The sequence below is a fragment of the Drosophila obscura genome, unplaced genomic scaffold (genome assembly GCF_018151105.1).
Source record: "Drosophila obscura isolate BZ-5 IFL unplaced genomic scaffold, ASM1815110v1 contig_87, whole genome shotgun sequence".
NCBI lineage: Eukaryota > Metazoa > Arthropoda > Insecta > Diptera > Drosophilidae > Drosophila > Drosophila obscura.
In genome coordinates, this window is record NW_024542880.1 from 2,228,461 (window position 1) to 2,300,549 (window position 72,089).

The 72,089-nt window shown below is 41.2% G+C and overlaps 1 protein-coding gene across 2 annotated transcripts; it reads left to right on the plus strand.

Annotated features, from left to right (window-relative positions):
• The first annotated feature begins 6,613 nt into the window (after positions 1–6,613).
• LOC111079117 (diphosphomevalonate decarboxylase) lies at positions 6,614–57,002 on the plus strand. Of its 2 annotated transcripts, XM_022374135.2 has the most exons (4): positions 6,614–6,723; positions 6,784–6,854; positions 55,322–55,439; positions 55,497–57,002. In XM_022374135.2, the coding sequence occupies exons 1-4, from the start codon at positions 6,672–6,674 to the stop codon at positions 56,483–56,485; spliced, it is 1,230 nt and encodes a 409-aa protein (XP_022229827.2). In that variant the 5' UTR covers positions 6,614–6,671; the 3' UTR covers positions 56,486–57,002. The 2 variants fall into 2 exon arrangements, with proteins under 2 accessions (XP_022229827.2, XP_022229828.2); XM_022374136.2 differs by lacking the exons at positions 6,614–6,723; positions 6,784–6,854 and adding an exon at positions 23,137–23,214.
• Positions 57,003–72,089: the final 15,087 nt, after the last annotated feature.

A 72,089-nucleotide genomic window follows, 5' to 3' on the forward strand; every position in this document is an offset into this window, starting at 1 on the left:
TGGGTTCGGGGGCTCCGGGGTCAAAGGTTTGATTCGGGTTTTTCGGAAGGATGGGTTTATCAAATGTGCTTGACGGATCGATGCTCCGGTGGTAATCGCTTATGTGGGCGATGATCGGGGAGGTGTTGGACGTGGGTATAGTAGTTTTGTAGCTCTGGCGGAACACTTGGGTGGTATTGTTTCCAGACTGGTGCATGAACTGGCTGGTCTCGACGATGTCTCTTTTGTTGGACCAATGGCTTGTTTGGGCGACGGATGCTTGGGTGTGCGGGGCTAAGTCCGGCGGCCACGGCTCCGGGACTGGTTCGGGCTCATGTTCGGTTGGATCGGCGGCTTCGGAGTCAAATGGCTGGCTGGGGTCTTCGGGTAAGTGTCGAAGGCACTGGGCGTTTCGATCCTCCGTTGGTAGTCGCTTATGTGGGCGACGATGGGTGTGGTGTCGACCATGGGTACGATATTTTGGTATGCCGGGTGTAGTACTCGTATTATACTACAGCCAGACTGGTACGTGAACAGGTGAGTCGCGATGACGCCTCTGGTATCGCAGCAACGACTTGTGTGGGCGACGAAGATCTCGGACATGGCTCTAGGCATGGCTCGTTTCATGGCGCTAAGAATCATGTCAGTACGCGGAAGGTACTCCATTGTGTTGGCGAGGATCGGTGTGGCGTCGGCCGTGGGTACAGTGGGCATGGGGTGACGGTCTCGTAGCTGTAGCAGCGTGGAGCCGCATTGAATCGTCGTTTCGGTGGCACCTAGGAAGTCCATGCCGACAATGACTTGTCCCAACATGTTTGGCAGGACCAGGAGCGGGATTTGAACCTCTCGTTGATCCAGCTTGATGTGCGCCAGTAGAACTTGTGAGATCTCTCTGACCGAGCCATCGGCCAGGCGTATGCGGACGCATGCATCTTGCAGGTTGGTGTTTTTGTCTAGTTGTCGAGCGAGGTTTGCGCTGATAAAGCTTCTGGATGCCCCGGTGTCCATTGTGGCTTCCGTTGCGTATCCTCCTATGCTTACCATGGCCACTATCCGGCCGTTGCTTACGTGTAGAGAGTTATTTAGTCGCGGGTTGGAGGAGGCGTCGTTCCCGGCTGATCCCGTGTCAGTTGGGGACGCATGTCGTTTCCCGACGTATTCTGTCGGCAGCAATCGACGGTCCGTGTTTGCCACATTCCCAGCAGAATAGGATCGAGGGACTATGGCAGTCGTATGCCGCATGCCCGGCTTCACCACACCGCGACAGGCGGTGCGTGGGTTGGCGATGGGGCTCGTGATCATGCGAGGTGCTATATCGGGATTCGTCGTACTGTTTGGTTGAGCTCTGAAGCCGGCCTTGCGTATCTTGGAGTGTTCCGCGGGGGTGTGAAAGTGGTCGGAATCGTCCGCTCTTGGATGCTCTCGAACTCTGTGGCCAACAGTGTGAGCCGTTCTAAACTTTGTAGTTCGTGTCGGCGCACGTACATCTGATATGCTGGCAGCGCGTTGTCGTAGATCCTGTTCAGTTCCTTGGCTGCGTCGTACCTGGCGTGGTGCATGAGTAGACGTATCTCGATGAGGAAATCTTTGAACAGTTCCCCCGCCACTTGCTTGCGGGATCGGATCTGGTCTTCCAATTGTTCAAAATACCGTGGTGGCAAGAAGAACGTTAAAAATTCCTGGCGGAAATTTTCCCATGAGGAACTTTGTAGGCGGCTGGAGCGGAACCAACGACTGGCACGGTCTGTGAGAAGTTCGGCCATGGCCCGCGGCAGATGGTTTGTGTCCACCCCATACGAGAGCGCGCGTTCTTCGAGCAGTTCGATGAATGTTAGAGGGTCATCTTGGCCGTCAAACTGGATTCCCCACTTTCGGATGCGTTCCGCCATTGGTGCAGCGTGGTTGTAGTGGTGCCCTTCCATGGGTCGGTCGATCGCTGGCAAGACCCTCGGTACGGGTGCTGGGTGGGTCTCGGTAGCTAGGGGCCTTGCAAACGGGGTTGCAGGAGTGCGGTATTCGGTGGCTGCGGGGACTCGTAATCCGGTCTTAGGATCCATTTGGCGAGTGTCGGATGGTCCAGGAGTAATGGGCAGTGGTGACTTGGAGCGAGGGCGTGAGGCTGGTTTGGCATAGTGCCTCTCGAACTCTCCTAGGCGAACCCAGGCTTCTTGCGCGAGTGACCCGGCGACTAGTGCGGCAAATTTCTTTCGGCGTTCATCGACCGTTCCTTCGCTGCCGAATCCGAATTATTCGGCGAGGACTTCTAGTTTGTCCCGACGGAGTTTGTGGATCCAACCGGTGCTGACCCCTGGATTGGAAAAGTGTCCCGCAGGGTATGCCTCCTCTGGTTGTTCATCGTCGTGATGTTCCATGTTGATTTCTGTTGATTTTTTTGGGCACTGAGTCACTGTTGAACGGCAATTTTTAGGATCGGAACTGCGTATACTTTCGCGTTTGTTTTCGCGCCCGGATTATGTAAGTCCGCGGACTTGTTATTGATTCAATTTGCTTTTTGATGGCAGTGGGTCATCCCTGATTTCGGTTTTCTTGAAGTTTCCACGAAAAATCCTTTAAAGTCCCTGCTCGGGCGTCACTTGTAATGTCCTATCTCAGGCTGAGGTATGCATCAGTCTGTCCAGGGTCCTGAATTAAAAGTTATTTATAATTCACGAGGCCTTTATCGGGAAAACCAGGAACTTTTCCAGAAACTGAAATAGAAATCACAACACTTTTTGGTTCTTTTAATTTTAATGGGTTTCTTTATTCTTCCGTATTATTATTCTACCCGGTTATGTTATGTATTATGTTATGTTTAATTGTTCTACGACGCGTATGGTGGTTTGACTTGCGTGTTTGTTATTTGCCTGACTGCTACGGCTGGTGGACTCTTTGCCTACGATGGCTGGTGTACTGCCTTTTCTTCATGCAAGGCAGTGCCTTTTATAGATCGGGCGGCCTTCCATTTTCCCATGAATGTCTTACAGATAACTTATTTCTACTCCAGAATGTGGGAAGGGTTCTTACATAAATATATATTGCCGAATTATAGTCTGCGCGTGCAGACGGGCTGATCGGTAACAGAAGGTTACCTAATCATTAGCCCTGCAGTCAGTGTCCAATATTCCCGGTAAGGAAAGTCGGAGACTGTTGACTGGCTCGCGCATGTGGGGGGTTTTCCCGGTAATCGAGGGTTACCGAAGCAATCGCCTCCCAACAAGTGTCCAATGTCCCAGGTAAGGTGATCGGTGTGCACCGGTACCGTGGGAAAGGAATTTCGTTGGCACTTCGGGAATATATATTGTTAGGAATATTTATTTATTTAATATTATTTTAGGTACTTATTGCGTAAGCCCCTTGTGCTGGTCTCCTGTCTTTTGGCGTGTGCTGAGTTTGCATTTTTGCTGGGTGTTGATCGCTTCACCTGGGAGTAGCGTTGGCTGCGTCGCCTGCTTGTGACGAACCATGGGATCCATGGTTCGTTTCACACTATAAAAATGTAAACAATGACAGACAGGAAAATAGGAAAAACCAAAAACACAACCCATCAGCACTCAGGAAAAAAACGAGCAAGCAAACAAAGATTATTAAATAAAAATGGAAAAAGCAGAAAATGGCGGTGGTAAGTTTAATGGATGTACTTTTAATTTATAAAAATACTATTAATACTACACAAAAATGCAGCAAAAAAAAGAAAAGCTGGTGGCTGGTTGAAGTGGTCTGAATTGTCAAGAGTACTCATTTTCATACTTTGCAATATAGAAAAAAATAGAATTGAACCAAGTGGTGGTGCTCCATCGGGATGACAGCATTATAATAAACTAAACTCGTTCCTTGGATCGTTTCGGATTAACAATGTTCGACGAATACTTTTTGAAGTCAGTCAAGGTAGACCCTGACGGCTCTAACTGCAGCTCAAGCATAATTTCTGCGGCCAGTGCGCCCCGACCAAGCGCGCAAAACAGGACGCCCAGGCAGAGCTTCTGAGCATTGCGCCCAGCAAAAAACGGACGACACATGGACAGAAATACTCCAAATGGCAAGCGGCAACGAAAAATTCCAAAATGAACTATTGCAATTTCTTCGAGAGTCCAAGGCAAACAATAATTAATTCCTAATATATTATATATATATATAAGAAAATTTAGTTTTAAAAATGTATTTAATTGTTTCAATTTAAGCAATAAGTTGCTAATGAAAATGGGTATGGCTTCTTTAGTTTTTTAGAGAACCTGAAGGCCGAGTCGCCGATCAACATTACTGGAACCTGCACTTACTTAAACTTACCTATAATCCACAAGGGCAAATAATACCGTTGAGTACCATCCCTTAAAATTATGGTGGTCGACTGCACCATCTGCTGGTGGCTTTATTATGAGAGTATACATCTAGAATACATACATATTAAGTGTATATAAACATGTATGAACATTTTGATTTCTTACCAATGACACCTATTCACTGAGGAAAACCAATTTCTTCAAAGCCCTGGACACACTCATCAATTTTTTCTGATGTTAGGTGGTTGGGGGACAAATACACTTCCGCAAACTGATTAATTAGAGCTCCACAAAATTCATGAAGAATTTTTCAAACCATGTTGGATGAAACTCCGAACAGCCTACAAACTACACGGTATTCAGAAGAAGATCCCAATGTGTATAAGGCAATTGCAATACGTTTTTCCAGCGTAATTGCATTACGCCAGCTGGTGTCTTTTTTCCGAAGAATTTCAAGCCGGCTGATCAACAAACAGAAAATGGGCTTCTCCATTCTGAAGCTTTCTTTGAAGAACTCGTCTTTGTTATCCAGAACCTCCTTCTCCCAAACATCCTTCTCTCAAATAGCCCATATTAAATTATTATAAATTCACAATCAAGAACACAATGTTGTCATCAGCTGTTTTCCATGGATGGTGGATGTTGCCAGTGGGAATCGCAGTTTCACATTTGTCAGAAATTCCCACCTGTTCCTCATAGATGTGCTGTGTGGGAAAAGGCTCTAAGGTTTTGCCATTCCGAAAATTTCCCAGATATTCCACCATCCTTATGGGATGTTCCTAATTCGGTCGTTTCTCTGCGGTATTTTTTCTATAATTGTCAAATGCAACCATAAATATTTGACATTCACAACAAATAACACTAGTCAACACGATTTTTCCTGAAGGAACAAAACGAACTTTTTCTTAAAGATTTGGGGCTTAGAAATGGTTTGATGATATTTTTTTTTTCTATGGCAGAACTTTTTTTTTAAGTTGGGCAGTTGGGCCTGCAGCCTTCCAAAAGGTATTTTTTGTTAATTTTTTTCATTTTTTAGGTTTGGTTAACGAATTTTAGCTCCAAAGTCTGTCCATAGATAATGAGCGATACTTTAAACGACACCAAATTAATGCACCTATACAGAAACAATAGAAGACACAGGATACATTTTTTTTCGACTTTTCCTGAGTTTTTAAAGTCAAAATTTCGTAAAAAATACCGCACAAAAATCATCATTTTTGCATTTCAATGCTTTATATTTCCCAGACGGTAAGCTGAAATCACGAAATGTTTGGACTTAACTTCTAGCTGTTTTAATTATCTTTTCAAAATAGCAAAGTTCTTTACAACCAGACGTAAGATACTAGGGTTATGTAAAAAACACTATCGCTACCTCTGAAAAAAGGTTAAAAAAAATACGTTTTAAAAAATTATTTAAAAAAAAATTCTGCCTTAGAAAAAAAACCATAATTCTTTAAAAAATTTTAAAGCCCCATATCTATCAGAAAAGGCGGTTTGGATCCTTGAGGAAAAAAAAAGTTCGATTTTGTCGAGTAGTGTAATCAGTATTGACTACGAAAATGTAAACAATGACAGACAGGAAAATGGTAAAAACAACAACTTTCCTCAGGGTTCCTCTCATTTATGAATGCTCTGCAAAACTCATGCAGTATATTGCACACGCTGTTGGCTGACAGCCTTTCGACTGTTCTGTACTCAGAAAAAGAGCCCAAAGTTTACAATGCTATGGCTATACAAAACTTTCCTTAAAAAACGCCTCGCTGTTTTCGGTTACATCTTCCTACCAAAATGTCCCAAGCCGTTTCTCAAAAAAAATAGAAAATATAATTGTATTTAAAACATTGATTGAATTTAGTAGAAGCAGTCACAAATGACCACGCTTCGGTGTTTTCAAAACAGATCCATTCAAATAAATTCTCCTCGTATATCTTGACCACATTATTATCATCATCTATGTCCAGCAACATGATAAGATTGTGGAAGAATATATTTAGGTGCTGAATAAAATTCACAACCATTGCAATATTATTATTCATTTAAATTATAAAAGAAACAAATTTTCCGCCGCACCAAATTGTGTGCACATGCTATTTTTCATGGATGGTGGATGGCGGTCACGAACCGAATAATATGGGACCGTTCACAAAGATCCTAGCTTGACATATTCGTTGTATGAACTGGCAAATCTTTATACTGTATGGTTGTGACTCAACCAATCAATAAATACTTTTGGATAAGCTTTGAGTGTAAATAATTTTACTTCACTTCACTTATCATTTCATTTGAATGCAGTAACTGGCTATCTGCTTCATTCTATCGTTCCGAGCTAACTCAGGGCCGCTAACTTGACTAGTTTTTAGATATTCATTCATATATGTATCTTTGTTTTTAGAAAGGAAAAGTTTCGCAACAAAAATGTTCTCAGTAACTTGTATAGCTCCGGTCAATATTGCAATTGTTAAATATTGTAAGTAAATCACAAGTTTTTAGGAACAAGTTTACAAAATTCCGTATATGTATTTTCCAGGGGGAAAACGTAATGAAGAATTAATTCTTCCCATTAATGACTCAATTAGTATGACACTTGGCACAAACGAGGTAATTATTAACTGCATTGGAGACAAGAATTGTACATACATACAGAGGTCAGGATTACATTATGAAATTCAGCCAACCAACAATAGGCAATAGAAAAGCCTACGTTGTAAAAATACTTTATTATATTATTTTTAAAGATATATTTTTTATGTTTTAAGAATTTAACTTAAAAACAACTTAAAAATGTCAGCATTGATCGAAAGCAAGCCCTACTATTTCAAAATTTCGTTCAGACATATTCCGAGTCTTTCTGTACATCGGGGGTTACACAGATTACCATTCCAACCGAATCCCAATTGAGTTGCAAACTGGGTGTCAAAGCATGCACGATAGGTTTGAAAAACTGGTGGACTATTCGTTTAAATACACCGTTAAGCACATTTCACTCATAGAAGTTTTACCGTTTTGGAAAAGTTATTAAATTTCGGACTTCTCTGCATTTTAATTAATTGCCGCTCCAACTATTTACGTTAGCTGGCAACGTCCAATGTGTTATAGTGTGTGGGTAAATTCTCGCTTTGATATTCAATAATAGGCGCCAACGAAAATAAAAGTATGAGTAGTAGTTTTTATACAATTTTTATTAAAGAAAAACTTTTACCAAGGTACTTTTCATCAAAAAGAAAATAAGTGAATTAATTATTAAATTAAATTTCGAACTGATCTGTTGGTGTGGCTTGGATGCCGTTCGCCCTATTATTATTATTATACCCTTACTCGAAAAGTTAAGGGGTATATAAGATGTGGGCTACGCAGAGAAGGAAACGTTTCCGACTCCATAAAGTATATGTATTCTTGATCAGAACAATAGCCGAGTCAATATAGCCATGTCTGTCTGTCCGTCCGTCTTGTTTGTCGCCTAGTCCTTAGAAACTATAGAGAGACCATATATAACATTATTTTGTTTCCAGACTCGTGTGATATCACACTGTTACAAGTGTATTTTAAAATTTCGCCCCGGACCCTTCCTCCAGCACAAAGGGCAAAAATCTGTCGCATCCACAATTATAAAGATACGAGACAACAAAGAACAAGGAAATGACCATATCGACCAGATTGCCGAATCTGGGTAGGTTTATTATAGCCAGAATGAAGAAAGGAATTGTCTCAACCTTCCCTCTCGTTTTAATAAATTTTTTTTTATATATAATTTTGCCTACTGTTCGACTCTCTCAATATGTCCTCTCTGTAGTGCAACATTTCCTTGACGAAATGTGCCAGTTCGTGCCAACCCATTCCGTTGAGCAGGGCAGTCAAGCCCTGGTCTGTTAGAGTTGGGCTTCCGTAATTTTTTACTCTAATCTCCTTTAGGATAGGTTATGTCGCAAAAAAGTGCATTGTGCCCTCAGGTGCGTGCACTCTGCTGCAGCAAGACTTTTGTACAGGGTTGCGTTAGATGGTAGCAGTTCCCATTAATCGTCAGAAATAAGGGAAAAGTCTTCGGAACTGAAAATCGAAGACGGAATAAGAAAACTTCACAATCAATGGACAACCGCATCGTCATGATGCGTTCATGTCTTCGTTCAGCCATTTTCGCTCAAATTGTCAATGAAATATCATCTCAGACAGTTCCTCGTAGACGTCAATATTCAGATTTAGCAGGACGTATAGCCCAAAAAGTTCCCTTAATCGGAGAAAACAGTTTTAAGATCAGGCAAAAATTTGCCGAAAATAATTTGGCGGGCCAGTGAAATAAAATATGGAGCTACGAAACAAAAAGAAATATTTTTTTTTATGAATCCAGAAGATATATTCGACGCCCAAAAGGCAAAGAATTCGACGTCCGGCACACAAAAAAAAAAATAGTTCAGCTTTGAGGCGGTTGCATAATGGTCTGGGGCTCTTTTTTTATACCCGTACTCAAAAAAGAGTTAGGGGGTTTATTAGATTTGTGGTAAAAGTGGATGTTTGCAACGCAGTGAAGAAAACGTTTCCGACCCCATAAAGTATATATATTCTTGATCAGCATCAATAGCCGAGTCGATATAGCCTGTCTGTCCGTCTGTCTGTCTGTCCGTCTTGTTGAGCGCCTAGATCTCAGAGACTATAAGAGTTAGGGTAACTAAATTTGGTTTTCAGACTCATGTGATATCACACTGCTACAAGTGTATTTCAAAATTTCGCCCCGCCCCCTTCCGCCTCCACAAAGAACGAAAATCTGTAGCAGGCACAATCATATCGTAGAGAATGCCCATATCTACCAGATTGCCGAATTTGAATCCGATCGGATCATAAATATAGCCAGAAAGAAAAAACTTATTCTCAGTTGCTTCCCCCGCCTTCTCCAGCCAGAGTCGTGCTACTCATTCTCTTTCTCGCGCGCATGCTCTTCCTCGTTATGTACGCGAGCGCCCTCTAGTGGTACATGTAGAATCTACATTAGGCTGGGCCAAAATTTGACCGACAAATTTTTTTTTTGTTTTTTCAAGGGGACACCCCCAATTCTGTTCTTTGTTATTCAATAAAATTATAAAAGTTTTTTTTCAAGTTTTTAGTTTAATGTTTGTGGGTTGCTACCAAGAAAAGAAAATACACTTTTTTGGTTAAATATACATTAAAAAAAATGTAATTCGTCGATTTTTTCAAATAATATTGAAAATAATAAACTATTTCATATTGATAATACGGTATTTTTATTTTTTTTTTAGTAACTGTTAAAAAACGAGAAGGAACGTGTGAGTCGCTTCTGGGGACGCGACTCTACTTATACCCGTACTCAGTCAGTATATACATTTTTGCGCTTATAATTTTTTTAGAATTTTAGAATTAAAAAAAAAATTGTTTACATTTTAAACTTTTTTGCTACATCTGTTGTCTACATCTACATCTACAATGTATATTTTACATCTAACATGTAGTTATAGATGTACCATTCATATTCTACATCTCCTCCGCTAGGGGTTGTTCGCGCACTGAACGCGGCAGAGTGTGCGAGCGAGAAAGAGAATGAGTAGAGTCTCCGGCAGCGGGAAGGCGGAGGAAAAAACTGAAAATGAATTTCTTCATTCTGGCTATAATTATGATCCGATCTGATTCAGATTCGGCAATCTGGTAGATATGATTTGATATGCTATGATAGATATGGGCATTCTCTACGATACTGCGCTTTTAGTTTTATCGTATCTTTAAAAATGGGCCTGCCACAGATTTTTGTTCTTTGTGTGGTCGGAAGGGGGCGGGGCAAAATTTTGAAATACACTTGTAGCAGTGGGATATCACATGAGTCTGGAAACCAAATTTGGTTGCCCTAGCTCTGATAGTCTCTGAGATCTAGGCGCGCTCATCAAGACGGACGGACGGACAGACGGACATGGCTATATCGACTCGGCTATTGATGCTGATCAAGAATATATATATGTACTTTATGGGGTCGGAAACGTTTCCTTCTTTGAGTTTCACACATCCACTTTTACCACAAATCTAATATACTCCTTAACTCTTTTTTGAGTACGGGTATAAAAATTAGCGATTGAAGAAAATCTAAAACTTGAGCAGGTTTTTTACTGCCAATAACTGATTAATGACGATGTGAATGGTATCAATATATATGCAATAGATTTCACCAATAACACTAGTTAACACTAGAATTGGGCTGCGTCCCAAAATATTGATTTTTTTGGATTTCGGGGTTTAAAAATGTTTTAAGAAATTATGGTTTTTTTTATGGGGTAGATTTTTTTTAAAGAATTTTTTAAAATCTGGTTTTTAATTTTTTTTGTTTTTTTTCAGAGGTAGTGCTTTTATTTTTCACATAACTTAAGTATCTTATATCTAGTTGCATAAAACTTTGCAGTTCTGAAACGCAGCTATAAAGCCGACCCAGACCCTTTGTATCTGCAGCTTAACGCCTGAAAGATATTAAGCTTTCAAATTCAAATTTCATTATTTTTTGCGGTATTTTTTTTTCGAAATTTTGATTTTAAAAACTCGGGAAAAGTGGAAAAAAAATAATTCTTGGCCAACATTTTTGGTTTTAGATAGACGCATTAATTGCTCGTCGTTTGAGGTATTGATTATTAGAATCAATGGATAAACGGTCAATTTGGAGCCGTTTGACCAAAACAACTCAAAAATAATTTTACCTGAAATTAATGCTTTTTTTTCACATAACTTAAGTATCTTACATCTGGTTGCGTTTGTCTGCTTTTCAGAACTGCAAAGTTCTATGCAACCAGATATAAAATACTTAAGTTATGTGAAAAATAGAAGCACTAACTCTGAAAAAAAACAAAACAAAAATACCAGATTTTAAAAAATTCTTTAAAAAAAAACTACACTATAAAAAAAAACCATAATTCGTTAAAAAATTTTAAACCCCGAAATCTATAAGAATCTAAATTTTGGGCCACAGCCTAATTTTAGTGTTGACTAGTGCAATTAGTAAATTTCTCTGGTGCGTTTTGTAGGAAAGCAAAGCAAAATAGTGCTGTATCGCTTGGCTTTCCTGAATGAGCAGTTTTTAAAAACCTGCGCCAGGCTGTCTGGCTCAACCTTGATTTGCATGCCCTTTTTTGTCCCATTAAATCTCCTGACAAACTCCCAGAAGCACTTTCTTTCTTATGTTATTGACTTTAAGCTCTATATTCCTGTAGTGGTCCTACTTTTTTGTTTTTAAAGGTTTTTTTTTTATTCCCAATGAAAAAATAAAATAAGAAAAAAAATTATTCTACAAAATTATTTTTGACTGACTAAAACTCTGTTCTACTTATTAAATTTTTGCTCATGAGCTTCCGAAAAATGTGTATGAAAAATTAAACCTCCTGAGATACTGTGACAACTATGATTGGATATAATTTTTTCCGACTTTTTAAACTCAAAATTTGGAAAACCACTGCGCAAAAAGCACAAGCTTTCCATTTGAAAGCTCTATATTTCTCAGACAGTAAATTGAAACAGCAAAGTGACTGGGTGCTGCCTAGTTAAAAACTGGATATATTATTTTCACAAATGAAAAGTTTATTATAACCATATGTAAGATACTTAAGTTATCTCTGAAAAAATGATTAAAAAAATTCAATTTTTTCAATATTCTTTAAAATTAAGGTCTGCCATAGAATAAAAAAACCATAAATCTTTAAAAAAAAAACAAGAAGGAACGTGTTAGTCGCTTCTGAGGACGCGACTCTACTTATATGATTTTTTAGAATTTAAAAGAAAATTTTACATTTTACATTTTTTTGCTACATATGTTATCTACATCTAATATGTATATTCTACATCTAACATGTAGTTTATACATGTACGATTAATATTCTACATCTCCTCCGCTAGGGGTTGCTCGCGCACTGAACGAGGCAGAGTGTGCGAGCGAGAAAGAGAATGAATGGTGGATCTCTGGCTGAAGTAGGCGGGGGAAGTAACTGAAAATTAATTTTTTCATTCTGGCTATAATTATAATCCGATCTGATTCAGATTCGGCAATCTGGTAGATATGGTCATTCTCTACGATACTGCATTTTTAGTTGTATCGTATCTTCAAAATTGTGAATGCCACAGATTTTCGTTCTTTGCTGGGTCGGAAGGGGGCGGGGCGAAATTTTGAAATACACTTGTAGCAGTGTGATATCACATGAGTCTGGAAACAAAATTTGGTTGCTCTAGCTTTTATAGTCTCTGAGATCTAGGCGCTCATCAAGACGGACAGACGGACGGACGGACGGACAGACAGACATGGCTATATCGACTCGGCTATTGATGCTGATCAAGAATATATATACTTTATGGGGTCGGAAACGTTTCCTTCTCTGCGTTACACACATCCACTTTTACCACAAATCTAATATACCCCTTAACTCTTTTTTGAGTACGGGTATAAAAAACAGGGAAGGTTTTTACATTAATTAACTTTGAAACTTTTTACATGCAGAAAAAATTTATTTGCATATAGATAGATCTACTCTACGCAGAGTTTTGCCATTTTGTACCCTCACCTCGAAAACCACTTTTTTTTTATTTAACGCCATTTTGGGTCATATTTTGGCTTATATCTTTAAAAACCGCACGCTCGATTATTTTGTATGAATATGGGGCTTACCAATTAATATTCAACAAGGATAATATTTTTTTCAAATTTCGTCTTTTTAACTATTTTTTTCTTCATTTTATCGTACGAGTGTAACGTAACGCCAGATACTACTGCATATAAAATGTCAGCACGATAAAAGACATCGACCACAGTGATAAGGCGTTTCAGATGTGACCTTACATGCCAGATTTGACAAGACCACCGCCATACCTTATACGCCACTATAACTTACACTCCCCTAAATAAAAAGTTCAATTTTTTCGTGTAGTGTAATTGGTACCAGGGTAGGTTAGTATAGGTTGAAACAATTTTTCTTTCTTTTGATGTTTGCTAGATAATAATAAATATTTATTTAATTTAATGTCGTCTTTATTCAATTTGAGAAGTGATCTTCTCCGGAATGATAAATTTCTTGAATTGCCTTTGGCATACACTCTCGTTTCAGTGCTTGATTTCAAGGTGTTCAAGGATCTTTAGTTGGCCTGTTGTGTCTCCACTTTTTAGTGCAGAAGCCGACATTCGGAAGCCGAAGTGCTTCTAGACAGGCTTCCCTCCCTATCAGAATAGGTAAGGAAGGAACACCTGTCAGCAATCCTGTCTCCACATTTTGTTTGGAGAGACCTTGATCCACCATACTTTTGAGGCATTTGTACAAATGTATTTCAAATTTTCGCCCCGTCCCCACAAAGTACGAAAATCTGTGGCATCCACAATTTTAAAGATTCGAGAAAACTAAACTAAACGCAGTATCGTAGAGAATGACCATATCTACCAGATGGCCGAATCTGGTTTAAATCTGATTATTATCATAGACAAAACGAATAAATTAATTTTCACTTGCTAACCCCAGACCTTCCAGCACTGCAGCAGTTAATTATTCTCTTTATCGCTCGCCCACTCTGCCTCAACCTCTGGCGGAGGAGTTGTAGAATCTACATTGTAAATGTAGATTTAAACTGATAAAATATCTACAAATTGGGTTGCTCTCGCTCTTATACTCCTAGAAAGACAAACAAGACGGACAGATAGACAGCTGTATCGACTCGGCTATTGAATATATACATATATTAGGTTGAGCCAAAAAAAATTTTTTTTTTTTTATTTTAATCGGGACGCTCCATAATTTTGTTATTTTTGGTTTGATAGTAATATTAAAGTTTTATTTTTATTTAAATACATTTTTTAGAGGATGCTACAGAATTTAACAAAAATTGGTAAGCAAGAAAATAAAAAAGGTTAAATCTATTGCATGTACATTAAACTGGGCCAAAAAATATTTTTTTTGTTTTTTCAATGGGAATTTGTAAAATTCGGTAGCAACCTCTAAAAAAAAAAAATAATAATATACAAATCACTATTAAATCTAAGGTAAACAAAACTGTCTCCATAGATTTTAATGAACGATACCTCAAACGACGCCTAATTAATGCTTCCATCTAAAACTAAAAATGCATGCCAACAACTATTTTTTTTTCGTCTTTTCCTGAGTTTCTAAATTCAAAATTTCGGTAAAAAATACCGCAAAAAAATGATGAAATGTGAATTTGAAAGCTTAATATCTTCCAGGCGTTAAGCGGCAGCTACAAATATTCTGGATTTATAGCTGCATATGTCAGCTTTTCAGATCTACAAAGTTCTATGCAACCAGATATAAGATACTTAAGTTATGTTAAAAATAGGAGCACTAAATCTGAAAAAAGAAACATTAAAAAAATTTTAAATTGTTAAAAAAAAACTAAACCATAAAAAAAAACATTATTCGTTAAAAAATTAAATTAAACCCCAAAATCTATGAGAAAAAGTCATTTTGGGCCACAGCGTAAATATCGTGTTGACTAGTACTATTGGCTGTGCGAAATAATAGGGACACCGAATTAAAACGGTGTTATATTTCGTAAAAAACAGGTTGTTTCTAAGAGTTGTTTGGTCTTAAACTATTTATTGTAATTAGTTTTAGTAATTTTAGATATGATGGTCGCTGCGGACCATGAACCATGGCACCCCCATATCATAATTTATATTTAGTTCTTCAAATTTGTGTTTATTGGTCTTCGCACATGCTGAGCTATCAATCAAAGTAGAAAATATTACATTTTGTCTTATTCGACCGGAGGATGCTGCGCTATTAGTTCACAGGGTATGGTTCATGGTCCGCAGCGACCATCATCATCTTTGGTATATCCCTATTCAATAGTCACGGAACTTTTTTGGGTCTCTTGGACTTAAGATTGTTAGCTTCAAGTATTATTCATATTTTAGAAGGGTTTGCCTCCATAGAATATTTTTTTTGTAATTATACGATTATTTAAATAGGCCTTGCCTCACGCATCTCATCACATTTTTCTCAAGAATATTTTTTATTTTTGTTCCCATGCTTCCTCTTGAATAGTATGTTTTACTGCATTATCATTAATTTCCTTGGAAAACGTCAATGTTTCGGCAAATATTCCGGTAACGAAAATCCATTTTTGTGGACTAGAGCAATTTTGTGTGTAGACTCCTGTGGTATCATACTGAACCAAATTTATTCCAGATTTGAGTGAGCGAGATATAAAAGCCAGAGTATTTGTCATCAGAAAAAAAATAGAATAGTGGAGTGCAAGAATGTACATTTTGTACATGTTACATAATTCATAAGATGGTACATCAATATTTTACACAAACTAGGTACTGGGATGTATATTACATAACTATAAATGTTTTTATCTTAGATTCTAAATTGCAACTTGTTTACCCAAAAAAAAAAAATTGAAAAAGTGTAGCAAAAGCTTTTCAGGGATGCAATTTTTAGGAAGACTTGGAGAGCGATTTTCATTTCTAATATATGTTGGTAAAGTTAACGTGTATAAATTGAATTTACAATTAAAAAAAGTAACAATAAAGCTGTTCGCTGTAACAATAAATCTAATTTTCTTTCTCTTTCTAACTTTCTCTCTCTTTTTCATTCTCTATATATTTTTATATCTATCGCATTTTCACTCCCACAGCATAAAGCAAACGATTTCCCGCCTCGAGAAAGAAACGACCCGTTAGCTAGTGATTAAGACAGTCGCCTTAAGAATGGGACTCACAGAGCCAACAATTTTTATATCTGAATTTTTTACCATTTAGTTTTTTTTATTATTTTTTATCTAGTCAAAAAGCTTTACCTACAATAATAAATAATACAAAACTAATTTAATATATTCTTGTATGGGGGGTCCTAATTTCTAATGCTGCACAGAAAGATAACATATAGATTTCAATCTATAATTGACCGTTTAAACGTATTTACGGGTATTATATGGTAAGATATAATTAAATTATATATAATAATCTATATATCGAACGAGAAGGAACTTGTGAGTAGCTTCTTTGGACGCGACTCTACTTTTATACCCGTGCTCAGTGAGTATATATAAATGTTTGAGCTTATGATTAATGTAGAACTTTAAAAAATTTTATATTTTACGTTTATTTGCTACATCTGTCATCTACATTTACATCTAACATGTTTTTCTACATATGAAATGTAGATTATACATACATCCTTTCTGCGAAAGGTCGCGCACTGCATAGCTCAGTGTTTGCGATCGAGAAAGAGAATGCGTAGCGTCAGCAGCGCCGGAGGAGGTTGGGGAAGCAACTGAAAATTAATTTATTTATTCGGGCTATAATAATGATCCGATCTGATTCAGATTCGGAAATCTGGTAGATTTGGTCATTCTCTACGATACTACGTTTTTATCTTCTGGTATCTTTAAAATTGTGGCTGCTACAGATTTGTGTCCTTTTTTGTGATCGGAAGGCTCACATGAGTCTGGAAATAAAATTTGGTTGCTCTAGCTTTTACAGTTTCTGAGATCTAGGCGACAAACATGACGGACAGACAGACAGAGACTCGGTTATTGATGTTGATCAAGAATATATATACTTTGTGGGGTCGGAAACGTTTCCTTCCCTGCGTTACACACATCCACTTTTACCAGAAATCTAATATACCCTTTAACTCTTTTTGAGTACGGGTATACAAATTTTGTGGTCGTACCTCCAATATCTATGCACTCGAAAAGTACTGAACCGTTTAAGTCCAAATTTGGACACACTATAGAGTCAGGTTTAAGCTTGGTTTTTATGTCAATACAAGCGACCGCAAATTTACCAGGACTGTCAAACGTTAGTATTGTTTTCGAAAACATATTGACACAGCCTTTGCTCTTGCTTGCTACCAGGTAGATGAACGGCTCATTATGCGCTGAAATTTCCATTAAATATGCAATCCATATGCAAACTCGATCTACACCAGCGGACGAAATAATTGCCTGCCTCAAATATTTAACTTTGTGGTGACACGTACAATATACGTCGCCAGTTACACAATGAGCAGTCGCCAGCCCGACGCCTTCCTTAGCCGGCACGTCTGCTGTCTCGTTGCCTTCGATGCCCTGATGGCTGTGAACCCAATATATCCGCACTGACTTTGTCGTGCTTAGGAAATCTAATGCCTCCCTGCTTGCCAGTCGCCTTTTGCGACTAGGCGTTGTGCTGCCTTACCTGCAGTCAGTTGAGCGTGGATGTCCAGGGGGTCAATTCCGAGTATTGTTTCGAGTGCTTTTGTTGTGGTTGACCTCAGCGCCCTAGTGATGCAGAGCAGTGCCTGCCGCTGAGTTTTATCCATTAGCTTGTTGTAGGTTTTTTTTTCTGTAGCCTGCCACCACACTAAGACTCCATACAGCAGAATCGGTCGCACTTCCGAAATGTAGATCCTGTGCATTAGTGCAGGTGATAGGCCCCATGTGCTGCTAAGCATCTTCTTGGATGCATATAGCGCAATGGTGGCCTTCTTCACCCTTTCCAATACATTGGGTCTCCATGTCAACTTGCTGTCCAGTATTATGCCGAGGTATTTGACTTGTGTTTTTGGGGTCAGCCTGGTTCTGTCGATTTTCGGGGGGATCCATGCCCGCACCTTGTACCTCTTGGTAAAGAGGATGAGGTCCGTCTTGTCCGCGTTGATACTGAGTCCTACTTTTCCCGCCCACTTACATATCTCCCTGAGTGTTGATTCCATTATAGAGCTGAGGCTCGATGGGCATACTCCGGTAATAATCATGCTTATGTTGTCCGCATAAGCTGTTATTTTTGGGGCTCTCTCGAATCTCTTTATTAGGTCCTCGACCACCAGATTCCATAGGAGGGGCGACTGGACCCCACCCTGAGGTGTGCCTCTGTGTGCCCCTTTCACCATGGAAGCGGTGCCCCACTCTGAGTACACCCGCCTACAACTTAGAAGGTTCTTTATCCAGAGGTTGATTGCGGAATGTGTGTTGATCGCTTCTAGGCGGTCCATTATCGCGCTCGTATTCACGTTGTTGAATGCTCCGGATATGTCTCCGAACACTTGTGACGTTGTTTCGGCCGGGGTATGCTCGCCGCGCCGGGTTCACAGAAATTTGTTAGGTTTCTGGCTGTGGTAGCTGAAAGGGATACCTCGGTTCAAGAATAACGCAAGCAAGTAGTAAGTTAAAAAAAGTTTCTTTATTGGTCTTAATTGTACAGAGTTGGAAATAGGTTGGATCGTGGGGACGTGTCTTCCTTCGGGATCTTCCTTCGGTTTTGGTTACTCGGCCGCACGTGGCTGTTTGCGACGGGCTGCGCGGGTTTGGAGGTCGACTGGTTCGAGGGGTACCAGAGTATGGAGGCGGAGGTTTGACGGGGTCGGCGGGGCCCGGGGGGCCGGGGTGACCGCTGGGAGAGGTGGGGGTTGGCCGCGGTGGGCGGGGACCCTCGGAGGGTCGGGGTGCCCCGGAGTTTGGACACACTCGAGGAGAGTTGAGGCAGAGGTTTGGACACACTCTGGAGAGGATTCAGAGGTTTGGACACCCTGGAGACGTCAGAGGTTTGGACACACTCTGGAGAGGATTCAGAGGTTTGGACACACTCTGGAGCGGATTCAGAGGTTTGGACACACTCTGGAGAGGATTCAGAGGTTTGGACACACTCTGGAGAGGATTCAGAGGTTTGGACACACTCTGGAGAGGATTCAGAGGTTTGGACACACTCTGGAGAGGATTCAGAGGTTTGGACACACTCTGGAGAGGATTCAGAGGTTTTGACACACTCTGGAGAGGATTCAGAGGTTTTGACACACTCTGGAGACGATTCAGAGGTTTTGACACACTCTGGAGAGGATTCAGAGGTTTGGACACACTCTGGGAAGGAGAGGTAAAGTATTGAGCAGAACGAGTGGAAAGGTAGATATTACCTTTGGCACAAGATCCGCTGTAAAATTCTGGTTTCTTAGGCCAGGGCTTTGTTATTTATTGGAAACAACTTCATGGTTTTTTGTGTCGCTTATAAATATGTGATAATAGGTGGTATGTGATATGTGTTATGCTTATATGTAATGGTAATGTCTGTAATTGTAGGTAATTTGTATGTTGCAATGTGGCGCCGGCGCTTTTTTGTGGTGGCGCTGGGCGTCACACACTCCTAGAGCATACTTCTTATTTTGGAGGGCATTTTCGATGGTGGCTACTAGCGAATGCAGTGCCGTCTCTACCGATTTCCCTTTGGTATAGGCATGCTGGTTGGTTGACATCCGCCCACCTACATCGTTTCTGATGTGTAGATCCAGCAGCTTTTCTAGTATTTCGAGTAGAAAAGGGGTGAGGCTTATCGGTCTATAGTCATTGGGGCTCATATGGCTGCACTTTCCTGCCTTTGGAAGGAAGACAATCTTCGAGGTCCTCCATTGACTAGGGATATAACCCGTGCTCAGGCAAGCTGAGTATATTGCTGAGAGCCATGGGGTGATCACGTCTTTGGTCGCCTGCAGCATGGCTGGAAATATACCGTCTTGTCCAGGTGCTTTTGTACCCCCAAAGGAGTCTAAAGCCCAGTGGATTCTCTTAGACGATATGAGATCTGTTGGAGGGTGCTGTTCCTCAGTTGCTAGGTCCTGATGCTCTGTAGCGTCAGCGACCTCGGTGCATCCTGAGAAGTGAGCTTCCATTAGTGCTGTTAGGGCTTCTTCACTGCCCTCAGTCCACTGTCCATCATTTCGTTTCAGCTGACTCTGTATGGCGGGTTGCTTTGATAGCAACTTCCGGAGTCTGGCCATTTCTGGGACTTTCTCGATATTGGAGCAGAAGTTCCTCCACGAGTTTCTTTGTGCCTTGCGTATTTCCTTCTTGTACTCCCTGAGTAGGGTTTTGTATTCCTCATTGATTATCTCGTCGTTCGCCAGTTTGTCGATTTTGAAGAGTTCTTTGAGGTTGTTTCTTTGAAGCGATAAGTCCCGGTTCCACCAGAGTGGTCTGGTTCTCTTTTTCGTTCTCGAGGGTGGGCATGCTGCGTGGTACGCATACAGTAGCTCCTTGGAGAGGTTCTCTAGGGACGTTTCTATTTCTTCCGGGGATTTCACTGTGTCCGGACGAGTCGCGAGCTTCGAGTAACTGTCTTTTTAAACTTTTCCCAGTTTGTGTTCCGGTGGTTTCTATAGACAGTTATCTTCGGAGAGTGTTTAAATTCGCACTTAAACTGAATGTACTTGTGGTCTGAGAAGGATAGCCTTTCAAGGACACTCCATCCAGAAACCAAAGTACTGTTCCCCGTTACGAGTGTTAGTACGTTAGACGAGGTGGGGCCTACGAAGGTGTGCTCCTCTCCCACGTTTGCTACATCTATGAGTTGCTAGTCTTTCGGACTGGATTCCGCCACAAGACTCCTTAGCTCCTCCGGTGGAGCTGGCCTTTCGTGTGCCATTTAGCAGGATGCTACCATAAGGCGCTTGTCCTCGCTTTCAAGCATCACCGCAGCCAGGTCATCAGTGCTGCAATGAGACGGAGGCAAGCCATGGCTCCTGGACCAAAGCTATGTCGACGGGCCCTTGCTCCAAGGCAATGAGGAGCTCCGCCGACGCGATCTTGCTTTTATGCAAGTTAAGCTTGCAGCACTCTCAAAGTCATGGGAGGCTGGCTCAACTGCACACGACGGGTTGACTATTATAGTCAGGTCACCGTCCTCGTCCTCTGCGGCATCAGAGTCGTCCAGCGCAAGATCCTGGGCGGCCTCCACGATGGACTCCAGACCTAGGTCCTTCTCCACCTCGCCTGCCTGCAGGGTATGCGCGTCCTTGTCTTCGGAGTGTCGCTTTTTGAGACGTAGGTAGACACTACCTACGCCTCATGCCATCTTCCCGAATCTCGGGTTGAGGATGTCTTCTGCCTCCTTGTTGATCAGGAGGATCATTCCCCCCCTCATTGGGTAATGCGATACCAGCATGCAAGATTCTCCAGTCAGCCGTTGGCACCTCTGTATTCTACCTCTGGAGGAGTTTCAGTTCTCGGTTCCCCTGGACTGCATTGGGGAAGAGCACCTTCGCCTTTGGGATGGACGGGATCATCTCCCTGTCCACTACCTCCAGCTTGGCACCCTCCCACTGAGCTTCCAATTTGGGCACCACTTGCACCAGCCACTTCCTCGTCGGGTCATCATTACATTCGAGGATCTTCACCCCGTTCAGCCATCCCGCACCGTCGAAGGTGGGCATGGAAGCGTCCGGCTCGTCCTCCATTCGCGCGAAAAGGGATTCTACCAGCTGGGCGTGGACCTGTTTCCACTGCGCCGCCGTCATCTTCCCATTTTCATCGCTGCGGTCGATCAGGGCCACGATGAGGTGTCTCTTGGACACATCGCTCAACTTGGCTTTCTGCTTGGGCTTCTTCGTCGTAGGTTGAGGGATAACCACCTTGGGCCCGCGTTGCCGCTTGCCCGCCGGAGTGTCCTTGGCACTCTCGATCGAGCGTTGCCTTTTGGTGGCCATCATCTCCTCAATCTTATTGGCGAATTCGCCCTTCGTCGCCTTCATCTGAGACAGCTGCGCGTAGTGAAGACGCCCCTCTTCTGCCTTTTGCTCAGCCCAGGCTAGTTTGGACTTCTCCTCTTGGGAGATGTCCTCTTTGCCTTGTAGCCGGCTTCGGATTTTAAGGGCCGCCTTGTATTGGGCCTTAGCCCCTCCCTAGAACGTTTCGGCCCTTTCCTACGCAGGGAGCTGGTACCTAGTTCAAGGGAGCGGAGAAGGCTCTCTTCTTCTGTTCTGCTTACACTGAGCACGCTCTCCAGGTCCGAGTCTGTTTCGACCACGGCACCCGTGCAGCTCAGTTTGCATTGAGGCGTTTTGGTGGCAGTAGCTTTGAAACTAATATGACCTGCTCCCGCCATATTAGAGTTGTGACCGCTGGCGACACGAAGAGAGGATTTCCCCTCCCCGTGCCCGCTGGTGGTAGCAGTCACGCTTTCCACCGACGTTTGGACTGACATTCCAGTCCCTGCTTGATCCTTACTCCGGTCCATGTGGTTAATATTTATCGGGGGGACCACCCCCTAGCGTTTTATGCCTGATCGCCAGGCACCTCCAGCCATGGCCATGGTTCAGTTCCCCCAATTTTATATCGGGAAGACCTGAACCTGGCCTTAGCTAGACACTGCATTACCTCGGACAGAGCAAGCGGCAATGCATTACCCGATCCGGGATAATGCAGTGCCCATTGCCCGGCCGGCACCCTCTGGGAGGGTTCAGCTGAAGGATTTTCGCCTAGCCAGCCAATACAATAAAAGCATTTAAAAATAATAAACAACAGAACAGAAGTCATCAACTTTCCCACCTTGCCTACGGCTCTTTCGGTCATTTCAAGGCCAGCTCCGAACCTCCTTAAGTTACAGCAGATCTACAAATTTCTTGTAGAGGACCCTGGAAAAGCTGATGCATATCCCAGCCTGAAATAGATATATTACAACAATAAGACTTTTAATTCAACTGAATATTTGTCTAAATTCACTAGTGAGTTGTCCGATCTTATGAAAAATGGATTTACTTTATTTATTTTATTTATATTAAATACAAAATTAACTTTGAACTTCGAGCGGTGGATTGCGATGCTCCTGCAAGTGCATTTGTTACAGGCACACCAGGACATACATCCAGTCACGGCTGTACCAAATGCTTACAGGTAGCACATAAAGTGGATTCGACCTTAACTTACAGCACTCGTTGTGCTGAGTTAATAATAGATGAAGCTTTTTCAAACCGAAAGTACCCAAGTCAACATAACAATGATTACTTTAGGGTTCAGTCCGCTTTCGAAAAACTTGGCGTTGGTATGATAACCCAAACGATTGCATGCATCTTATTGAGCTAGGTGTAATGTTTTTAGAAAGAATTTATCATAATAAAGTAATAAATAAAATTCCACCGCACATCATAAAATTAAAAGTCGGTATTCCAAATATAATGTTACGAAATATCAAGCAGCCAAAACGTTGTAACGGAACGGGACTTTCCGTTAAGAAATGGTGAGCAATGTAGTTAAAGCAAAGATTTTGACGCGACCGTTTAAAGGTGAAGATGTTATCATTCATTGAATTCCCATAATTCCAACGCCATTTCAATTCAAACGATTGCAATTGGTGAGCAATGTAGTGAAAGCAAAGATTTTCACGCGACCGTTTAAAGGTGAAGATGTAACCACTACTCGACAAAATTTAACTTTTGATTTAGGCTGTGAACCAAAATGACTTTTTCTGATAGATTTCGGGATTTAAAATTTTTTGTAGTACTTTATTATTTTTTTTATGGTGTAATTTTTTTTTAAACAATTTTTAAAATCTGGTATTTTTTTTCCAGAGGTAGTGCTTCTATTTTTCACATAACTTAAGTAGCTTATATCTGGTTGCATAGAACTGTGTAGTTCTAAAAATCTGACAAATGCGGCTATAAATCGTACCCAGACACTTTTTATCTGCAGCTTAACGCCTGGAAGATATTAAGCTTTCAAAATTTCCTCATTTTTTTCGGTATTTTTTTTTATCGAAATGTTGACTTTAAAAACTCGGGAAAAAGTCGAAAAAAAATAATTCTTGGCCAACATTTTTGGTTTTAGATAGACGCATTAATTGGGCGTCGTTTGAAGTATTGCTCATTAGAATCTATGGATAAACGGTCAATTTGGAGCCGTTTGACCAAGAAAACTCAAAAATAATTTTACCTGAAATTAATGCTTCTATTTTTCACATAACTTAAGTAGCTTATATCTGGTTGCATAGAACTGTGAAGTTCTAAAAAGGTTCCCAATGCAACTATAAATCGTACCCAGAAACTTTGTATCTGAAGCTTAACGCCTGGAAGATATTTAGCTTTCAAATTCAAATTTCATCACAGTTCTATGCAACCAGTGATAATCTACTTAAGTTATGTGAAAAAAAAGAAGCACTACCTCTGAAAAATAACAAAAAAAAAAAATAAAAATTCGTTAAAAATTTTTAAACCCCGAAATCTATAAGAATTTAAATTTTGGGCCACAGCCTAATTCTAGTGTTGACTAGTGTTATCATTCATTGAATTCCCATAATTCCAACGCCATTTCAATTCAAACGATTGCAATTCCCGGTTCGATAATTTGGTAATTTGGTAGTTTAGAATAACATACAACTATTGCATTTCACATGGACAGCTTTATGTACAGCCAGATAGTCTCTATATCACGCGGAAAATGGAAAAAAAATATATATACATATACACTCAAGATTAAACTTTATCCTGAAATTAACCAGCTAGTTACTTATATAATAAACAAATAATCTAATGTAATAATAAATATAATACTATTATATATAATACTTGGGGCCAGTGCGAAGCGAGTGCGCAGCGCTTCACTCGAGCGCCAACCCCCGCACAGTGTATCCAAGGGCACCCTTTTTGGAAAAAACTTTTGCGACAGAGCACTCATAACGAATGCAGCCACGGGTGTACCCAGGGGTGGCAGGGGGTCAGCTGATCTCTTTGCAGAGATTTTCCAAGTACCGAGCTAAAATTGTTTCAAACATTTTATGAATAGCGGATAACTTTGATATTCCTTTATAATTATTTGCATCAGATTTGCTACCTTTCTTATGGATAGGAATGATAAAAGATTCCTTCCAGATCAGGGAATACATGAAGAATTAATGGATGGGGTGAATAGTTTAAGCAGGGGTCCACACAGAGCGTCGGCACAGTACCTGAGTACACAGCTCGGAACTCCGTCAGGACCTAGTGAAAATACCGGTTTAACTAGTCGAAGATCATGAAGCAGGGAGTTTTCATTTAACACGAGGCTGAAAATGCTGTTCGAACCTGGTAAACTGTATGGAAAAAAAGTGTGTCAAGTACATTGTAAAAAATGTTTGTGCCTTTCATAACGTCAGTGCACAAGTACAGAGCGGATCAATTAAAATCCCTAATGAGGTTATTAAGCTTTGTAAACACGGTTTTACAAAAGCAGTTCGTTCGATCCAACACAGTAGGCCTAATATAGACCGACACTTCGAATGTAGTGCGGTAGGAGTCTTCAGGTATAGCTAGCGGAAGGGCTCGGGTGAGCAACGCTATGGTCAGATCCGAGACAAAGCACAGCACAAAGACACATGGAATTTTTCACATGGTTTACTTGAGACAGGGATAGGTCTAACAAGCCGTCGATAAAGTCATGTCGTGACATGGGCACAGGGTTATTAGACTCCATTACCGAAGTCAAAATAGTACCTGGCAAATTGAAATCACCAAGAAGTATCATATGGTCTTTATCTGATAACGAGGAAGAAACAGTTTTTAAAGCGGACAGGTGATGATCGTATATTAAGATATCGGAGGAAGTTTTAATATACGATCAAGTAATGAAAATGGAAATATTCCGACGTGAGTCTACTGCAATGAGGACCGCGCCTCCACGCACAGTGGGGTCTCAGACGAGAAGAGGTGGCAAAGTCTTTTTCTGAGTGAGCGCTTTTGATAATTTAAATACTTACGAACCTGATAGAGAATTTTTCAAGGATTTCAAAAATGGAAACTTGTGGAAAATCGTTTTTTTAGTTTTGGAGATATGAGCAGTTCACCACTTTTTCAGCTAGCAGCATTTGCTCAATTATATGCACATACTTCATCTTTCAGGTCAAATAAAAAGTAAAGTATCTATTCTTAGGTGATTCATTGGAATCATATTTCAACAACAAAAATGGAATTGTTAGAAAGAAATTTTTTTTCCAAACTATCTTTTTTTTTTTGGTTATTTTTCAACTTTGATATAAAAAATAAAAATTCTATTATAAACTACCCTCGCGTTTTTTTAAATATTATTTTCTTTAAATATTTCTTAATCTACGTGTATGTATGTATGTGTCCCTATTTGCGCCGGCTTGCGCAACAGGTACGTACGACCGATTTGTGTCGCAACCTCGCACATAAAACAGCCAAAACAGCTCTGCCGCAGTTATAATGAGAACAAAAACGATGGACCAAAATATGAAAGAAACAAAAATATTTTTTTTATTATTGTAAATTCCAATAAGGTTAAAATAGATAAAATAGATACAAAATTATTATCTTTCGTAAAATTGACAATTGAAAAATTGAATATCGACAAAAAAAGTTGATATACTGACTGAGTACGGGTATAGTCGCGTCCACAGAAGAGACTTACAAGGACCGTTGTAACTCGTTTTTATACCCGTACTCAAAAAGAGATATTAAATTTGTGGTAAAAGTGGATGTGTGTAACGCAGAGAAGGAAACGTTTCCGACCCCATAAAGTAGATATATTCTTGATCAGCATCAATAGCCGAATCGACATAGCCGTGTCTGTCCGTCCGTCCGTCTTGTTGAGCGCCTGGATCTCAGAGACTATAATAGCTGGGGCAACTGGTTTCCAGGCTCATGTGATATCACACTGCTACAAGTGTATACAAAATTTCGCCACGTCCCCTTTCGCCCCACAAAGGGCGAAAGTCTGTGGCAGGCACAATTTTATTTTTTGCCGCGTTCAGTGTGTAAGCGCCATCTAGCGAAAGAAGATGTATAATCTTCATGTTAGATGTATAATATACATTGTAGATGAATATAACAGATGTAGAAAAAAATGTAAAATGTAAGTTTTTTTTTAATTTAAAAAATCATAAGTTCAAAAATGTATATACTGACTGAGTACGGGTATAAATAGAGTCGCGTCCCCAGAAGCGACTCACACGTTCCTTCTCGTTTATTGTTAATGTATGTTTGTGTGTGTGTGATTTGTTATGCAAACGGTACATAAACCGTTTACAATTTTGTCGTCGAACTAGAACTGAACCAGTTGGACTGCGGATAGGGCTTCCTACGGTGAGCAAATGAGGGTCTGAAGACACAGCGACAGCCTCTGATGATTGCAGTTGTAGAGAACGAGTGAACAGGCAGTGATGGTACTGTGTCTGATACTGATTCAACAAACTTAAATTCTTTTTATAGGTATCAAAAGGTACAGAAAGTGCTGAGCCTAGTAAGAATATGGTAAAAGGGGATTGGAATTAATATTGAATTAATTTGCATTTAATATGATATTGTGTTATTGGCAATTGTGATAGTCAGCAATTGCACCAGGTTTTTGCCCTCTGAAGAGGATCGCATGGTTTGTAGAAATTGCAGCAGAAGCGGTTATTTTTGACTCAGCTACAATGCTTTGTCGTTTAATAACAAACTCCCGCTATAATTCCAGCATGAGTCAGATGGAATGTGTTGCGCATTAGAAAAAGTTCAACTGCCCGAAATTGAGACACCACCAGAACTATTTAACGGTCTTCTTATCGTCACGGATATAGATTTAGTCGTTTTCTTGAATACCATGTGACATTCAATTCATGCTTAAAAATGAGACCGTCGGAGCAAGAGAAATAGTCACAATACTGCTGCAAATGGTTAACAATTAAATTAAACATTTAAGATCAAAGCAGTATTTTGTGTCACCTTCAATCCCGTTAGCATGGCTACGACTTTTAAGTCACACGCGACCTTGTCTGGACGTTGATATGCAATGACTGCACCATCAAGTGGCCCATGCGACACCAAGCCGAAGCCTGTTACGCGCGGAACCCGCGCTCCAACCCGGATGACGCGCGACGCGTGTTACCGAACCGATCACGAGCATGCAGGAAAGATAGGGGTTAGACTAAAATTGGAGGAAAATTAGAGCAAACACAACTCAAAGAGCTAGACATGAAAAGATAGCTAAGAAATAGTACTAGTTACTGGAAAGGTATGTTAGTATTAGTGATTTAAGAAGAGGAAGGGAATCAGTAGTGGATATTATATGGTAGAGGGATTTAAAGGCCGAACATAGGTCCCTAAAGGGTTCGTGCAGGGAATAATTTGATCTACAAAGCGGAAGGAAAAGAGGAATGAAGTTTCTAGAGACTGATAGGAATCGTAAAGTTTATGCGGCTCAACAAGTCGGGCTATCTACATCACCCTGATCAGGTTGTGCATAAAAATCTCACCAAGCATTTTTCTACGACTAACTAAGGTTGCAAGTTTATTAAAAGCAATCTACGAGGATAAGATGGCAGTCTCACACCTGCATCCCAGTTAAGGCCACGCAGAGCAAAAAGTAAAAAGTTTTTCTGCACTTCTATACGGTCCTGGTGTACTGTACTAGGGGCACCACACAAGACCGTATCTAAAATGGCGAACAAGCGAATATAGAGAGTCTTCGTTATGGGGTCGTCAAATTCTTACCACCCTATAAACCCAACACCCCATGGCCTTATTACCATGGTAGAAATGTGTTCAGAAAACTTTAACTTGGGTCAATTAACACCACAAGTCAACCAAGGTAATCCTCAAAAGAACCATCGCAGAGGCTATAAGGAGCCAATAGGGGGCTGGAGCAATGAAATGTCATTACTTTGCATTTCGAGGCATTTAGGTGTAACATATTGCACAACACCATGACTGAAAGTTATTGAGATCGGATTGCAAGCGAGAGTGAAATGAAATGTCCTTATACTGGACACAAAGTTTAACATCATCCGCATACATGAGTACCGAGAGTTTGTTAATACTGAAGGCAGATCATTAATAAAGAGTGTGAATAGTAGGGGGCCTAGATGACTGCCCTGTGGATCAGAAGTAACTTAACAGGTGAGAAGGAGTTGAAGAGACTCTTAGACCTAGAACGAAGGTAGCTAGAAATCCATCTAAAAGATTAGGCGGAACCCTAAAAGATCAAGTTTTTGTGCTAAAAGGGAATGGTTTACAAATCGAAGCTTTACAAAATCAGTGTAAATGACTCCTTCTGCAAGTAACCTTGAAAGCCTTTAATGATAAAAGAGGTAAACTCTAATAAATTTGTGTTTGTTGATCGTCGCCTATAAATCTGTGCTGGGGAGATATAAGTGATTTGCAGAGATGTTGTAAGTGCGGAGTTAAAATTTTTTCAAACATTTTAGGATAGCGGATAACTTAGATAACCTCTATAATTATTTGCATAGACTTGCTCCCTTCTTATGGAGGAATAATAAAAGATTCCTTCCAGATGGGGGGAAGCATGAGAGTTAATGGTAGGGTGAATAGTTTAAGCAAGGGTCCACACAGAGGCGCGTCTGCACAGTACCTAAGTACACAGCCGGGAACTCCGTCGGGACCTGGTAAAAACACCGGCTTAACTAGTCGAAGATCATGAAGCAGTGAGCTTTCATTTAACAAGGGGCTGAAGATGCCATTCGACCTTGGTAAACTGTACGGATACGGCTGACCAGAGTAGCTTTCATGAGAATAGGTTGTTTGGAAAAATTTGGCTAAAAGATCGGCAATTGCCTGATCATTGTTTGCTGACATATTGAGAAAAGATAACGAGGATGGATGTGCGGACGTTCTACGCTTACTATTTACGAAGCTGTAAAACTGTTTAGGGTCCTGTGAAAATCGTATCCTGCATCGAGATAGGTAGTTCTTATAGCATTGAGCGTTAAGAACGGAGAAATTTGACCGAGCTATTACATAGTGAGAAAGAGGGGAGAACCAACTTCTCGAAATTTTTTATAAAGTCTTGATTTTAAATTTTTTAGACTGGATAACTCCTTGGTAAACCAAGGAGGCTTTCCAGATCTAACCGGACAAGAAAGTGGGACACAAGAATCAAAAAATGTGTCAAGTACATTGTAAAAAATGTGTGTGCCTTTCATAACGTCAGTGCACAAGTACAGAGCGGACCAATCAAAATCCCTAATAAGGTTATTAAGCTTCATAAACTCGGCTTTACAAAAGCAGCGGACACGTTCAGATAGCCTACCCATTCGATCCAATACAGTAGGGCCAATATCGACTGACACTTCGAATGTAGGATGGTAGGAGTTTTCAGGTATACTGAGCGGAAGGGCTCGGGTTAACAACGCTATGGTCGGATCCGAGACAAAGCACAGATCAAGCAATCGACCCAAGGAATTTTTCACATGGTTGACTTGAGACAGGGATAGGTCTAGCAAGCCGTCGATAAAGTCGTGTCGTGACATGGACACAAGGTTATTAGACTCGTTTACCGAAGACCAAACAGCATCTGGCAAATTAAAATCACCAAGAACTATCATATGGTCTTTATCTGATAGCGAGGAAGAAACAGTTTTTAAAGCGGACAGGTGATGCTCGTATATTAAGATATCCGAGGAAGGTGGAATATACGAGCAAGTAATGAAAATGGAAAAGCCTGGGAGAATCAGTTTTACGCACAGGAATTCCAGGTCTTGTTGAACCTGGACCATGAAATGTTCCGACGTGAAGATTGAGTCCACTGCAATAAGGACCCCACCTCCACGTCGAGACGAAAAGTCATTTCTAAAAATTGTGTACCGACCTGCCAAAACTTCGGAACTAGGGATGTCCGGCTTTAGCCAGGTCTCGGTGAACTTAATAACGTGGGATGAGAATGCGAGACTCTCAAGGAAAAGAGTGCTGAGCTTACTACGCAAGCCTCTAGCATTCTGGTAGGTAACTACAAGAGAGGAAGTTAGTTTTTTGGATGGGTGGAGAGTAGAGGTGGAAGATGAGGATGGAGATGGAGCACTGGTCTGAATGCTAGGAAGAGTAATGGGGGGCCTATTCTTTTTCTTAGCCTTAAACTCTTTAACCACCAAATGCTCTGGTCAAAACTTGGCGGAACAAATGGTTTCAAATTGAGTTGGGGAGACGCTTATCTTGAAGGAAGATATCTCCCTGGCGTAAGAAAAGTTAAATTTTTCCACCTTTAAGCCGACGGCTTTTATTTTGCTTTGTATAAAAGCGGTCACATCATTGGATGCGAGGTCAGGGGCTAGCCGCGAGACAAAAACTTGTCGCTTTGGTGGGAGTCCCACCAGTGGTTTTGGCACCACAGGCCTAGTACCTGTGATGGTAGTATCCGGTGTTCCTGGACATCTGTTAGCTGGTGGGAGCAAAACTGATGGGATAGTTAAGGGGTTGGGTGCGGACTCGATGGACACGGACTCGATGGACACGGACTCTACAGACATTTCTAACTGCATACTCTCCGAAGTGACGCATTCGTTGCCCTTGGAGTAGCAAACGTAATCAACTGCTGCACTAAGGGAGTGGTCGGAGTAAGTTTTTCAGATGCCGGCGGACATGAGGCAGTCGGCACTACTCCCGCGGAGTAGACTTCTTGCGCATCGGAGACTCAGCCAGCATCTGTAAACTGCTGAACTGAGTGTTCATGGCCAAGAGCCGATCATACTGCTGTTTAAAGCCTACGATCAGCTCTTTGAAGCCACTCCGCTTTTGCCTCATGAACGAACGCATGTCGTTTTCCACAGCACGGCATTCCTCACAACTATAATGTAGGGCCGTTGTTTTGGGAAATGGCGTCTCCTACACGGCCCGAGATCCCTACACATTTTGCGTGCACTAGGCTTTCGCAAAGCCAGCAGGGGATATTGGGCTGGTCATGGGTGATCTGCTTCTTGCAGGTTTTTTTGGCACAGACGACAGAAAATTCCATATTTATGTCTTTTATTTTTTTTTTACTTCGGGAAAAAAAGTTCAAAACAAATAGCAATCAGACCACTGTGCAGAGCAAATTCTTAAAGCGAAATCGGAAAAAAAAAGAGAGAGAGGAGAGTGGTTGCAGCAACAGCTTATAAGTGAGAGCGTTACTGCACAAAAAGTTACAAGAGCGAGAGCGAAAAAACAGTTATTGAGAGTTAGGTGATAGAGAGAGTGATAGAAGGCAATAACTACGACAAAGAGCGGCTAAATGTAATGAGAGGGCGTACTTACAGAAAGCAACAACACAAACACACGACTAACCGACGCACAAAATTTATTAAATAAGTTGTGTTTTTACACAATTATCAGGCATGCACCCGCGGTAAAAGTATGATTTTAATGTAAGTTAGTTAGAGAGTTAAATTATAGATAAAAAACACCGGCTGTTTAAGTTAAACAAAAGGAAAAATGCGGAGCGCAAAACAAAAACACGCCTGGTCACTACGAAAGAGAACGAACGATTGGTGTTTTTTATATATTATATTTTTTTCAAACAATTTAGCCATTGTTTGATATGTTTCTTTCATGTTAACAGCATGGGCGATGGGAATAGACGGCTTTTGGTTTCCATTGTGTAACAAAACAGCCTTTAAACTTTCCTTACTGCTGTCAACAAATAACCTCCAATCTTTTGGGTCGTAAGCTTCACCCAGTTGCTTGAAGAGTCTGAAAATGTCGTGGCAAGCGCACATGTCATCCTTCGTCATATAAAATTGTGCGTGAACCAAATGACCCGTCCGGAAATTAGTTATTTTGACATCTTCCTTTAATAAAAGGGCATCCTTTAAAAAATATCTAAAAAGCTCCGCTCTACTTTTAGGAAGATCCAGGATACTCATCAAATCGTTCAATTGTTCCTGTGAAAGAGGCTTGCAATATTTATATTCTCCTGATTGATCATTACTTGAATCCGTTGTTCCATGCGACGAAGACGACATATCCTCTTTTTGCGTTTTAGTGGCGGTATTTCCTCCAACGGAGGAGCAGGAAGCGTAAAGCCTTGACTAGGCTGCTTCGGGTAACCCCCTTTCATGGATCTCCCGATTCCAGTTATTTTGAATGAACAAAAGAAACATTCAGAGCCGTAAATCTCTGGTTTATCCATCGATTCTTTCAAACGATACTTTAAACGACTCCTTATTTATGTGTCTATCTACAACCATAAATTCCTGCCAAGGAATATTTTTTTTGGCTTGGCCTGAGTTTTTAAAGTCAAAATTTCGGGAAAAAATACCGCACAAAGATTATCAAATTTGAATTTGAAAGCTTTTATATCTTCCAGACGTTAAGCTGCAGCTACAAAGTGTTCTGGGTCGGATTTATAGCTACATTTGTCAGATTTTCAGAACTGCAACCAGATATAAGATTTTGTGAAAAATAGAAGTACTACCTCTGAAATGACAAAAATACCAGATCTTAAAAAAATCTTTAAAAAAAACCTAACCCATTAAAAAAAAACCATAATTCGTTATATTGGTAAATCCCGAAATCTATCAGACAAAGTCGTTTTGGGCAACGAGGGAATCGTCGCACTATGGTCCCAACAACCACTTTTGTTGGCCAAAATTAAGAACTCGAAAACGAAACAAGATTTTTCAAATTAGTTTCTTGTATTGTATATATATAATCAATAGGAAGAAGTTTTAGCAAAAGATAGAACGCCAAACAACTCTGTATTGTTGATTTTGAGGTTATATTCTACTAATGAAAAGATTTGTGGTCAAATGTGGTATTTCTTACTATATACATTTCAACAAGAATTTATTAATTTACATCACACAATAGATTTCAAGGTGGGACTAGGTGGGACTCACTAAATATACCTTTTCAAAAATCAGTTTTCAATCAAAATTGGCTAAAAAAAAAGGACTCATTTTAACCTAAAAGTACTAAGACATCACAACTACGAGATACAGTTAACAATACAAAACACGTAGTAAAAACCCAACAAATTAAGATTCAATCAAAAAATTTGATCAGCTAATCGTATTTTTCAATTTATGAGAGATTTAAAACTAATTAAATTGACACTTTTTCACTGCGCATGCTTTTCAGCAACAACAGCTGGGTTGCACAGCTGATTTTGCAAATGTGGCGCCATCTATGGAAATTTCTGGTATGCAACTTATAAGCGCACTCTTTTTCTAATACAGAGTGTTTCAAAACCACGGTTATTTTTTAACTTTTGAAAAATGGGTTTTGGCCAACAAAAGTGGTCATTGGGACCATAGTGCGTCGTGTCGACTAGTGTAATTCGACGTCCAGTACAAAAATAATGTTTAAGCATGGGATCGGTTGCCTTATGGTCTGGGGCTGTTTTTTTTTTCATAGCGTTGAGCCGATACATCGTAAAACTAATCCTTTGACCAAATTCAGGTATACAAACATATTGACTGACATTATGCAACCATATGCTAAGGAAAACAAGTCTTTGAGGTGGCTCTTTCAACAGAACAACGACTCAAAACACACCTAAGTGCTAGTCAAGGCTTGGTTATGGCGAAGAAGGTAAAAGTTTTGAATGGGCCAAGTCAATCTCCTGACTAAAACCCAATATACACTATTACTACTGGTCAAAATAATAAGTACACGCTCTTCTTTCACGTCTCGAAAAACTTTTCTAAAAAACATAAAGAACAAATCCACTTAACTTTTAGATTACTAACTTACATTTAGATTACTAATTACTAACTAACTTATAAAAAAATGTAACAAGTAATTTTCGCTTCAAATATATAGTTTCTGATTAATTTTATCTAAAAAACATAGGCAAAGGGTGGTCAATATAATAAGTACAGCAATTCTGAAAAGCTAAAAACTTTAGGCGTATCTAAATTTTTCAATTTTCTTGTATTATTTATAATCCTATGTTAGTATCCGGTATAGCCACCCTTATTTTGTATGACTTTGGCGATTTTTAGGCATATTCGCAATAAGTTTGCGGCAAGTCTCCACTGGAATCTCATACCATGTTTTTTGGACAAATTCTCACAATTTTTCGGCATTTCGAAACGTTTTTGTTCCAATTCGCCGTTTTAAGTCTCCCCATAAGTTTTCAATAGGGTTAAGTCAGGAGACTGACTTGGCCAATTCATAACGTTGAACTTGTTTTCTGTGAACCAATCCTTGACCAATTTTGAGGTGTGTTTCGGGTCATTGTCCTGTTGAAAGACCCAACTCAAGGGCATGTTTTACTCAGCATATGGTTGCATAACGTCAGTCAAAATGTTTTTATATCCAAATTTGATCATAGTATGCGATGTATCGGCCCAACGCAATGCCAAGAAAAACAGCACCAGACCATCCAGCGGTTAACCGCATCCGTTAACCATTTTTTTTTTTTGTGTACCGGACGTCGCATTCTTTGCCTTTGGGGCGTCATACATATCTTCTGGAGTTATTACCAAAGAGATTTATTATTGATTCGTCGCTCCATAATGTCAAAGACTATACAATTCCAAGATGCTGCATGAGCGACCAAAAAGCTGTTCTAGGGCGAAGCTACCGGTGCGCCCCATGGACAGAGGGAGCGCGCGGGGTTTCAATTCTCTTTTCGGCTATGCTTCGTCTCTGACCGCGAGCCCGCTGCCCGACAGCTTCGTTTGTTCGTAAGAAACGAGCTCGAGACCGCTCAACAGATGCGCACAGTGGGCCCAGCTTGATAAATTATAAAGTGAACAAGGGTTCAATACATTTTTTTACATTTCATTTTTATATCTCTGCTCATGTCTCCTAAACTTAAATTATCTTGAAAATTAGATTCGCTAAAGCTCTGGAAAATTTTCTTCTAGATGTGTACATTTATTTTTTATTCAAAGCGTTCATTTTGCCACCTCTGTTCGGCTGAGTCCCCACTGTAAATACACACAATAAAAACAAATAACAACTTTAAAACCAAACTCGATCTATTCAGGGCCGGATCAACCCTCATCATCTGGGGCCCTCCATTTTTTCACGCCAGCTCCCTTCTTTTTATACCCGTACTCAAAAAAGAGTTAAGGGGTATATTAGATTTGTGGTAAAAGTGGATGTGTGTAACGCAGAGAAGGAAACGTTTCCGACCCCATAAAGTAGATATATTCTTGATCAGCATCAATAGCCGAATCGACATAGCCGTGTCTGTCCGTCCGTCCGTCTTGTTGAGCGCCTGGATCTCAGAGACTATAATAGCTGGGGCAACTGGTTTCCAGGCTCATGTGATATCACACTGCTACAAGTGTATTACAAAATTTCGCCACGTCCCCTTTCGCCCCCACAAAGGGCGAAAGTCTGTGGCAGGCACAATTTTATTTTTTGCCGCGTTCAGTGTGTAAGCGCCATCTAGCGAAAGAAGATGTATAATCTTCATGTTAGATGTATAATATACATTGTAGATGAATATAACAGATGTAGCAAAAAAATGTAAAATGTAAGTTTTTTTTTAATTCTAAAAAATCATAAGTTCAAAAATGTATATACTGACTGAGTACGGGTATAAATAGAGTCGCGTCCCCAGAAGCGACTCACACGTTCCTTCTCGTTTATTGTTAATGTATGTTTGTGTGTGTGTGATTTGTTATGCAAACGGTACATAAACCGTTTACAATTTTGTCGTCGCAACTAGAACTTGAACCAGTTGGACTGCGGATAGGGCTTCCTACGGTGAGCAAATGAGGGTCTGAAGACACAGCGACAGCCTCTGATGATTGCAGTTGTAGAGAACGAGTGAACAGGCAGTGATGGTACTGTGTCTGATACTGATTCAACAAACTTAAATTCTTTTTATAGGTATCAAAAGGTACAGAAAGTGCTGAGCCTAGTAAGAATATGGTAAAAGGGGATTGGAATTAATATTGAATTAATTTGCATTTAATATGATATTGTGTTATTGGGCAATTGTGATAGTCAGCAATTGCACCAGTGTTTTTGCCCTCTGAAGAGAGATCGCATGGTTTGTAGAAATTGCAGCAGAAGCGGTTATTTTTGACTCAGCTACAATGCTTTGTCGTTTAATAACAAACTCCCGCTATAATTCCAGCATGAGTCAGATGGAATGTGTTGCGCATTAGAAAAAGTTCAACTGCCCGAAATTGAGACACCACCAGAACTATTTAACGGTCTTCTTATCGTCACGGATATAGATTTAGTCGTTTTCTTGAATACCATGTGTACATTCAATTCATGCTTAAAAATGAGACCGTTCGGAGCAAGAGAAATAGTCTACAATACTGCTGCAAATGGTTAACAATTAAATTAAACATTTAAGATCAAAGCAGTATTTTGTGTCACCTTGCAATCCCGTTAGCATGGCTACGACTTTTAAGTCACACGCGACCTTGTCTGGACGTTGATATGCAATGACTGCACCATCAAGTGGCCCATGCGACACCAAGCCGAAGCCTGTTACGCGCGGAACCCGCGCCCAACCGACCTAGGGGCGCTGCCGCATGACGCGCGACGCGTGTTACCGAACCGATCACGAGCATGCAGGAAAGATAGGGGTTAGACTAAAATTCGAGGAAAATTAGAGCTAAACACAACTCAAAGAGCTAGACATGAAAAGATAGCTAAGAAATAGTACTAGTTACTGGAAAGGTATGTTAGTATTAGTGATTTAAGAAGAGGAAGGGAATCAGTAGTGGATATTATATGGTAGAGGGATTTAAAGGCCGAACATAGGTCCCTAAAGGGTTCGTGCAGGGAATAATTTGATCTACAAAGCGGAAGGAAAAGAGGAATGAAGTTTCTAGTAGATCTAATAGGAATCGTAAAGTTTATGCGGCTCAACAAGTCAGGGCTATCTACATCACCCTTGATCAGGTTGTGCATAAAAATCTCACCAAGCATTTTTCTACGACTAACTAAGGTTGCAAGGTTTATTAAAAGCAATCTACGAGGATAAGATGGCAGTCTCACACCTGCATCCCAGTTAAGGCCACGCAGAGCAAAAAGTAAAAAGTTTTTCTGCACTTCTATACGGTCCTGGTGTACTTTGTACTAGGGGCACCATACACAAGAGCCGTATTCTAAAATCGGACGAACAAGCGAGATATAGAGAGTCTTCGTTATATAGGGGTCGTCAAATTCCTTTGACCACCTCTTTATAAACCCAAGCACACCCATGGCCTTATTTACCATGGTAGAAATGTGTTCAGAAAACTTTAACTTTGGGTCTAATTTAACACCACAAGATCAACCAAGGTAATTCTCTCAAAAGAACCATCGCAGAGGCTATAAGGAGCCAATAGGGGGCTGGAGCAATGAAATGTCATTACTTTGCATTTCGAGGCATTTAGGTGTAACATATTTGCACAACACCATGACTGAAAGTTATTGAGATCGGATTGCAAGCGAGAGTGAAATGAAATGTCCTTATACTGGACACAAAGTTTAACATCATCCGCATACATGAGTACTCGAGAGTTTGTTAATACTGAAGGCAGATCATTAATAAAGAGTGTGAATAGTAGGGGGCCTAGATGACTGCCCTGTGGTACTCCAGAAGTAACCTTAACAGGTGAAGAGAAGGAGTTTTTGAAGAGGACTCTTTGAGACCTAGAACGAAGGTAGCTAGAAATCCATCTCAAAAGATTAGGCGGAAACCCTAAAAGATCAAGTTTTTGTGCTAAAAGGGAATGGTTTACAGAATCGAATGCTTTACTAAAATCAGTGTAAATGACATCCTTCTGCAAGTAACCTTGAAAGCCTTTAATGATAAAAGAGGTAAACTCTAATAAATTTGTGTTTGTTGATCGTCGCCTTATAAATCTGTGCTGGGACGGAGATATAAGTGATTTGCAGAGATGTTGTAAGTGCGGAGTTAAAATTTTTTCAAACATTTTAGGAATAGCGGATAACTTAGATATACCTCTATAATTATTTGCATCAGACTTGCTCCCTTTCTTATGGAGCGGAATAATAAAAGATTCCTTCCAGATGGGGGGGAAGCATGAAGAGTTAATGGATAGGGTGAATAGTTTAAGCAAGGGTCCACACAGAGCGTCTGCACAGTACCTAAGTACACAGCCGGGAACTCCGTCGGGACCTGGTAAAAACACCGGCTTAACTAGTCGAAGATCATGAAGCAGTGAGCTTTCATTTAACAAGGGGCTGAAGATGCCATTCGACCTTGGTAAACTGTACGGATACGGCTGACCCGAGTAGCTTTCATGAGAATAGGTTGTTTGGAAAAATTTGGCTAAAAGATCGGCAATTGCCTGATCATTGTTTGCTGACATATTGAGAAAAGATAACGAGGATGGATGTGCGGACGTTCTACGCTTACTATTTACGAAGCTGTAAAACTGTTTAGGGTCCTGTGAAAATCGTATCCTGCATCGAGATAGGTAGTTCTTATAGCATTGAGCGTTAAGAACGGAGAAATTTGACCGAGCTATTACATAGTGAGAAAGAGAAGAGGTCTCCCAACTTCTCGAAATTTTTTATAAAGTCTTGATTTTAAATTTTTTAGACTGGATAACTCCTTGGTAAACCAAGGAGGCTTTCCAGATCTAACCGGACAAGAAAGTGGGACACAAGAATCAAAAAATGTGTCAAGTACATTGTAAAAAATGTGTGTGCCTTTCATAACGTCAGTGCACAAGTACAGAGCGGACCAATCAAAATCCCTAATAAGGTTATTAAGCTTCATAAACTCGGCTTTACAAAAGCAGCGGACACGTTCAGATAGCCTACCCATTCGATCCAATACAGTAGGGCCAATATCGACTGACACTTCGAATGTAGGATGGTAGGAGTTTTCAGGTATACTGAGCGGAAGGGCTCGGGTTAACAACGCTATGGTCGGATCCGAGGACAAAGCACAGATCAAGCAATCGGACCAAGGATTTTTCACATGGTTGACTTGAAACAGGGATAGGTCTAGCAAGCCGTCGATAAAGTCGTGTCGTGACATGGGCACAAGGTTATTAGACTCGTTTACCGAAGACCAAACAGCACCTGGCAAATTAAAATCACCAAGAACTATCATATGGTCTTTATCTGATAGCGAGGAAGAAACAGTTTTTAAAGCGGACAGGTGATGCTCGTATATTAAGATATCCGAGGAAGGTGGAATATACAAGCAAGTAATGAAAATGGAAAAGCCTGGGAGAATCAGTTTTACGCACAGGAGTTCCAGGTCTTGTTGAACCTGGACCATGAAATGTTCCGACGTGAAGATTGAGTCCACTGCAATAAGGACCCCACCTCCACGTCGAGACGAAAAGTCATTTCTAAAAATTGTGTACCGACCTGCCAAAACTTCGGAACTAAGGGATGTCCGGCTTTAGCCAGGTCTCGGTGAACTTAATAACGTGGGATGAGAATGCGAGACTCTCAAGGGAAAGAGTGCTGAGCTTACTACGCAAGCCTCTAGCATTCTGGTAGGTAACTACAAGAGAGGAAGTTAGTTTTTTGGATGGGTGGAAGTAGAGGTGGAAGATGAGGATGGAGATGGAGCACTGGTCTGAATGCTAGGAAGAGTAATGGGGGGCCTATTCTTTTTCTTAGCCTTAAACTCTTTAACCACCAAATGCTCTGGTCAAAACTTGGCGGAACAAATGGTTTCAAATTGAGTTGGGGAAACGCTTATCTTGAAGGAAGATATCTCCTGGCGTAAGAAAAGTTAAATTTTTCCACCTTTAAGCCGACGGCTTTTATTTTGCTTTGTATAAAAGCGGTCACATCATTGGATGCGAGGTCAGGGGCTAGCCGCGAGACAAAAACTTGTCGCTTTGGTGGGAGTCCCACCAGTGGTTTTGGCACCACAGGCCTAGTACCTGTGATGGTAGTATCCGGTGTTCCTGGACATCTGTTAGCTGGTGGGAGCAAAACTGATGGGATAGTTAAGGGGTTGGGTGCGGACTCAATGGACACGGACTCGATGGACACGGACTCTACAGACATTTCTAACTGCATACTCTCCGAAGTGACGCATTCGTTGCCCTTGGAGTAGCAAACGTAATCAACTGCTGCACTAGGGAGTGGTCGAGTAAGTTTTTCAGATGCCGGCGGACATGAGGCAGTCGGCACTGCCTCCCGCGGAGTAGACTTCTTGCGCATCGGAGACCCAGCCAGCATCTGTAAACTGCTGAACTGAGTGTTCATGGCCAAGAGCCGATCATACTGCTGTTTAAAGCCTACGATCAGCTCTTTGAAGCCACTCCGCTTTTGCCTCATGAACGAACGCATGTCGTTTTCCACAGCACGGCATTCCTCACAACTATAATGTAGGGCCGTTGTTTTGGGAAATGGCGTCTCTTACACGGCCGAGATCCCTACACATTTTGCGTGCACTAGGCTTTCGCAAAGCCAGCAGGGGATATTGGGCTGGTCATGGGTGATCTGCTTCTTGCAGGTTTTTTTGGCACAGACGACAGAAAATTCCATATTTATGTCTTTTATTTTTTTTTACTTCGGGAAAAAAAAGTTCAAAACAAATAGCAATCAGACCACTGTGCAGAGCAAATTCTTAAAGCGAAATCGGAAAAAAAAAGAGAGAGAGGAGAGTGGTTGCAGCAACAGCTTATAAGTGAGAGCGTTACTGCACAAAAAGTTACAAGAGCGAGAGCGAAAAAACAGTTATTGAGAGTTAGGTGATAGAGAGAGTGATAGAAGGCAATAACTACGACAAAGAGCGGCTAAATGTAATGAGAGGGCGTACTTACGAAAAGCAACAACACAAACACACGACTAACCGACGCACAAAATTTATTAAATAAGTTGTGTTTTTACACAATTATCAGGCATGCACCCGCGGTAAAAGTATGATTTTAATGTAAGTTAGTTAGAGAGTTAAATTATAGATAAAAAACACCGGCTGTTTAAGTTAAACAAAAGGAAAATGCGGAGCGCAAAACAAAAACACGTCTGGTCACTACGAAAGAGAACGAACGATTGGTGTTTTTTATATATTATATTTTTTTCAAACAATTTAGCCATTGTTTGATATGTTTCTTTCATGTTAACAGCATGGGCGATGGGAATAGACGGCTTTTGGTTTCCATTGTGTAACAAAACAGCCTTTAAACTTTCCTTACTGCTGTCAACAAATAACCTCCAATCTTTTGGGTCGTAAGCTTCACCCAGTTGCTTGAAGAGTCTGAAAATGTCGTGGCAAGCGCACATGTCATCCTTCGTCATATAAAATTGTGCGTGAACCAAATGACCCGTCCGGAAATTAGTTATTTTGACATCTTCCTTTAATAAAAGGGCATCCTTTAAAAAATATCTAAAAAGCTCCGCTCTACTTTTAGGAAGATCCAGGATACTCATCAAATCGTTCAATTGTTCCTGTGAAAGAGGCTTGCAATATTTATATTCTCCTGATTGATCATTACTTGAATCCGTTGTTCCATGCGACGGAGACGACATATCCTCTTTTTGCGTTTTAGTGGCGGTATTTCCTCCAACGGAGGAGCAGGAAGCGTAAAGCCTTGACTAGGCTGCTTCGGGTAACCCCCTTTCATGGATCTCCCGATTCCAGTTATTTTGAATGAACAAAAGAAACATTCAGAGCCGTAAATCTCTGGTTTATCCATCGATTCTTTCAAACGATACTTTAAACGACTCCTTATTTATGTGTCTATCTACAACCATAAATTCCTGCCAAGGAATATTTTTTTTGGCTTGGCCTGAGTTTTTAAAGTCAAAATTTCGGGAAAAAATACCGCACAAAGATTATCAAATTTGAATTTGAAAGCTTTTATATCTTCCAGACGTTAAGCTGCAGCTACAAAGTGTTCTGGGTCGGATTTATAGCTACATTTGTCAGATTTTCAGAACTGCAACCAGATATAAGATTTTGTGAAAAATAGAAGTACTACCTCTGAAATGACAAAAATACCAGATCTTAAAAAAATCTTTAAAAAAAACCTAACCCATTAAAAAAAAACCATAATTCGTTATATTGGTAAATCCCGAAATCTATCAGACAAAGTCGTTTTGGGCAACGAGGGAATCGTCGCACTATGGTCCCAACAACCACTTTTGTTGGCCAAAATTAAGAACTCGAAAACGAAACAAGATTTTTCAAATTAGTTTCTTGTATTGTATATATATAATCAATAGGAAGAAGTTTTAGCAAAAGATAGAACGCCAAACAACTCTGTATTGTTGATTTTGAGGTTATATTCTACTAATGAAAAGATTTGTGGTCAAATGTGGTATTTCTTACTATATACATTTCAACAAGAATTTATTAATTTACATCACACAATAGATTTCAAGGTGGGACTAGGTGGGACTCACTAAATATACCTTTTCAAAAATCAGTTTTCAATCAAAATTGGCTAAAAAAAAAGGACTCATTTTAACCTAAAAGTACTAAGACATCACAACTACGAGATACAGTTAACAATACAAAACACGTAGTAAAAACCCAACAAATTAAGATTCAATCAAAAAATTTGATCAGCTAATCGTATTTTTCAATTTATGAGAGATTTAAAACTAATTAAATTGACACTTTTTCACTGCGCATGCTTTTCAGCAACAACAGCTGGGTTGCACAGCTGATTTTGCAAATGTGGCGCCATCTATGGAAATTTCTAGTATGCAACTTATAAGCGCACTCTTTTTCTAATACAGAGTGTTTCAAAACCACGGTTATTTTTTAACTTTTGAAAAATGGGTTTTGGCCAACAAAAGTGGTTATTGGGACCATAGTGCGTCGTGTCGACTAGTGTAATTCGACGTCCAGTACAAAAATAATGTTTAAGCATGGGATCGGTTGCCTTATGGTCTGGGGCTGTTTTTTTTTTCATAGCGTTGAGCCGATACATCGTAAAACTAATCCTTTGACCAAATTCAGGTATACAAACATATTGACTGACATTACGCAACCATATGCTAAGGAAAACAAGTCTTTGAGGTGGCTCTTTCAACAGAACAACGACTCAAAACACACCTAAAGTGCTAGTCAAGGCTTGGTTATGGCGAAGAAGGTAAAAGTTTTGAATGGGCCAAGTCAATCTCCTGACTAAAACCCAATATACACTATTACTACTGGTCAAAATAATAAGTACACGCTCTTCTTTCACGTCTCGAAAAACTTTTCTAAAAAACATAAAGAACAAATCCACTTAACTTTTAGATTACTAACTTACATTTAGATTACTAATTACTAACTAACTTATAAAAAAATGTAACAAGTAATTTTCGCTTCAAATATATAGTTTCTGATTAATTTTATCTAAAAAACATAGGCAAAGGGTGGTCAATATAATAAGTACAGCAATTCTGAAAAGCTAAAAACTTTAGGCGTATCTAAATTTTTCAATTTTCTTGTATTATTTATAATCCTATGTTAGTATCCGGTATAGCCACCCTTATTTTGTATGACTTTGGCGATTTTTAGGCATATTCGCAATAAGTTTGCGGCAAGTCTCCACTGGAATCTCATACCATGTTTTTTGGACAAATTCTCACAATTTTTCGGCATTTCGAAACGTTTTTGTTCCAATTCGCCGTTTTAAGTCTCCCCATAAGTTTTCAATAGGGTTAAGTCAGGAGACTGACTTGGCCAATTCATAACGTTGAACTTGTTTTCTGTGAACCAATCCTTGACCAATTTTGAGGTGTGTTTCGGGTCATTGTCCTGTTGAAAGACCCAACTCAAGGGCATGTTTTACTCAGCATATGGTTGCATAACGTCAGTCAAAATGTTTTTATATCCAAATTTGATCATAGTATGCGATGTATCGGCCCAACGCAATGCCAAGAAAAACAGCACCAGACCATCCAGCGGTTAACCGCATCCGTTAACCATTTTTTTTTTTTGTGTACCGGACGTCGCATTCTTTGCCTTTGGGGCGTCATACATATCTTCTGGAGTCATTACCAAAGAGATTTATTATTGATTCGTCGCTCCATAATGTCAAAGACTATACAATTCCAAGATGCTGCATGAGCGACCAAAAAGCTGTTCTAGGGCGAAGCTTACCGGTGCGCCCCATGGACAGAGGGAGCGCGCGGGGTTTCAATTCTCTTTTCGGCTATGCTTCGTCTCTGACCGCGAGCCCGCTGCCCGACAGCTTCGTTTGTTCGTAAGAAACGAGCTCGAGACCGCTCAACAGATGCGCACAGTGGGCCCAGCTTGATAAATTATAAAGTGAACAAGGGTTCAATACATTTTTTTACATTTCATTTTTATATCTCTGTCATGTCTCCTAAACTTAAATTATCTTGAAAATTAGATTCGCTAAAGCTCTGGAAAATTTTCTTCTAGATGTGTACATTTATTTTTTATTCAAAGCGTTCATTTTGCCACCTCTGTTCGGCTAAGTCCCCACTGTAAATACACACAATAAAAACAAATAACAACTTTAAAACCAAACTCGATCTATTTCAGGGCCGGATCAACCCTCATCATCTGGGGCCCTCCATTTTTTCACGCCAGCTCCCTTCTTTTTATACCCGTACTCAAAAAAGAGTTAAGGGGTATATTAGATTTGTGGTAAAAGTGGATGTGTGTAACGCAGAGAAGGAAACGTTTCCGACCCCATAAAGTATATATATTCTTGATCAGCATCAATAGCCGAGTCGATATAGCCATGTCTGTCTGTCCGTCTGTCTGTCTGTCTGTCTGTCTGTCTGTCTCGATGAGCGCCTAGATCTCAGAGACTATAAGAGCTAGGGCAACCAAATTTGGTTTCCAGACTCATGTGATATCCCACTGTTACAAATGTATTTCAAAATTTCGCCCCGCCCCCTTCCGCCCCCACAAAGAACGAAAATCTGTGGCAGGCACATTTTTAAAGATACGATAAAACTAAAAACGCAGTATCGTAGAGAATGCCCATATCTACCAGACTGCTGAATCTGAATCAGATCGGTTCATAATTATAGCCAGAATGGCGAATTTTCAGTTGCTTCCCCTGCCCCCTCCTGTCCACGACAACACAACTCATTTTCCTTCTCGCTCGCACACTCTGCCGCGTTCAGTGCGCGAGCAACCCCTAGCGGAGAAGATGTAGAATCTGAATGGTACATCTATAATCTACATGTTAGATGTAAAATATACATTGTAGATGTAGATAACAGATGTAGCAAAAAAATGTAAAATTTAAATTTTTTTTTTGAATTCTAAAATTCTAAAAAATCATATGCTCAAAAATGTAAATACTGACTGAGTACGGGATAAGTACAGTAGAGTGTGCGCTTTAGAAGCGACTCACACGTTCCTTCTCGTTTTATTTGAAATAAAAAATTTGAATTGAAAAATTTTATGTTTGCTTGATTAATTTGTGTTTATCAGTGGCTATTATATTTTGTATTCATTATTTGGAGTTTTGTTTTTTCAACGAATTTTTCTGTTAGCCCTAGGGGGGCCCTAGGCAACTGCTAATCCGGCCTTGGACCTATTCCCGTCGTCAGACTTTATATTTTGTTGGTGTATTCTGTCGCTCGATTCGACGCGGCATTTACGAAGCCGAAAGCAGAGACAAAGCATTGCTGAACGAGCATTGAACGATCATTTGCTCCTCGTGCAACATCTTTGTATTGTATAGTCTTTGATAAATGTTATTCCACTTATTAGACCCATCTGGCCCAGACCATGCCAAATGATTTTCGGCAAATTGTTTCCTCGTCTAAAAATTTTTTCCTCGGATTAAGGTAACTTTTCGGGCTATACGTCCTGGTAAGTCTGCATATTTTAGTCTGCGACGAACTGTCCGAGATGATATTACATTTCCAATTTCAGCGGAAATGGCCTTCGAAGCCATGAACGAATCCTTTTTTGCAAGACATACGATGCGGCTGGCCGTTGTTGGTGAAGATTTTTTCTTCCGTCCTCGATTTTCAGTTAACACTTTTAATTTTAAGGCATTCTGAACAAAAAAACCGATCGTCCAAGACTTTTGGCAATATCCGTAGACTTTTCCCTTCTTTTTGAAGATTTATGGAAATCTTCTTTCTTCTTCAGTAAAATGCTTTTTTCGGCCCATCTAAAGATTTTTTTTAACGTCATGTACTTAAATATGTGGGGGAGTCAATAAAAAACAACAAACCTCTGTCCAAATCCTGATAAAATCCTTACAAAATTAAAAATTTCAGAAGTGTACCTATTATTTTGAACAGACCAAAAATGCCCATCCAGCACAAATTTGAGCTTAGAATTCAATAGGTGGGGTTCCCCACTTTCATTTTGAAGTTAAATGCTTTGCAACACGGTAAACTTTCAAAATATAAACAGATGTCAGCCATGATTTCAAAAACATAAGAGATATTTAATAATAAACTAGCACGATACCTCTGTACTATTTATTTTTGACCAGTAGTGTACTGCCTATGTGGAGACTTGCAACGTCGCGTTGGCACACTTTATTACTTGCTGTACTTATTATATTACTGTTTTTTATACCCGTACTCAAAAAAGAGTTAAGGGGTATATTAGATTTGTGATAAAAGTGGATGTGAGTAACGCAGAGAAGGAAACGTTTCCGACCCCATAAAGTATATATATTCTTGATCAGCATCAATAGCCGAGTCGATATAGCCATGTCTGTCTGTCCGTCTGGCTGTCTGTCCGTCTGGCTGTCTGTCTGTCTCGATGAGCGCCTAGATCTCAGAGACTATAAGAGCTAGGGCAACCAAATTTGGTTTCCAGACTCATGTGATATCCCACTGTTACAAGTGTATTTCAAAATTTCGCCCCGCCCCTTTCCGCCCCAACAAAGAACGAAAATCTGTGGCAGGCACATTTTTAAAGATACGATAAAACTCAAAACGCAGTATCGTAGAGAATGCCCATATCTACCAGACTGCTGAATCTGAATCAGATCGGATCATAATTATAGCCAGAATGAAGAACAGAATGCTTCCTCTCCCCCTCCCGCCAACGACAAAACAACTCATTTTCCTTCTCGCTCGCACACTCTGCCGCGTTCAGTGCGCGAGGAACCCCTAGCGGAGAAGATGTAGAATCTAAATGGTACATGTAGAATATACATGTTATATGTATAATATAAATAGTATATGTAGATGTAGATAACAGATGTAGCAAAAAAATGTAAAAACTGCAAAGTTTTATGCAACCATATGAAAAAAACCAGTTTTCAAAAATTCTTAAAAAAAAAACTAAACCATAAAAAAAGTACTACAAAAATTCTTAAATCCCGAAATCTATCAGAAAAAGTCATTTTGGTCCACAGCGGAAAGAAAAAGTTCAATTTTGTCGAGTAGTGTTATCGGAAAGTGTCGGCGATGAACACAAGATTATTTTTCTTCTTTAAATCAAAATTTCTCGTGCGATCGCCAACAATGGTTCGAGCAACGTCGTCAACAACAGGATCTTTGAATATACGCACGTGCTCTCCATCAGCATATTGACAATAGCGTGATTGTCACCTTCCAATTTTTACATGTGTGGTTTTAATAATTACAGTAATTCATCCGGGTCTCGGACTATGCGCCTGGCTATTGGCCTCACCGCCCATGAATTATATTTGTAAAAAGTTATGTGCTTCGTTTGGAATTGGCAGCAATGAGTCCACTTTGTGGTACACTTGGCTTTTGATCAGCATTCAAGCTTCTGAGCATGTGCTTTTTGCTGATGATCTGAATATCTTCTGTTCTATCAAAACTTTAGGCGACAGTATCCTTCTTCCTTTTGCAAGTGTGTATTCAATGTTCAGGCCTCATATTCGATAGATGGCCTTCCGCTCTTGAAGCAGACGGAGACAGTTGACCTAGGGGTCATGTTTGCTTTAAAATTTCTTTTTATCGAGCATTTTAACTTAATTTTGCCAAAAGCATATGCTATGTTCGGCTTTGTAAAGCTTAATTTATCCGAGTTTAGGGACCCATACACGAGTCTAAGTCGAAGGGCCATTCCGGCTTAGTTATTCGTCTACGAACTTTAAGTTGGTAACATCGATTTCCCTGACCTGCTTAGTAGGATTGGCTTCCACACGCCTGCCAGGAGCCTTAGGGACCATGCACTCTTTGTTGGAAATTACGGAAATAATTAGCCAATTTGTAGGGCTCTTCGCCAGTATAATGCGCTGCCTGCTGGGATGCGATTCGACTTTTGCCATGGGAAAGGAGCCGTCAGACGGTTGCTTTCTGATTTTTTCTTATTTAATGGTTAACTTGTTATTCTTTGTTGATTGTTTACGATAGAAATAAGTTAGTTTAGTCAGTTTAGGTTTATCCGGTTTCGAAAAAAAAAAGGTTAATTGAATTGTTAACCATTTTCAGCAGTATTGTTAACTATTTCTCGTGCTCCGAACGGTCTCATTTTTAAACATGATTTGAATGCTTAAGAAAACGACAGAATCTGATGAGAAGCTCGTTCAATAGATCTGGTGGTTAAATTTGGGGTAGTTGCACTTTTTCTAATGCGCAACACATGCCATCTGACTCATGTTGGAATTAAAGCTCATGAAATGTAGACTCTTTTGTCTATAGCACCAATCAGAACTTTCGGATGAGCGGATGGGTCGTACTCCAATGCGAGACGATGAAACGAAGCGGATGTAAATGCTCGATGTAGTTGTTGGCGTTGTCGGTCATTTTTTTTTTTTGGGAGTGCACTTATAAACCGACGCGATTATTTCCGTTCTATTTGTCTATTTGGATTTAGTTCATTTCGTACCTCTTGTGATTGAGAATTAAATGCCCGACATGCCCACACGAAGGTTTTCGTTATCTTCGTGCATTCGTTCACCTGTTCTATGTTTGTTGCATTATTTGTTCGACGGTGGAACTGGGTCAGCTTGCGTCTTGCTGACATTTGTTACTATAACACACGCACAAATTAACCGAATTCACAAAAAACGTAAGAAGCACACTGACAAATGGTAGCCTTTGTCACAAAACACACTGAAAAGCAGATAGGGCATTACTTAAAAAAAAAAAACTAAATCGCAAGAGTTAATAAGTTGTGATATGAAGATGAAAAATACTTTACCACCTATTCGCAGACCAACTTAATACACAAAGAAATATACATAAGAATCGGTTAAGACGTTTGGGAGGAGTTCAACCACGAACACTGTGACACGAGATTTATATCTATATAGATTCATGTTATTAATTATATACATATGTCGGGTTTGTATTGGAATTGCCGCGTTCACAGCTTGTATCGTTCATTTTGTTTGAGCACCGCGTTAACAGCGAACTACTCCGCGAAAATAGTGGTGTGGGTGCGAACTCTCAAACGCAACTACTGCTCTCTCAGAATTACTAACCAGAGCTCTAAGACAATTATCGACTGCGACGCAATTTCCATTTGTCTCTCTCTGTCTCACCCACGATGCAACTATACAAGGTGGTCTCATCGCTACATCTGCTCTCTATTGAGGACGATCCGTTTGCCAAATGTTGTGTAGCGCACGAATTTTTTCATTGTCTCCTTTTTTTTGCCTAAGAATGACTTGTAAACATAAAACAATGAACAGGATGTGCTTGCTATTATTTTAAATCGGGTTTTATTTAAAAAACTGTATGTGTTGTTGTGTTATAAATGTGCGTAATTAAATATGTCTTTGATTCCTTTTTAGATATAAACATGTCCACCACATACCGTTCGAAAAATTTTGAAAATTAATAAAGTTTATAATTGTTAGTTGATATCTTGAACAACATTCTTATTAATGAATTAAAATATTACAATTTGTTTTGAATATTTCGTTTTATTTTTAAGCGAAAATATTTTCTCTTCTGTCAGCGGAAACAATAGCAAACGAAGAGCTGAACGTAAAACGTTTGCTATCTTTTTCTAGCGCTTGTCTCTCTGAGAGCCGAGAGAGAGAGAGAGCTGAAAATGTGGATGGTCCCCAATACAACTGATGAGACCACCTTGTATAGTTCCATCATGGTCTCAGCCACACGCACCACTGCAAAGGAAAACGCTTGACGTGCGCTTTTAATATCTCGCTTCTTTGATCCTCTCTGACCAATTCTCTCAGTGCACTCTTTTTCTCACACGAGTATCGCAATAGAATAGACAGACGACAAGAACAACTGTAAATCGACTGGACATACCAAGTAAACAAACATTGCTTTTGTGATATATAAGGTGGTGTAGATTTACTAAAACATCTTACTGTTGGCATTCTTTGAACAATTTTATTTATTAGTAGTTTATTTTGTTATGAATAGATGCCGCAAAAAAGTTCATGTCTGTAACCAAACCATAATCTACATACAACTTTTTTTTTAAAAGCCCAAAGTGGCAGTAACTATAAAAATGTTAGAAAATTTAAACTTTGATTTTCTATATCTTCATGTATACTACTGGTCAAAATAATAAGTACATAGCTATATAGGTGCAACTGTAAATAAAGCTAAGGGTGTTCTAGCGTTTATAAAGCGTTGGTCCAAGGTGGTTGACGACCCGTATGTCACCAAAAATACTGTACGTCTCCTTGGTTCGTCCGATTCTGGAATATTGTTATTCTATGTGGAGTCCACAGTACAATGAGAAACAGCCCATTCTCGAATCGGTCCAAAAACAATTTTTAATTTTTTCCTTACGAAATTTTAGCTCTTATCAATCGAGGCTACAACTTTTATACCTCCCTTTAATGCGCCATCGCAGAATTTGTAACGAAGAATTTGACTCAGAATTACTTCTTGGCCGGCTTGACTTTTCTGTTCCTTTAGACCTACCCGTACCTTTCGTACGTTTCGTTTACCCTTCTGAAGGTCTAATTACGCTCGACACGACCCTTTCAGAATTTTAGGATCTATTTATAATAATCTTTATCATACCCTATCCCCTGAATTATAGCCAGTAAGATATACCTGTACCTACAATGCTCTAGTTTTTAATTATTTCTTGTATCCCCTTTTTTATACCCGTACTCAAAAAAGAGTTAAGGGGTATATTAGATTTGTGGTAAAAGTGGATGTGTGTAACGCAGAGAAGGAAACGTTTCCGACCCCATAAAGTATATATATTCTTGATCAGCATCAATAGCCGAGTCGATATAGCCATGTCTGTCTGTCCGAAATTAATTTTCAGTTGCTTCCCCTGCCCCCTCCAGCAAACGACAACGCAACTCATTTTCCTTCTCGCTCGCACACTCTGCCGCGTTCAGTGCGCGAGCAACCCCTAGCGGAGGAGATGTAAAATATAAATGGTACATGTAGAATCTACATGGTATATGTATAATCTACATGTTAGATGTATAATATACATAATATATGTAGATGTAGATAACAGATGTAACAAAAAAATGTAAAATGTAAAATTTTTTTTTTAATTCTAAAATTCTAAAAAATCATATGCTCAAAAATGTAAATACTGACTGAGTACGGGTATAAGTAGAGTCGCGTCTTTAGAAGCAACTCGCACGTTCCTTCTCGTTTCCTTTAATTTTAATCATAGTTTTTATTAGCAGTTAGTTGCTAATCTTCAATAAATAAATAAATAGAAAAAATCCAATTAACTTTTAGTTCACTAACCTACAGTATATTATAAGAATATTTAACATAATCATTTTTCGCTTCAAATATATAGCTTGTGATCGATTATATCTAAAAAACAGTAATAAGGGGCGGTCAAAATAATAAGTACAGCAAGTACTAAAGTGTGCCAACGCGACGTTGCAAGTTTCCACGTAGGTTGTACACTACTGGTCAAAAATAAATAGTACAGAGGTATCGTGCTAGTTTATTATTAAATATCTCTTATGTTTTTGAAATAATGGCTGACATCTGTTTATATTTTGAAAGTTTACCGTGTTGCAAATCATTTAAATTCAAAATGAGAGTGGGGAACCCCACCTATTGAATTCTAAGCACAAATTTGTGCTGGATGGGCATTTTTGGTCTGTTCAAAATAATAGGTACACTTGTGAAATTTTTAATTTTTTAAGGATTTTATCATGATTCGGACAGAGATTTGTGGTTTTTTATTGACTCCCCGCATATTTAAGTACATGACGTTAAAAAAAATCTTTAGATGGGCCGAAAAAAGCATTGTACTGAAGAAGAAAGAAGATTTCCATAAATCTTCAAAAAGAAGGGAAAAGTCTTCGGGATATTGCCAAAGTCTTGGACAACCGTTTTTTTTGTTCAGAAAGCCTTAAAATAAAATTCTTACAACCGATACCTTAAACGACGCCTAATTAATGCGTCTATCTACAACTTAAAATGTTGGCAAAGAACTTTTCCTGCCTTTTTAAAGTCAAAATGTCGTAAAAAATATCGCAAAAAGTCGTAGATTTTTGGATTTGAAAGCTTAATATTTCCCAGACGGTTCTAAAACCACTAAGTGCTTGGGTATAGCTGCATTTCTAGCTGCATTTTCAGAATGGCAAAGTTCTTTGCAACCAAATGTAAGTTAATTAAATTTAAAAAAAGAAGCGCTACCTCTGAAAAAAGCTTTAAAAAAATACAAGCTTTCAAAAATTCCTTAAAAAAAGTTCTGGCATAAAAAAAACCATAATTATTTAAAAAAAAATTTAAAGCTTAAAGCTTTATAACAAAGAGCATTTATATCCAGTTTTTTCCTTCGTCTCGCACTCGCCAATTGCGTAGGTGCACGTTTCGGTTGCCATTACCTCAATTCGGCAATAGCCAGGCGCATAGTTGGAGAGCTGGACGAACTCAATGAATTATTGAAATTATTCATAAAACAATAATGTATGTCTTTTATGAGATTTATTACAAAATTACACGTATTCAGTCAAACAAAATACTGGATGTATTCAGTTGAATGGCAAAACCGAGGATTACCTCACACATTTTAATGTGGACATCGATAGTCTAATATCCACGGAAATTTTAGATCTGTCTGCTTATCAACTACGTTTCGATATAATTACCACAAACATGATTCATGGCCCATGCGGTAATATAAATCGCTTATCGCCTTGCATAAAAGATGGAAAATTTACAAAGCGTTTTCCAAAATATGTAACCAATGAGACGATCACAAACGTCTATAAATATATAATCAATCATTCATGATAAAAATCAACAACGTTGACATTTGATATTGACAATCGATGGGTAGTACCATGTTCTCCTCTGCTGAGCAAAACATTCACATTGATGTTGAGTTTTGCAGTTTAGTGTAAATGCACTTGGTTAAATGGAAACAATACGAGATTATGTTTTTTTTATTGAAATGAATGAAATGATGCAAATAAAAAACAAAAATAAGGTAAATGTTCGATATATGCTCCTAAAATGGCGAAAAAATATCCTCGATGGACCGCGAGATATCAAGAATTTACGTACAGATTTACTTTCACATTCTGTGAATCTAATATCTGTGACGCAAACCTATGTAGTCCGGCAAAAAATATAAAAATAGTTTCTTAATAAAGATTATAAAATGATATAAAAGACTTGGTGGTTGGCGAACGAGCGAAGCGAGTATGCAGGGGGCTTTCCCCCTAGTATTCATATACAATTATGCAATGTTTAAAAAATACATATTCTTTCACTCCTCTATTTAATTTTTTTCTGATGACAAATACTGTGTCTTTTATACCTCGCTCACTTTAACCTGAAATACTAAATCTACCCTTAATATGTTTACAAAATACATATTCTTTCACTCCTCTATTTAATTTTTTTCTGATGACAAATACTGTGTCTTTTATACCTCGCTCACTTTAACCTGAAATACTAAATCTACCCTTAATATTTTTTATACACAAGTCAACAGCCAAACAAAAACTCTGTCAACAGATCTATTTTTATACCCGATGCTCGATGAGTTAAGGGATACATTCAATTTTGGCCAAAGTGGATGTGTGTAAAACGTAGATCCCAAAAAGTTTATATATTCTTGATCAGCATCAATAGCCGAGTCTATAAAGCATGTCTATCTGTCCGTACGTCTGTCCGTCTTGTTGAGCGCCAAGATCTCAGAGACTATAAGAGCTAGGGCAACCAAATTTGGTTTCCAGACTCATGTGATATCACACTGCTACAAGTGTATTTCAAAATTTCGCCGCGCCCCCTTCCGCCCCCACAAAAGACGAAAATCTGTGGCAGGCACAATTTTAAAGATACGATAAAACTAAAAACACAGTATCGTAGAAAATGACCATATCTACCAGATTGCCGAATCAGATCGGATCATAATTATAGCCAGAATGAAGAAATTCATTTTCAGTTGCTTCCTGTGCCTCCCCCTGCCAGAGAAACGCTATTTATTCTCTGTCTCTCTCGCACACTCTGCCGCGTTCAGTGCGCGAACAAAGGAGATGTAGAACCTAAATGGTTAATGTAGAATGTACATGTAAAATGTATAATATACATTTTAGATGTAGATGTAGATAACCGATGTAGTAAACAAATGTAAAATGTAAATTTTTTTTTTAATTTTAAAATTCTAAGAAATCATAAGCTCAAAAATGTATATACTGACTGAGTACGGGTATAAGTAGAGTCGCGTCCCCAGAAACGACTCACACGTTCCTTCTCGTTTGGCTTATTTTTTTTTTTTTAGTTGAATTTGAATTATTTTTTTTGCTCAGTAATATATGTGTAACAATTGATCAAGATTGATTAGATCGCTTTCAACGTATATAATCGTATATGCCTTCGATTTTCATAAAAAAAACGGCGTTAGATTTCTAACTGGTTATAAGTCTGTTCTAATATGATTTTTTTTTTATTGATTTTATATAGCTGTGTGCTAAGACAACTATATCTGCCTCAGAGGGATTTCAACACAATCGAATGTGGCTCAATGATGAGGAACTGCCTTTCGAAGAGGACTCACGCCTTATGCGCTGTTTAAAAGGAGGTGAGTTTTTAATATAAAATTTACATTTCTTATTTTTCCACTCCTTTATATTTTTAGTTCAACGTCTGGCCCTTATGAATGGTTCTCAAAAAGTTTCACTATCTTGGAAGGTACATATTGCATCGTGCAACAATTTTCCTACCGCTGCTGGTCTTGCATCAAGCGCAGCTGGTTACGCTTGCCTGGTATTTTCCCTGGCACGTTTATATGGCATTCCCCTTAATGAAGAACTGACGACTATAGCACGACAAGGTAGTGGTTCTGCATGTCGTAGTTTGTTTGGTGGTTTTGTTCAATGGCATCGTGGGGTTCTTGATGATGGTAGAGACTCTGTCGCTAAACCAATTGTATCAGCCCAGCATTGGCCTAATATGCATGTACTTATTTTAGTCGTAAACGATGAAAGAAAAAAAACAAGCTCTACTAATGGTATGCAACGTTCTGTGACTACATCACAGTTAATTCAGCATCGAGTTGATAAAATAGTTCCCGAAAGGACGGAGAATTTGAAAAAGGCCATAGAAGCTCGTGATTTTCAATCATTTGCTGAGATAACGATGAAAGACTCAAATCAGTTTCATGCCATCGCCTTGGACACATATCCACCATGCGTGTATATGAACGATGTGTCTCATGCTATAGCTAGTTTTGTACATACATACAATAAAACAATGGGTACGGTTCATGCAGCGTACACGTTTGATGCTGGTCCAAACGCATGTATTTATGTATTAAAGGAAAATGTAGCCAAGTTACTAGCAGCAGTTCAAAAAGAGTTCCCAAATGACTCAATTGACAGTTCACAATACTTACGGGGTCTTCCGGTATCAATAGATTCCCCAGAATCTAATATAGAAAAATATGCGAATAGTGCGACCGACAATCCAATCAATACAGCTGCAGTACACCGAAAAGCTATTGGAATGTTAAATATTCAACCCAAGAGCTTACTGAAGTATATAATCCACACAAAAGTTGGAGATGGACCCTGTCAATTGAGTGACGATAACAGTTTATTGATAAATGGGCTCCCATTGTCCCACTAATTGGTAATCGCGACATTCGCAACATTATCTTTTTTTATATTTTCACCACTGCTGTCGACTCTAAAAATGCTTTCTCAATATATTTCCTTGACGAAACAGTTTCCAGTTCGTGCTAGCCCGTTCCGTTGAGCAAAGCAGTCAAGCCCTGCACTGTTAGAATTGGACCTCCGCAATATTTTACTCTAATCTCCTTAAAGATAGGACATGTCGCCAGGAAATGCATTGTGTCCCCAGTTGCGTGCATATTGCACAGCGTGCACTTTGCTGCAGCGAGACTTCTATACAGGGATGCATTAAGTGGTACCGTTTCCGTGTGTACTCTGAAAATAAGTGCTATTTAATTTTCAAGGTTATGGACGAGGCTCCTGCTCTTAGAATTAACGCTCATAAAATTAAGCATATTATATTTGTCGGTCTTGGATACTTTTTTGGGATTCTTGTTAAACTTATAAACTTACATTGTGTATTTAGTTATCGAATAATAAATAACCATTTGCAATTCCGAAATCTTTCTAAATATTTTTTTTTTTTCCATACGCCTTTGTGAGAACCTATCTTAGGTTAAGGTAGGCTCAGTCCATCCAGGATTCTTCTACAAGAAATTTGTATATTTGCTGGGAACTTTAAGTGTAGGCTGGCCGTTGGACCGAAGTGTGGAGAGGGGCTAAGTCGGTGGGGTACTGTAGAAGCAATTGCTCGGGAGAAAATGATGACGCAAGTGGGTTGGTTTTGGTTCTTCAGTTTGCTTATTGAATTCAGATTTATTGATGGTTTGTTTTGTTCACGTTATTGGGGATTGCGTTTCCGTGTCTCGTGGTGATCGGTGAGAATGAGTTTTGCGGCCCGCGGCGGGCAGTCGCTACTGTCCGAGTAACACCCGAGTCTTCTTATTACTAGGCGTGCCTATGATTATTTGTGTGGGGTTAGTGGGACGGACTTTGTGCTTCGTCGACGATCTGACGGTGGGTGGGTATATTAGGGCTTGGTTTGGTGTCGCTGATTTTGCATCCCTGCGATCAGTGCTTGTGTTTGTTTACTAACCTGTCAGTGGGTCAGTGGCCTAGCGATCGGTGTTTGCTGAGATATGTTTGCCGAGTTCGGTGTGTTCATGTGGGTCGTGTGGGATTGCTAATCACGCGGCACATGCCAAAATGAGGTGGACCGAGGGTTCTTATCACTTTTCTGGTAGAGACTTATGCTAGATATACAATGGTTCTAAAGTTAGGGAAGTGGTGTTTAGTATGAACTAAGGAATGTAGCGATCCATGGTTCCAATGGATCGTTACAGCTTTCAATAAGCTGGGCTCTGGTCCCAGTTTGTTAGTTGGGTACATAACTAACCATAGTTTGAGTTCTTAATAAATGCCCTAATCTACCTTGATCTAACATCTAATCGATACAAATTGGAGCAATTGTTGTGTTCGTTTGTTTTTTAACTCCTAAAGACGCAGGGAAACGTCTTTAACACAATTCAAAAATTTAGCTTGAGGACTTTAAAAATGGCCTCTCCCTGTTTTTTACTTTGAAACATTTACCATTTTAAAGTTTACGGGTTTAAATAGCTCCAATCTCGCTCCTCGGAGCGTGATTTATACCGTTTTCTATGCGAGGTTGCGTCAGAAAAATTGATCTAAAAGCCAAACAACTCAAAAGAGCAAAAAGGGCGTTTAAACTAAAGTAAAAGAATATACAAAGAGAATTAAAAAAAATGTTCTTGAAAATTTAGGGATATATATTTTTAATATCAAGTTAAAGTTGAAAAACAACAAAACATTAGGTCAATATACTGATTTCATATATTTTATCCATTAGACATGTGATATCTAATAAAAATAGTTCTTCCATAGAAATTTTAAGTTCATAACAAGGTAGATGAATATTTGAAACTATTTTTTAAATAAGTTATAAGTTTTTGAAATTTTTTTTAAATTTATATGAGATTATTTAGTGTAGCAAAAATGATCATTTAACCTTCTTTAACAAAGTTGAACATTAAATGCACCGCAAACAGGCAAATATGAACCGGAATCAAAGTTCAAATTTTACTTGTAAAGCTTCTAGACATTGTAGCACCATGTACTCTTGCAGACTATATTTTAAAAATGTTTCTTTCAAACGCAGTTACTTCATGAAGAACTTATTCAGTAACCGGGGATGAGTCTAAGGACTCTCTTACCCGTACTAAGTCAGTATTTACATTTTTGAACAATTGATTTTTTAGAATTTTAGAATTAAAAAAAAACAATTTTACATTTTAAATTTTTTTCCTACATCTGTTATCTACATCTACATATATTATGTATATTCTACATCTAACATGTAGATTAGACATGTACCATTTAGATTCTACATCTCCTCCGCTAGGGGTTGCTCGCGCACTGGACGCGGCAGAGTGTGCGAGTGAGAAAGAGAATGAGTAGGCTGGTCGTCGGCAGGAGGGGGCGGGGGAGCCAACAGAAAATTAATTTCTTCATTCTGCCTATAATTATGATCCGATCTGATTCAGATTCGGCAATCTGGTACATATGGTCATTCTCTACGATACTGCGTTTTATCGTATCTTTAAAAATGTGCCTGCCACAGATTTTCGTCCTTTGGGGCGGCGGAAGGGGGCGGGGCAAAATTTTGAAATACACTTGTAGCAGTGGGATATCACATGAGTCTGGAAACCAAATTTGGTGGCCCTAGCTCTTATAGTCTCTAAGACCAAGGCGCTCATCGAGACAGACAGACAGACAGACAGACATACAGACAGACAGACATGGCTACATCGACTCGACTGCATAACTTCTCAAGGCAGTCCAGACGAAGGTGGGCAATATCGCTGAGGTCAAGGCTATCTCCGAGAAGGTTCTGATTGAGGTCAGGGACATATCGGAGTGGACAACGCCGGAAGAAGTGCTCGAAGCCATCTTCGCTAAGATAGACGGAGACTTGCCGACCGAGTCAGTCCCGAAACTCCGGAAAGCATACCGTGGAACGCTGACGGCGAACATCCTTCTACCCAGAGAAACAGCGGACAAGCTGCTTCATGAGGGAAAAGTTCGCATTGGATGGTCGGTATGCCGAGTCCGGCAGAAGAACGAACCCAGGAGGTGCTTCAAGTGCCTAGCATTTGGACATATCGCGGCAAGATGCAGGAGTAGCCACGACGAAACAAGCAAATGCTTTAATTGTGGAGGTACGCAGCACAACTCGAGGGACTGCAAACAGACGCCCGCCTGCATCTTATGCACAAGAGCAGGCCTAGAAGACACGGCACATGGCACCCTCAGTAGGGCATGCCCTGTATATGTCAAGGCAGCAAATACACACACTAATGGGCAAAATTAAGTTCCTGCAGCTTAATTTGAACCACTGCAGAGCGGCACAGGACCTGCTCATGCAGACAGTGAGAAAAGAGGACGTCGACGTCGCCATCTTGAGTGAGCCACACCTAGCGATGCAACCAGACGTATGGATACAGAATACAAACTCAAATTATGGAGCAGCTATCTGGAGCTGTGGAACCTCGCCACAAGGCTTAAGCGCCCGTCATACGTCAGTGGGGTACGTCAGAGCAAAGAGCAAAGCCCCGAGCATAAAACTGGAAGAGTACGCCAACATACTCGAAGACCTTGCGGAAGATGCACGCAGTTGTTCCCCAGTGATCATTGTTGGCGATTTCAACGCATGGGCGACCGAGTGGGGAAGCACAAGGACTAACGCACGCGGAAGCGTCCTACTCGACGTGTTCGCGACCCTGAGCGTGGTGCTCCTGAATAAAGGAAGTACACAAACATACGCAAAGGGTGACCGTAGATCGGTAATCACCGTCGCATTTGCCAGCCCCCAACTGGCGCGGAGTGCCACCTGGAAAGTCGCAAGTGTATATACGCATAGTGACCACCGGGCCATAACGTGCTGTATCGACGACGGACCCACCAGACGGACCACAAACATAAGGCGCACAGCGTGGAAAACGGAGGACATGGACACCTAGTGCCTGCTCCTCATGTTCCGGCTAAGCAGCGAAAGTATACACGGAAATGCAGAACAGCAGGCTAAATCGCTAGGTACAGCAATGGAAATTGCCTGCGAAGCCGCCATGGTAAAAAAGCAAATGGGAGGAAGGAAGCGAAAGCCAGTGCACTGGTGGTCGCAGGAAATAGCGGATCTGTGGAGAGGGAGCCACGCAGCAAGATGCTGCTACCAGAGGACTATGAAAAGGGCAAGGCGGAGACCACAAGACCCCCAAGCAGCCCAGGAAGCGGCAGAAGCGCACTCCACCTACCACCAACAACGGGCACATCTCAACAAGGTGATCAAACGCAGCAAAGCAAACTGCTGGAAGGACTTCTGCAAGGAGGCAGACCTGCAGCCCTTTGGCCTAGCCTACAAGATGGTGATGGGCAAGCTGGCGCGCAAGGTAATGCCCTCCTGTCCGGAATTATTGTCCAGGATCGTGGTACACTGTTCCCCACACAACAGGAACTAGCCTACGTGCCCAGACACCGGGAGATCCCCACACCCCCACAGATCGGTACGTATGAGCTCCTAAATGCGGCTAAGAGCATGAAGACCGGCAAAGCGCCAGGGCCCGACGGTATACCCGCCATAGCAGTCCGGACGATAGCCACAACATACCCGGAAGCGATAGCGAAGACGTTTAACCAATGCCTGCAGGAGCAAGTCTTCCCCACGGGCTGGAAGCTCCAGAGGCTCGTGCTCCTACCAAAGACTGGGAAGGACCCCGAAGACCCGGCTGGATACAGGCCTCTGTGCATGATCAGCGTAACGGGGAAGCTGTTCGAGCGAATCATCGCGAATCGGATAGAAGCGGAAATTGACAGCCTACAGGGACTATCCGATCTCCAATTCGGCTTTAGGAAGAGGAGAAGCCCCACCTACGCGATCAGAGCAGTGGTGGGTAAAGCCCGCGAAGCCATAGCTGGGAAGAGATGGCACGGTGGCACCAAGAAGTACTGCCTGGTAACTACACTAGATGTAAAAAATGCCTTTAACTCTGCAAGGAGGCCAAGCATCATCGCCGACCTCTCCAGAATTGGTGTATCTGAGTACCTATTTTAAAAACAGAGTGTTGCCGTTCGACACGTCGACGGGACAAAAACGACGGCAAGTTACAGGAGGCGTTCCACAGGGGTCTGTTCTCGGCCCGCTTCTGTGGAACGTCATGTACGATGGCATCCTACGGCTGGACACACCAACCGGCTGCAGCATCGTTGGCTTCGCAGACGACATCGCGGTAGTAGCGGTACATAAAACCCTTTTAGAAGTAGAGGAGAACACGAACGAGACAGTCAGACGAGTGATGTGCTGGCTCCAGGAAAACGGCCTCAGCCTAGCAGCGCACAAAACCGAATCGGTCCTGATTAGCACCCGGAAAAAGGTAGAGACAGCCAGAGTGGTCGTTGGAACAGACGAAATCGAGTCGTCCCCGGCTATCAAGTACCTGGGAGTCCTTCTGGACCACAGGCTTAGCTTCAAGCAGCACCTAGAAGCAACCGGAGTCAAAGCCGGCAGGGCAGCATACGTGCTATCCGGCATAATGGCCAATATCGGCGGTCCAAGACAGAGGAGCAGACTGCTCATCTGCTCTGTCGTCAGAGCCATCATCATGTACGCTGCTCAAATATGGGCACCAGCTATGGAGCTCCCAACGTACAGCCGCACCTGCAAAGCGGCCTACCGAAGATGTGCACTGAGAGTCCTTAGTGCTTACCGCACCGTCTTCGAAGATGCGGCCCTAGTATTGGCCGGCATGGCGCCAATTGACCTTCTCGCCGCTGGAACCACCATCGAAGACCAGGCCATCCGCGAGGCGGAGACCCAACGTAGATGGCAAGAGCGATGGCGTAACACACCCAACGGCATATGGACTAGACGCATAGTCCCGAACATAGGGCCCTGGGTGAGTAGAACTTTTGGGGAGACGAACTTTTATCTAACGCAGCTTTTAACAGGACATGGGTGCTTTAAATTCTACCTACATAGATTTAAATGCGAGTCGGATCCGTTTTGCACGCACTGTGCACGGACCGTAAAAGACGCTGAACATGTATTTTTTGTCTGTCCAAGATTCTCTGCTGACCGGGAAGAGCTAAGTCTAGACATTGGGAGGCCATTCATAGTCAATGACTTGATGGATATCCTACTTAGCTCGCAAAACAGTTGGGATGCCGTGAGCACCTACGCTGCAGAGATCATCCAATCCTTGCGTCAAATTCAAATCCTAGATATGATCTAGTGACGGCTTTCATGCCATCTCCCCCTCGCGAAGTAATACTTAACGGTCGTACCGCGAGAGGGATACGGAGAGTAGGGGGGTTTTTTGTGGGTGAGGTAATTCCAAGTCCCACACTTATCGGCTTTCAATGCTTTTCCCTCCTATACATACAAAAAAACATCGACTCGGCTATTGATGCTGATCAAGAATATATATACTTTATGGGGTCGGAAACGTTTCCTTCTCTGCGTTACACACATCCACTTTTACCACAAATCTAATATACCCCTTAACTCTTTTTTGAGTACGGGTATAACAACTTAAAAGTAGCAAAGGATTACAAGTGGTTATCAAAGGAATCGAACCAACAGTCCCAATCAATGAGATAGTAGATGGACTTAACGATAAGGGCTTCGAAGCCAAAATGGCTATGAACATAATAAATAGAAATAAAATTCCCCAGCCAATGTTCAAAGTAGAACTGACACCTGAAAATATGCATATAAGTAAAAATGAAGTTCACCCAATATACAAGCTTCAATATCTACTGCACCGTAGGATCACCGTTGAGGAACCACACAAACGAAATGGACCGGTCCAATGCACAAATTGCCATGAATACGGACACACGAAAACCTATTACACTCTACGGGCAGTCTGCGTTGCCTGTGGTGATGTTCATCTCACTGAGGACTGCCCCGTAAATAAGGAGGACCCATCTGCCAAAAAATGTAGCAACTGGGGGGAAAACCATACTGCCAACTATATAGGTTGTCCTGTCTATAAACAATTGAAAAATTGCCTAAACCAACAAATAGCTGCAGCTCGAAACACGGTCGTCCGACAAAACTTACCATATATACCATCAACTACGACTCCAGGAGTTTCTTTTGCTCAGGCGTTAAGTTACAACAACGGGTCGTACGCCTCTGTCTCTAAGCCGACACTTCAACCAACCACAGCTGGAATAATGCAGCATCAGGCATCAAATCAGATCCCAGAAATCTCTGCCCAACATACCCCTGCTAATCCATCCCAATTGCCTAGTGGAATTGAGTCAATGCTGGTAACTATAACAAACACAATGGTAGCAATACAACAAACGATGCAGGAGCTTATGCGCAACCAAAATCTCCTCCTGGAGCTCCTAATCAAACAGAAATCTGTTTAAAGGGCCTGTCCAAATATATGTTTCTGGAATGCAAATGGCATTTCGCAGCACAAATGCGAGCTCTTACAGTTCCTCGCTCAACACGACAAACAAGCAACCCGACTTGATTGATTTTGCAGTTACACGAAGGGTGCTGCAAGCTCAGATTAATGTAGATCACTTAACAGATCTATACTCGGATCATTCGGAACGCCCACTCTTTCTAACTTCTAGCAAAACAGATTGGCTCAAATACAGGAAGTACATAAGCTCTCATATGGATAGCTGCCCAAACATTAATTGTAAAGATGACATTGATAGGTCAGTCCAAGCATTGGTATCCTCAATGTCACTAGCGGCAAAACACTCAACACCAATATTAGCATCTAATAAACTTTCCAACAGCAGTCGTATTTCTAGGCACATTGAAGTTCTGCTACGCGATAAAAGAAGGCTTCACCGAGAGTGGCAAGCACACAGATCACCTGCATCGAAAGAGCGGCTAAAAATAACCAGCCACCTACTACGCAGAGCCCTAGAAGATGAAAAAAACTGAGCTCCAATATCCTATATGGAGCAACTCTCCCCAACTAGCCAACGATTCCCACTGTGGTAAGCAAAATCAGGCGTATGCCCACCAATCGAGAGTGAATCACCTTTGCGTACACAAACAGGAGAGTGGGCTCGCAGCAACAAAGAGAAGGCAAATACATTTGCCGTCCATTTAGAAAACATCTTCAAACCACACCCAGCAACAAATAGCTTTGTGCTCCCACCAACCAACAATCGCGAAGCTACTCCGCCTATCATCTTCCAATCAGGAGAAGTCACAAGGGTCATTAAAGACCACATCTCAAAGCAAAAGAAAGCTCCGGGCCACGATTTCATCTCCCCTAAAATGATCATAGAATAGCCGAGCTGTGCAGTATATTTCCTTACTGTGATATTCAACAGCCTAATGAAATGGGGCTATGTATTTTCCTCAAGAATGGAAAAGACAAGTCCTATAAGTCCTAGACCTATCAGCCTACTGCCTTGCCTATCAAAGATTTTTAAAAAGCTGCTCCTGAATCAACGGTGCCATCCGGATGCACCAATTTGAATTTCGCGAAAAACATGGAAGCATTGAACAAGTAAACCGTATAATCTCTGAGATACGAAATGCATTTGAAAGAGTATTGATCCGCTGTTTTTCTGTATGTCACCCAGGCTGTCGACCGCATTTCGTTAGATGGCTTTATCCACAAAATCAAAATATTAATTCCAAAAAACATCCATGGAATATTGGAGTCATACCTACCTCAAAGAAGTTTCGCAGTACGATGCAAAGATTTCCTCTCAAAATAATTAAGTGTAATTAATTAAATAAATGTATTATGTTAAGATTCGCATACTTGTCGTCAGTGCCGCAAATAAAAATAAAACGAGAAGGAACGTGTGAGTCGCTTCGGGGGACGCGAATCTACTTATACCCGTACTCAGTCATTATATACATTTTTGAGCTTATGATTTTTTAGAATTTTAGAATTAAAAAAAAAAATTTACATTTTACATTTTTTTGCTGCATCTGGTATCTACATCTACAATGAATATTCTACATCTAACATGTAGAATATACATGTACCATTTCGATTCTACATCTTTTCCGACAGCGGGCGCTCGCGTAAATAACGAGGAAGAGTGTGCGAGCGAGAAAGGGAATGATTAGCGGGTCTCTTGCTGGAAGAGGCTGGGGAAGCAAGTAAAAAGTAATTTCTTCATTCTGGTAATCTGGTAGATATGGGCATTCGCTACGATACTGCATTTTTAGTTTTATCGTATGTTTGGTAACGCAGCCAAATAGTGGACAAATACATATATTATAGATTACTGGTGCAGCCGTAGAGTAAATCCTTATTATTGTTCGTTGCACTGCCCACTGTACTAAATTGTCATCTACCTACAAACTTATACACACATTCATGCTCACGCACGGCAGCATGCCTATGCAGCCGTTCTTTCGCGTCTTCATCTTTCTATTGGCTTTCGCTATCTCTCTCTTGATCTGTCGCTCTCTCGCTCGATATAGGGCACGGGCGATTCGGCCCGCCTGCTCTTTAATTCAGTCTGGACCTAGCAACCACTGCACATCGTTTTGGAATCGAGCTATTTAATCCGACACCGTGTTGTACCGACCCCCTTGTCTACAGTCTGACCCCGTCTTGAACCCAGCTTACTCTCCAACCGACTCGTCATCAACCTAACTCGAACCTTTCGCTATCCCTTGGAGTCTGTATCGCCTTATATACTGTCTACAACAATAAACCATATATATACTGAACAACCATCGTCTCGTTAATAAACATATCGCAAAACAACGCTACTGACATTCAACATTTGGTGACCCCGATGTGATATAAACAATTAAATCATAAAAACCATAACATTTTTCGTTCGCTTAATTCGCATTGATTTACGGTTTCTCGGCATTCCGCTGTGCACAAGCAACAAAAACGGTGCTCGCGTCGTCTTCTTTGCGCACTGCTTGCGGTTCTTGCTGCATTTATTACAAGCGTTCCTCTTTGCGTTCATATTCCCGCTAGGAACGTTTTATAGCGCCTGCTGCCGAAATGGATGCGAGGAAGGACGGTGCAGTAACCGCTGCTGGAAACAGTGTGGCTTTCCTAAGGCGGAAAGAACCCGGCGTTATTTGAACGGATGAAGCAGCTAAAAGTTGGAGAACGCATCCGTATTTGACCACTTCATGCTCGTTGGCAAGCTGAAGCAAATCGAGGAGCTGCACGGCACTTTTAAAACCGTGTACAGTGAACTCGAGAAGCTGGACTGCAACGAGATTGGGATTCTCGCCGATGACTTTGAAGAGCTGTTTGTGACGCTCAATGGGATCATTCTCTCAGAAATCACTGAGCGGTCCACTTCCGTAACTCCGCATCCTGCGTTTGGTCAGGGAATCACTCCGGCTCCATTTCAAGTGTATTCGTGCGCGATTTTGGAGCCAATTGGACTGATCGACAGAATTCAATGCCAATCGAAGAATCCGTTTCTTGTGCAGGCTGTTCGTGGTGGAGTAGGGGACGAGGAATCCTATTAGAACACAGTTAGACTTGCACCGGATTCTGTCCTTTCTCAACCTGTTTTCTCGATATCGGCCCGTCAAACATTGTGGAGTCCCTTCAAGCGCTCCGTTTTGGCCAATATTCATTCGCGAGGGGTTCGGTCGAAAGAGCTGAACGAGTCCCCTCTATCTGTTGACGGACCTAATGCTCGAGCACTGCTGGCCCCAAGACCATCCCAAAATTGATCTATTGGGGGGAGAGCAGAGAATTCTAAAAATCTATTTTTCATTTCAGAAAATCATGCTGATCTGGACACTTCCTTTCCAGTGCTTGGTTTGAATGCGCTATTCTTTTTTGCCTCTTCTTCTTCTGTCGCCGAGCCTCACATTACATGGCGCAACTTAAAAAGATTCGGTGTCGGACAACGCGTTGCTTCCTTGCAGCGAATTTACAGGTCTCGATGGAAGGAAGAACGGTCTCAACAACAACAAGCTTTGTCTGCTGAACCCTGTATGCTGCTAATCCGCTGCTAATCCAGACATGGCTAGAGCCATGGTTGGGAATTTGGTTTGGTAGTTGGTAGTCGCTTATGTGGGCGAAGATCGGGGTGGCGTTGGCCGTGGGTAGATATGTTTCATATCTCTGATGCAATACTTTCGTGGTATTGTCGGTCGCTTGGCGCATGAACAGGTGAGTCTCGGTGATGCCTCTTGTGTCGGACCAACAGCTGGTTCGGGCGACGAAGATCTCGGACCTGGCTCTAGGCATGGCTAGGTGCATGGCGCTAGCAGTCAAGTCGGTACGCGGAAGGTACTCCATTGTGATGCGAGGATCGGTGTGGCGTCGGCCGTGGGTACGACAGGGCAGCCGTCGGTGTATCGTGGGGTTATCGTCCTGGTTTCCGGGCCCGCGTTGAGGGGCTCTGTGGATATCCGTTCGATTATGGGTACGATATTTTGGTATGCCGGGTGTAGTACTCGTATTATACTACAGCCAGACTGGCAAGTGAGCAGGTGAGTCGCGACGCATGCGGACGCATGCATCTTGCAGGTTGGTGTTGTTGTCTAGTAGTCGGGCGAGGTTTGCGCTGATGAAGCTTCTGGATGCCCCGGTGTCGATTGTGGCTTCCGTTTCGTGTCCTCCTATGGTCACCATCGCCACTATCCGGCCGTTGCTTACGTGTAGAAAGTTATTTAGTCGCGGGTTGGAGGAGGCGTCGTTCCCGGCTGATCCCGTGTCAGTTGGGGACGCATGTTGTTTCCCGACGTGTTTTGGCGGCAGCAATTTACGTTCCGTGTGCCGCGTTTGCTACATTCCCAGCAAAATAGGATGGAGGGACTATGACAGTTTTATTCCGCATGCCCCGCTTCACCACACCTGCGACAGGCTGCGCGTGGGTTGGTGATGGGGGTCGTGATCATGTGATGGGCTACGTAGGGATTCGCCGTACAGTTTGGATGAGCTGGTGGTCTCCTTGGTGTGTCTGTCGATTCCCAATTGGGACTCAGAAATGGCGTCTGGTGCGAGTCGCAATTCCTCTGCTCTGCTCTGAAGCCGGCCTTGCGTATCGTGTTCCAACATTGTGAGCTGTGCTAAGCAAGTAAAAAGTAATTTCTTCATTCTGGTAATCTGGTAGATATGGGCATTCGCTACGATACTGCGTTTTTTAGTTTTATCGTATCTTTGGTAACGCAGCCAAATAGTGGACAAATACATAGATTATAGATTACTGGTGCAGCAGTAGAGTAAATCCTTATTATTGTTCGTTGCACTGCCCACTGTACTAAATTGTCATCTACCTACAAACTTATACACACATTCATGCTCACGCACGGCAGCATGCCTATGCAGCCGTTCTTTCGCGTCTTCATCTTTCTATCGGCTTTCGCTATCTCTCTCTTGATCTGTCGCTCTCTCGCTCGATATAGGGCACGGGCGATTCGGCCCGCCTGCTCTTTAATTCAGTCTGGACCTAGCAACCACTGCACATCGTTTTGGAATCGAGCTATTTAATCCGACACCGTGTTGTACCGACCCCCTTGTCTACAGTCTGACCCCGTCTTGAACCCAGCTTACTCTCCAACCGACTCGTCATCAACCTAACTCGAACCTTTCGCTATCCCTTGGAGTCTGTATCGCCTTATATACTGTCTACAACAATAAACCATATATATACTGAACAACCATCGTCTCGTTAATAAACATATCGCAAAACAACGCTACTGACATTCAACATTTGGTGACCCCGACGTGATATAAACAATTAAATCATAAAAACCATAACATTTTTCGTTCGCTTAATTCGCATTGATTTACGGTTTCTCGGCATTCCGCTGTGCACAAGCAACAAAAACGGTGCTCGCGTCGTCTTCTTTGCGCACTGCTTGCGGTTCTTGCTGCATTTATTGCAAGCGTTCCTCTTTGCGTTCATATTCCCGCTAGGAACGGTTTATAGCGCCTGCTGCCGAAATGGATGCGAGGAAGGACGGTGCAGTAACCGCTGCTGGAAACAGTGTGGCTTTCCTAAGGCGGAAAGAACCCGGCGTTATTTGAACGGATGAAGCAGCTAAAAGTTGGAGAACGCATCCGTATTTGACCACTTCATGCTCGTTGGCAAGCTGAAGCAAATCGAGGAGCTGCACGGCACTTTTAAAACCGTGTACAGTGAACTCGAGAAGCTGGACTGCAACGAGATTGGGATTCTCGCCGATGACTTTGAAGAGCTGTTTGTGACGCTCAATGGGATCATTCTCTCAGAGATCACTGAGCGGTCCACTTCCGTAACTCCGCATCCTGCGTTTGGTCAGGGAATCACTCCGGCTCCATTTCAAGTGTATCCGTGCGCGATTTTGGAGCCAATTGGACTGATCGACAGAATTCAATGCCAATCGAAGAATCCGTTTCTTGTGCAGGCTGTTCGTGGTGGAGTAGGGGACGAGGAATCCTATTAGAAACACAGTTAGACTTGCACCGGATTCTGTCCTTTCTCAACCTGTTCTCTCGATATCGGCCCGTCAAACATTGTGGAGTCCCTTCAAGTGCTCCGTTTTGGCCAATATTCATTCGCGAGGGGTTCGGTCGAAAGAGCTGATTGAGTCCCCTCTATCTGTTGACGGACCTAATGCTCGAGCACTGCTGGCCCCAAGACCATCCCAAAATTGATCTATTGGGGGGAGAGCAGAGAATTATAAAAATCTATTTTTCATTTCAGAAAATCATGCTGATCTGGACACTTCCTTTCCAGTGCTTGGTTTGAATGCGCTATTCTTTTTTGCCTCTTCTTCTTCTGTCGCCGAGCCTCACATTACATGGCGCAACTTAAAACGATTCGGTGTCGGACAACGCGTTGCTTCCTTGCAGCGAATTTACAGGTCTCGATGGAAGGAAGAACGGTCTCAACAACAACAAGCTTTGTCTGCTGAACCCTGTATGCTGCTAATCCGCTGCTAATCCAGACATGGCTAGAGCCATGGTTGGGAATTTGGTTTGGTAGTTGGTAGTCGCTTATGTGGGCGAAGATCGGGGTGGCGTTGGCCGTGGGTAGATATGTTTCATATCTCTGATGCAATACTTTCGTGGTATTGTCGGTCGCTTGGCGCATGAACAGGTGAGTCTCGGTGATGCCTCTTGTGTCGGACCAACAGCTGGTTCGGGCGACGAAGATCTCGGACCTGGCTCTAGGCATGGCTAGGTGCATGGCGCTAGCAGTCAAGTCGGTACGCGGAAGGTACTCCATTGTGATGCGAGGATCGGTGTGGCGTCGGCCGTGGGTACGACAGGGCAGCCGTCGGTGTATCGTGGGGTTATCGTCCTGGTTTCCGGGCCCGCGTTGAGGGGCTCTGTGGATATCCGTTCGATTATGGGTACGATATTTTGGTATGCCGGGTGTAGTACTCGTATTATACTACAGCCAGACTGGCAAGTGAGCAGGTGAGTCGCGACGCATGCGGACGCATGCATCTTGCAGGTTGGTGTTGTTGTCTAGTAGTCGGGCGAGGTTTGCGCTGATGAAGCTTCTGGATGCCCCGGTGTCGATTGTGGCTTCCGTTTCGTGTCCTCCTATGGTCACCATCGCCACTATCCGGCCGTTGCTTACGTGTAGAAAGTTATTTAGTCGCGGGTTGGAGGAGGCGTCGTTCCCGGCTGATCCCGTGTCAGTTGGGGACGCATGTCGTTTCCCGACGTGTTTTGGCGGCAGCAATTTACGTTCCGTGTGCCGCGTTTGCTACATTCCCAGCAAAATAGGATGGAGGGATTATGACAGTTTTATTCCGCATGCCCCGCTTCACCACACCTGCGACAGGCTGCGCGTGGGTTGGTGATGGGGGTCGTGATCATGTGATGGGCTACGTAGGGATTCGCCGTACAGTTTGGATGAGCTGGTGGTCTCCTTGGTGTGTCTGTCGATTCCCAATGGGGACTCAGAAATGGCGTCTGGTGCGAGTCGCAATTCCTCTGCTCTGCTCTGAAGCCGGCCTTGCGTATCGTGTTCCAACATTGTGAGCTGTGCTAAGCAAGTAAAAAGTAATTTCTTCATTCTGGTAATCTGGTAGATATGGGCATTCGCTACGATACTGCGTTTTTTAGTTTTATCGTATCTTTGGTAACGCAGCCAAATAGTGGACAAATACATAGATTATAGATTACTGGTGCAGCAGTAGAGTAAATCCTTATTATTGTTCGTTGCACTGCCCACTGTACTAAATTGTCATCTACCTACAAACTTATACACACATTCATGCTCACGCACGGCAGCATGCCTATGCAGCCGTTCTTTCGCGTCTTCATCTTTCTATCGGCTTTCGCTATCTCTCTCTTGATCTGTCGCTCTCTCGCTCGATATAGGGCACGGGCGATTCGGCCCGCCTGCTCTTTAATTCAGTCTGGACCTAGCAACCACTGCACATCGTTTTGGAATCGAGCTATTTAATCCGACACCGTGTTGTACCGACCCCCTTGTCTACAGTCTGACCCCGTCTTGAACCCAGCTTACTCTCCAACCGACTCGTCATCAACCTAACTCGAACCTTTCGCTATCCCTTGGAGTCTGTATCGCCTTATATACTGTCTACAACAATAAACCATATATATACTGAACAACCATCGTCTCGTTAATAAACATATCGCAAAACAACGCTACTGACATTCAACATTTGGTGACCCCGACGTGAT

Excerpts from the sequence above, each read along its gene's own strand:
- LOC111079117 (XM_022374135.2), top strand. The coding sequence starts at position 6,672 with ATGTTCTCAGTAACTTGTATAGCTCCGGTCAATATTGCAATTGTTAAA. Across the intron at positions 6,724-6,783 it reads TATTGCAATTGTTAAATATT|GGGGAAAACGTAATGAAGAA; the intron begins GTAAGTAAATCA and ends TGTATTTTCCAG. Across the intron at positions 6,855-55,321 it reads TGACACTTGGCACAAACGAG|CTGTGTGCTAAGACAACTAT; the intron begins GTAATTATTAAC and ends GATTTTATATAG.